The sequence below is a fragment of the Doryrhamphus excisus genome, linkage group LG3 (genome assembly GCF_037039965.1).
Source record: "Doryrhamphus excisus strain RoL-2023G ecotype Guam linkage group LG3, RoL_Dexc_Guam_v1.1, whole genome shotgun sequence".
NCBI classification, from domain to species: Eukaryota; Metazoa; Chordata; class Actinopteri; order Syngnathiformes; family Syngnathidae; genus Doryrhamphus; species Doryrhamphus excisus.
In genome coordinates, this window is record NC_136359.1 from 4,413,259 (window position 1) to 4,485,347 (window position 72,089).

At 37.9% G+C, this 72,089-nt stretch overlaps 3 protein-coding genes across 7 annotated transcripts; 2 read left to right on the forward strand and 1 right to left on the reverse strand.

Annotated features, from left to right (window-relative positions):
• Positions 1-8,151: 8,151 nt before the first annotated feature.
• On the reverse strand, positions 8,152-12,495 carry LOC131128520 (glial cell line-derived neurotrophic factor). The gene is made up of 2 exons (XM_058071436.2): positions 12,070-12,495; positions 8,152-9,137 (listed from the first exon to the last, which is right to left on the reverse strand). The coding sequence occupies exons 1-2, from the start codon at positions 12,287-12,289 to the stop codon at positions 8,578-8,580; spliced, it is 780 nt and encodes a 259-aa protein (XP_057927419.2). The 5' UTR covers positions 12,290-12,495; the 3' UTR covers positions 8,152-8,577.
• Positions 12,496-18,039: 5,544 nt separating this feature from the next.
• Positions 18,040-56,373, forward strand: egflam (EGF-like, fibronectin type III and laminin G domains). 5 transcript variants are annotated; one of them, XM_058071427.2, is made up of 25 exons: positions 18,040-18,560; positions 27,173-27,282; positions 31,738-31,824; positions 32,066-32,092; positions 35,029-35,146; positions 35,228-35,363; positions 37,544-37,710; positions 41,036-41,142; positions 41,211-41,425; positions 46,522-46,709; positions 46,787-46,887; positions 46,949-47,049; positions 48,441-48,585; positions 48,657-48,846; positions 49,011-49,136; positions 50,409-50,652; positions 50,722-50,833; positions 50,960-51,076; positions 52,561-52,741; positions 52,921-52,944; positions 53,084-53,159; positions 53,243-53,386; positions 53,451-53,534; positions 55,302-55,405; positions 55,500-56,373. In XM_058071427.2, exons 1-25 carry the CDS (start codon positions 18,467-18,469, stop codon positions 55,649-55,651), a joined length of 3,150 nt encoding a protein of 1,049 aa, XP_057927410.2. In that variant the 5' UTR covers positions 18,040-18,466; the 3' UTR covers positions 55,652-56,373. The 5 variants fall into 5 exon arrangements, with proteins under 5 accessions (XP_057927410.2, XP_078645619.1, XP_057927412.2 ...); XM_078789493.1 differs by having other exon boundaries at positions 18,041-18,560; positions 53,081-53,159; XM_058071429.2 differs by lacking the exon at positions 31,738-31,824 and having other exon boundaries at positions 18,041-18,560; positions 53,081-53,159.
• Positions 56,374-64,709: 8,336 nt separating this feature from the next.
• On the forward strand, positions 64,710-69,682 carry LOC131127788 (putative defense protein 3). The gene is made up of 5 exons (XM_058070027.2): positions 64,710-64,911; positions 67,317-67,429; positions 67,491-67,600; positions 67,675-67,745; positions 69,389-69,682. The coding sequence occupies exons 1-5, from the start codon at positions 64,710-64,712 to the stop codon at positions 69,493-69,495; spliced, it is 603 nt and encodes a 200-aa protein (XP_057926010.2). The 3' UTR covers positions 69,496-69,682.
• Positions 69,683-72,089: the final 2,407 nt, after the last annotated feature.

Below are 72,089 nucleotides of genomic sequence, written 5' to 3' on the forward strand. Positions count from 1 at the left end.
ACAGTGGAATGTTTTATCAGAGCTTTTCTTGTAGAAAATCGGAACAAAAGCAAAGTTTATTCATTTTTCTGTTTTTAATAAATGCGTTTTTTGTTGTTTTTTTTTGAAAACCTGATGCGGCCCAGCCTCGCCCAGACCCTAGCTCCATTGGGCCCCCAAGTAAATTGAGTTTGAGACCCCTGCTTTAGACAATAAACCGGTTGAGCCTGACTCAACAGCGCCACTCCTGGTGGCATCCAAGCAGTACACATCAATTGTGTCAGTTGAGCCTGACTCAACAGCGCCACTCCTGGTGGCAGCCAAGCAGTACACATCAATTGTGCCAAGACGCCATTAATCAACAGTCCATGATGTTTCATTCTACTCGGCTGATTTATCCATGACTTTGCCCGCCATTAGATATTGTAGTACAAAATAATATTTATAAAGGTTCTGGCTTCCATGGCATTGAAGGTCACTTCCTTTTCTAATCCTTGTGAGAAAGTGTCCACTTTCCGCCATATGGCATCACTTATTGTGAATACAAACATGTCTGCTTTTGTTGAATCACACTGCAAAGTAGCCATTTGCCTTAAAAAACACTTTAGTCTCTTCAGTGTTATTATTATGATTATGATTATGATTTGATGGTGTGTTTTTGGGCAGCTTTCAGCCAAACGTCAAGTTTAACTCTCACTCGGGGTTCGGGCTTGGGGGGTCATTGAGCCCTGTGAGGGGTCACCAGAAGGTTGTTGTAGACCTGGAAAGGTCGATGCAGGGTTGTGAGTGTGTGAGGTTTGAACGATTCCCTCCCCGTGAGTCATTTTGTGTCTTAATAGGATCCATTTCAGGGTTCATTCACCCCATCCAGGAGGAGAACCAGATGTCTGTTGGTAGCTCGTAAAACCTGTGGAGGTATTTTGGGATGGTACACCGTTTTCCGTTAATTTGATTGAGAATTGCTGCAATTAATTGGGCTTTTTTTTAATGGATGGATGGTGTCACAGGGGGCAACAACTGTAACAAAAAGTCTGATTTTTCACAGGTTATTATTATTACGTTTAATTTTAAGATTATATCTTATTTTTATTTTATATTATTTTCTGTATTACAGTTTTAGTAATGATATATGTTAACATATTTGTAAATATACATGTATATATTTATGTATATTATGTGTAGGCAAAAGCAGATATGAGTAGTTACTGAGGACCTAAGCCACATGCATTTAGAGTAGTTGCTGAAGAAAATTAACTTATGAGTAGAGTAGTTACTGAGGACCTAAGGCACATGCATTTAGAGTTGTTACTGAAAATATAAAGAACTAATTAAGCATAGTTACTGAGGACCCAAGGCACATACATTTAGAGTAGTTACTGAGGACCAAAGGCACATACATTTTTAGAACAGTTACTGATGATCATGTATTTTGAGTCTATGTACATTTAGAGTAGTTACTGATGAACTAAGGCACATACATTTGTAGTAGTTACTGATGAACATACATTTTGAGTCTATACATTTAGAGTGGTTACTGAGGACCTAAGGTATATATATATATATTTAGAGTAGTTACTGATGAACATACATTTTGAGTCTATACATTTAGAGTGGTTACTGAGGACCTAAGGTATATATATTTAGAGTAGTTACTGATGAACATACATTTTGAGTCTATACATTTAGAGTGGTTACTGAGGACCTAAGGTATATACATTTAGAGTAGTTACTGATGAACCTACATTTTGAGTCTATACATTTAGAGTTGTTACTGAGGACCTAAGACACATGCATTTAGAGTAGTTACTGATGAACATACATTTTGAGTCTATACATTTAGAGTTGTTACTGAGGACCTAAGACACATGCATTTAGAGTAGTTACTGATGAACATACACTTTGAGTCTATACATTCAGAGTGGTTACTAAGAACCTAAGGTAAATGCATTTAGAGTAGTTACCGATGAACATACATTTTGAGTCTATACATTCAGAGTGGTTACTGAGGACCTAAGGTATATGCATTTAGAGTAGTTACCAATGAACATACATTTTGAGTCTATACATTTAGAGTGGTTACTGAGGACCTAAGGTATATGCATTTAGAGTAGTTACCAATGAACATACATTTTGAGTCTATACATTTAGAGTGGTTACTGAGGACCTAAGGTATATACATTTAGAGTAGTTACCGATGAACATACATTTTGAGTCTATACATTTAGAGTGGTTACTGAGAGCCTAAGGTATATACATTTAGAGTAGTTACCGATGAACATACATTTTGAGTCTATACATTTAGAGTGGTTACTGAGGACCCAAAGTATATACATTTAGAGTAGTTATTGATGAACATACATTTTGAGTCTATACATTTAGAGTAGTTACTGAGGGCCAAATGTATATACATTAGAGTAGTTACTGATGAACATACATTTTGAGTCTATACATTTAGAGTAGTTACTGAGGGCCAAATGTATATACATTAGAGTAGTTACTGATGAACATACATTTTGAGTCTATACATATAGAGTAGTTACTGAGGACCAAAGGCACATACATTTTTAGAACAGTTATGTTCATGTATTTTGGGTCTATGCACATTTAGAGTAGTGACTGATAAACTAAGGCACATGCATTTTGTAGTCGTTACTGATGAGCTAAGGTATATACATTTAGAGTAGTTACTGATGAACATACATTTTGAGTCTATACATTTAGAATAGTCACAGAGGAACTAAGGCACACACATTTAGAGTAGTCACTGAGACTCTAAGGCACATACATTTGGAGTAGTTACTGCAAATCTAATGAGTCGCTAATGAGTAGAGTAGTTACTCTTGCTTTTTGGACTTTATTCCATGCTAAATTCTGAATTGTTGGATGAAATGTAACTTTATTATTCAACAATTGAGATCCTAAATGTGTGAATATGTTCAAGAGCTTTAAAAAACAACCACACCGTACAAAGGCAGCATATTTGATACTAAAGCCTTTTTATAATTCCACGCTGCATTTCCCGCAGACCCAAAAATGAGAATGCGTTTGTGCAACTGCAACACATGAGCAGATTTATGAACACATGCTTCAGTGGTATGTGCACTCTTGGCATGTTGCACTACTCCTACTGCCTTTTGGCTGAAGCAGCAGCATCAGTGTACTTTACATTGCATGATGGACTCAAACGTATATTTGGATGTTGCCATACAGACAGACGCTGTACCTGAAACTGAAACTAACCAATTTTCACTGATCTTTTTTTTTTGAGGTGAGGTACTGAAGAAGGACCTGCAACATTTTGGCGAGGATCCGGGTAAAGGTAAAGGGTAGGCACCATGTGGTTCAGTGACCCACCGGATGCGACTCCAACCTCCTCCAAATTGAAGGTAAGTGTCCCGAGCCCATTGGAGGGATGATCCTGAGAAAGGTCTAGAAGGGGGGGGGGGGGGGGCTGCTGTTTCCTCTTCTAAGTGGGGGTCGAATGTTGAGTTGAAGGTCTGGTTTGCCTCTTGGGGTCTTAGACACACACTCGCATACCTATACGTGCACCAGCGTGGTGTTTACAGAGGAGAGTAGAGCAGTTCCACGCCGTACCTCAGCTCCCGGGCCACATGTGGAAACCATGACAGGAATGTACGGTGATGCACCGACCGCTGCTGCTGTTGCCGCCATGTACGTTCTGCAACATTTCTAACCTTTATCACCCCCCCCCCTCCCGAGGGGGACGCGCTCTTCCCAGTCCCAGCTCATGTTTTTCCACAGGATGACATGAACATGAAGAGCAGCTCCAGCCGCGCTGAGACATCATACAACATTTTGCTTATCTTGTAACACAAGGATGCAGCACATGTGGGAATCGGACACTTCCTAATGTTTCGACCTAAATATTTAATATTGCGGGGTCACTGGTGATACGGTTACGTTTGCGACCGGCACGATGACTCACGACACCCGTGAAGGCTGCATATGATACAGGAAGCCACTGACCACCGAACTAGATTAATCCTGTCTTTAATCCTGGGTAATAAAAATAAAAATAAAAATAAAAATAAAAATAAAAATAAAAATAAAAATAAAAATAAAAATAAAAATAATTACGAAAAATAATTACGAAAAATAATTACGAAAAATAATTACGAAAAATAATTACGAAAAATAATTACGAAAAATAAAAATAATTACGAAAAATAAAAATAATTACGAAAAATAAAAATAAAATACGAAAAATACTAAAAATAAAATACGAAAAATACTAAAAATAAAACTAAAATACTAAAAATAAAATACTAAAAATACAAATAAATTACTAAAAATAAAATACTAAAAATACAAATAAATTACTAAAAATACAAATAAAAATAAATTACTAAAAATAAAATACTAAAAATACAAATAAATTACGAAAAATAAAAATAAATTACTAAAAATACAAATAAAAATACAAATAAAAATACAAATAAAAATACCAATAAAAATACAAATAAATTAAAAAGTAAAAATGAATAAATAAATAAAAACAGACTGTTTTTCGCAGGGAGCACAAAATCGAAAGACATACAGCGGAATAGGTGGTTATTAGGCTATAGGTTATAGGCTGGTTATTGTGTGGAGCTGCTCTATAGGAGTACAAAACTCAATACAAAGGGCCGAAATTTAATGTTTTAAATCTAGGCTACTAAAATGATTATTCTCATAAAAAAAATTTTTCCCTCTTAATATTTGGACTTTATTGTAAAATTACAGCTCTTTTTTGTTTACATTGTCCTCTCCAAATTAATTGACTTTTTTCCCATAACTTTTTCATTTGGTTCTTTTAACATTATAACTTTTTCCGCAACCTAATTTTCCAAAAATCACAGTTTTATTCATTGTTTTTTTTTTAAATTTAATATTTCAATGCTATGCTACCAAAGTGTTGTCCCCCCCCCATATCATAATATTGATTGACTGCATCTCGTTATGAATGTTATTATTGAATAAATAAAGGTGCTTTCAAGGTGCTTCAACTTCACCTTATCCTTTTATATTTAAAAAATTCCAAAGGAAGGAACTTCACCAACCAGTATTCCGTGAGGAATGTACACTTTGAGCCAACATTTAACACCTGTCGGCCACACCATCCCGCTAACCGCTAACGCTAGTGTTACAGACACGGCATCCTTCATTACAAGCTCATCTGACGCTGCGGACAAAAGAGCGACAGACTCATCGCGCTAATGAGCGTGTCTTCTCTCGCTCGCTCTTCCTCTAATTGCCTCCTCTTTTTACCGGAATTAAACATTTATGGCGCCGTAGCAGAAGTTCTGTGGATAGCATCTCTGTTGTTGTTGCCATAGTGACCTCTGATCAGCGCTCATCCTTGTCTTAGCTTCAGCATAAGTGCCTTTTTAAATTGATTTTTTTATTTTCATTTGGGCAAATATATGAAACATTACAGTGCATTTCTTGTATCAATCAAAATATAATTTTCCATTATTTACATTTGTGTTCAACTATCTGATCACAAGCCTACCACTTTTTGCAAGATATAATCATGTTCATGCTACAGTCTTGTTTTCCCCTGTTATTATTATAATTGTATTAGTATTATTATTATCATTATTGTTATAATCTTTATCATTTTTACCATTATTATAATCATCATTAATATTACCATTTTCATTATTATAGTTGTAACAATTTCATGATTCTTAAAAAAAAAAAACAGAAAAATCACAATTTTACAAGAATTATATTGTAATATTATCATGAAAAATGTACTTTTAGTAGCATACATTTGAAATATTCAAATCAAAGACATTTGAAAATAATATATTATAATCAGAAACAAGCAATTTGAATAAAGTTGGAATTTTGGGGAAATTAGGTTGTGGAAAATGTCATTTTAGTAGTATAGAGTTTAAGTATTAAAGGATAAAAATAAAAATAAAAATAAAAATAAAAATAAAAATAAAAATAAAAATAAAAATAAAAATAAAGTCAAAATATTAAGAGAGAACAAGTCGTATTCAGATGATATTTTCTGGACGTGGTAAAACTGTTCCTTTGTGATGTCAGAGGGACGGACTTCCTTTTTATGGATCATAGCAAAATAAAAATAAAAATAAAAATAAAAATAAAAATAAAAATAAAAATAAAAATAAAAATAAAAATAAAAATAAAAATAAAAATAAAAATTTTTAATAATATGAGAAAAAAACAAACAAAATTTGTCATTTTTTGGAAAATTAGCTTTATATTTTGGGAATAAAGTCAAAATATTAAGAGAGAAAAAGTCGTATTCAGATGATATTTTCTGGACGTGGTAAAACTGTTCCTTTGTGATGTCAGAGGGACGGACTTCCTCTTTATGGATCATAGTTAGGAAGCACTTATGGCACGTAAATTAAAACGGACTGTTTTGGCAGGAAACGCAAATCAAGGAAGTAGCTGGAATAGGTGCAGATTCTGGAAGATCTAAAAAGTGCGAGTTATTGTGTGTAGCTGCTCTATAGGAGTCCACAACTCAATAAAAAAGGGTCAAAAATGCCCTGCTCCAAACTGATCCACCAATGTTTACTTGAGGGACAGGATGACTGGTTTTTATTGACGCGTTGTCGCGTTCCTTGTTAGCGGAACCGCACATGCTTCTGCTGCCACTTCGAGCGAAACTGCAACTGTGAAACTATTTGTGGCGCTGCAAGCCAGATAGATCTGATTGTGAAACCCTCTGGTCTGTGGTCTTCACGTCTTAGCAGAGCGTGGCTAAAGCTAAGTTGTTCATGGAATGTGTGCTTGCATTTAATGAGCGCTAATACAAGCCAGTTCTTGCTAGCTCAGTTCTGCATCTATCTAGCTTTATTAATTTGCATGGGGGGTGGGGGGTGTATGACACAAAAAAGATAACATGTTTTCTTTTGATAAAATCAATTTATAAAATAAATACGAATAAATTAATGCATCCAACATTACATAAATACATGTCGTTGTTGCTGTCCAATAAAAGTATGCATTTCTGAATTTCAACCCAAAAAACCCCCCACAAAATTTTTGATTTTTCATGGAAAAAAAAATTAAAGCTGTTTGGAGACATCATTTCAATTAGCATTTTTTTTTTCATTTTTCCAGAGGAGTGGAAGGGGGGGAGGTGGCTTTGTCATAAGGTTTATTAGATTATTTTCATTTTTTTTATTTTAACAATTTATTTTTGTTTTGTTTTTTTGGATGAAGGAAAAAAAATTGGAAATTTTCAACAACCAAACAAATAAACAAAAAAAAATAATAATATTCTTAGGCTCAACCCAAAAATACATTAAACATTTTTTATGAATTAAAAAAAATTCTAAATTTGGAGATACAGTCGACAATGCATGTCGTTGTTGCTGTCCAATAAAAGTATGCATTTCTGAATTTCAACCAAAAAAAACCCCCACAAAATTTGTGATTTTTCATGGGAAAAAAATGGGAAAAAATTAAAGCTGTTTGGAGACATAATTTCAATGAGCAATTTTTTTTGCATTTTTCCAGAGGAGGCGAGAGGGAGGGGCTTTGCTATAAGGTTTATTAGATAAATTTAAAAATTTTTTAGTTTAACAATTTTTTTTTTGTTTTTTGGATGAAGGAATTTTTTTTTTGAAATTTTTAACAACCAAACAAATAAAATTTTTTCTATTCTTAGGCTCAACCCAAAAATACATTCAAAATTTTTTCTGAATAAAAAAAAAAATCTAAATTTGTAGATACAGTCGACAATACATGTCGTTGTTGCTGTCCAATAAAAGTATGCATTTCTGAAAATCAACCAAAAAAACCCCACAAAATTTGTGATTTTTGATTTTTCATTGAAAAAAAATGAAAGCTGTTTGGAGACATAATTTCAATGAGCAATTTTTTTTTGCATTTTTCCAGAGGAGGGGAGAGGGAGGGGCTTTGTCATAAGGTTTATTAGATAATTTTCAATTTTTTTTAGTTAAAAAATTTTTTTTTTTTGGATGAAGGAATTTTTTTTTTAATTTTCAACAAATAAACAAAAAAAAAATATTCTTAGGCTCAACCCAAAAATACATTCAAATTTTTTTCTGAATAAAAAAAAAAATCTCAATTTGGAGATACAGTCGTCCCTCGTTGGTTCCTTACTCAATTGCGTTTTTTTAAGCTTATTAATTACTAAATGATTGCTGTTTCATGGTTGACGAGGCCCTATTATTAGTCCAAAAATATTGAAAGATAAGTTATATGTTGCATAAGAATGTAAAAAAGCTCTCCTCTCAGTCCATGTGGAAGTGGTATGATTTTATATCCTTACTTTGTCTCCCAAATCAATTAAAGGCTAACTCGTTTGCTAGCTTTTATATCCCTGCGGTGATCCAGTAGCCTGCACCTTTAGTGTTGTAAACAACGACTAATAGGGGTGTTATGTCGTTTCTGCGGGGCTCTAATAATGTTCAAAACTGTACTTAGAAAGGCAAACGTTTTGTGTGTGCAATGAAAATATTGCGTTTATTAATAATGAATCCTACTTTGCTAAAATTCACTTATCGCAGTCGGATTTGGAAGCGATTAAGTGCAATAAATGAGGGATTTTTTTTTAAAGGGACAGTAACGTTTAAAAGTGTCCTTTTATACACAAGCACACTTCCTGGCAGAGTGCTTCCTCACGGTGTGGTACACAAGGTTATCGTCTAGAAATGAGAGGTCGTCGTCGAACGCTATTGGTCGACAGCAAGCCTGTGGGGGCGTGTCCTTAGCGGGGAACCTCCTGCGCTGGGCCAGGTTGTACAGGATCTTGTCGTAGTTGGTCTCTGATTTCCTGCAGGGCCCCGCGCAGTACCTGAATATCATCTCCTCATCGGAGCGGTACCCCAAACCTAAGTCTGTCACGTTGAGTTGGATCTGTTTCAGCGTGCAGCCCTGACCCCGCCCACTTCCTGACTTTTTTTTCCCTCTAGCCCCGCCCTTTGTTCTTGTATTTTTCAGTCGGCTTGAGCCGTTCTTCCTCTTGCGTCTGACGTGTCGAGCTTTGGGACTTAGGGTCCGATTTGATTTGGAGATCCTCGGAGACCGGGTCGCCTGAGTGGACTCTGGGGGGGCGGAGGGGGAGCGGCGTATTCTGCTGATGGTCACTTTGATTAAATCCGCCACCTCCTCAAACTCGGCCGAGAGAGGCTCGTTCATGGTATCTAAAGAAAAACATAAGGATGCATCATTATGCTTTGCTTCCCAGTTCAATTCCCAGGCAATTGCTTTAATAGTCCGTGTTTGTACCTTTTGTGCCGGCCATTTTGATGATTTTGACTGATTTTTCTAGGCACACAGAATTTTCTGTCCATGGTCTATATAGACATGCCGGTACATGCCCAAAGAAGGATTCGACTCATCTTTCATCGACCTTTTTCCGGACTGTAATAGACAGCAGTCTTAATATTTTGACTTTATTCCCAAAATATAAAGCTAATTTTCCAACAAATTACAACTTTTGTTTGGTTTGTTTCTCATATTATTACAAGTTTAGTTTAATTTACTTTAATTTAGTTTAGTTTAGTTTAGTTTAATTTTGTTTAATTTGATTTAATTTTGTTTCATTTTTGTTTAATTTAATTTTGTTTTATTTTGTTTTATTTTGTTTTATTTTGTTTTATGTTTTACTATGATCCATAAAAAGGAAGTCCGTCCCTCTGACATCACAAAGGAACGGTTTTACCACGTCCAGAAAATATAATCTGAATACGACTTGTTCTCTCTTAATATTTTGACTTTATTCCCAAAATATAAAGCTAATTTTCCAAAAAATGACAACTTTTTATTTTTATTTTTATTTTTATTTTTATTTTTATTTTTATTTTTATTTTTATTTTTATTTTTATTTTTATTTTTATTTTTATTTTTATTTTTATTTTTATTTTTATTTTTATTTTTATTTTTATTCCACAACATAAACTCAAAAAAATGTTCATTCATTCATTTTCTACCTCTTATCCTCACGAGGGTCGCAGGTGGGCGGGCGGGCGTGCTGGAGCCTATCCCAGCTGTCTTATTAGTCAAAAAGTCTAAGTACTAAGCACATTGTACGTAATCGTACGTAAAAAAACAATTAAATTCAAGAAATACACTTGCTAGCGTCCGCCACGGTTAGCGTGTCAAAAATCGACGCCACAATTAACTTACATTATGCGTGTGTCATGTTAATAGACGACCTTCTTTGTTAGCATCCCATTAGCTCGCTAATCAAAATAGCAAGCGGAAGTTATGTCTGACATCACAATTGTGAATGCCTATTAACGATAAAAGAAATGAATAAATGAATATTTACCTTCAAGAAAGATGGTACTGTTCCCAAAGACACATGGTGGCGAGATCAACCACCCGTCAAGAATCATGTCTTCACTGAAGGTAAAAGTCCCTTTTCATTCATCATTTATATCAGGGGTCTCAAACTCATGGCCCGCAGGCCAAATGTGGCCCGCGGGACGCTAGTTTGAGGCCCCCGCCTTGATATGAAAGTTTAATTTAATTTCTTTAATTTGTTTTTTGATTTGCTTATTTATTTTTCCATCTTATTTTGTGTCAAAAAATAAAAATTAACATGAAACGTTTATTTAATAATTTAATAATAAATAAAAATTAATTTGTTTCATTTGTTTTTTGATTTGCTTATTTATTTTTCCATCTTATTTTGTGTCGAAAAATAAAAATTAACATTGAACATTTATTTAATAATAAATAAAAATGTATTTGTTTCATTTGTTTTTTGATTTGCTTATTTATTTTTCCATCTTATTTTGTGTCGAAAAATAAAAATGAACATTAAACATTTATTTAATAATTTCATAATAAATAAAAATTAATTAATTTGTTTCATTTGTTTTTTGATTTGCTTATTTATTTTTCCATCTTATTTTTTGTCGAAAAATAAAAATGAACATTAAACATTTATCTAATAATTTAATAATAAATAAAAATTAATTTTGTTAATTTGTTTCATTTGTTTTTTGATTTGCTTATTTATTTTTCTATCTTATTTTGTGTCAAAAAATAAAAAAATAACATGAAACATTTATTTAATAATAAATCAAAAATAATTTAATTTGTTTCATTTGTTTTTTGATTTGCTTGTTTATTTTTCCATCTTATTTTGTGTCGAAAAATAAAAATTAATATTAAACATTTATTTAATAATAAAAAATAATTGAATTTGCTTCATTTGTTTTTTGATTTGCTTATTTATTTTTCCATCTTATTTTGTGTCGAAAAATAAAAATTAACATGAAACGTTTATTTAATAATTTCATAATAAATACAAAATAATTTATAATAATTTATGATAATGTATAATAATTTAAAATAATTAATTATAACTTTATGTTTTATCGGAGCTTTTCCAAAGAACCAAAGCACTGAAAAAGTGGAGGGTATAGCAGAAGCATGGAAGACTATTATATTAAATAAATATTTATTAATATTTAATATAATTAATATTTATTAATATTTTTATTATATATATATTTCTGTTATATATATATATATTTTTTTTTATTTTTATTTTTTGGAAAACCTGATGCGGCCCCCAGCCTCAGCTCCAGACCCTAGCTCCAGTGCCCCCCCAGGTAAATTGACTTTGAGACCCCTGATTTCTATCCATACTGATGATGTGTTGTTGTTGCAATCGCCCGCTGGAACTCATGGCAAAACAGGAGGGTGTGGTCCGTGTGGCGTCTCGCTGCCACATGGAGTCTTTGGCAACAAGTCGCATCAAGTAACCTTAAATGTTCATTCATAAGTGTTTTGTTTACATTTTGGGCTTTTGACTGAATGGGAAACATTCAGTTAGCATCTGTTTTAGTTCGAGTCCGACATTTTTATTAAAGACTTAGTATTAATATTTCATTTTTAGCTCTTTAGATTCTTTACTTACATGATTTTATGCTCGATTTTACGCATTTTTGCACTCTCCTGATGTCCAAATTGCGCACTGTTCTATTGCACATGCGCATTATACCCGCAGGCTGACTTTTCGGAGTGGTACACATCAGTATCGTGGACGGTTGGTCGTGACAGGACTCTTTTTATCTGCAGGTGTACCTAATATTGTGGCCAACGGAAAGCGGTTCTTACATTGGTCTCCCCGGTCGTCCGCGTCCGCGTCCTGCTGGCTGCGGCTGACGGACAGGCTGATACGGAGCGGTGGACTCGCCAGGGGTCTCTCCTTCTCGGGCGAATCTCCCCCCGCGGAAGACAACCGCTGTCGGCTCCGGGTTCGGACCAGGGGCGCTTGGCCGGGGTGCGCGGCTCCCAGCAGAATCAAACAAGTGGTCAGGCTATGCCATAACTTCATGGTCCACCCGGGACATGGCGCTGCTCGGAACCAAACGGCCTCATGCGCTCATCGTGGATACGGAAGTGGGACTTTTTTTCCAGTTTCGGAAGGTTAAAGATCCTGCGTGGACCGCTGGTGACCCCACTGGCAGGATTGCGCAAACTCCGCTAAATGATAGAAATCCAAATTTGGAGACGTTCCTCTGACGACCATCCGCACCCAGAACTGGTCCACACTGACTACAAGGATGGGGGGTGTTGCTGGTGACGTGTGTGAGGGTCCGTCCTCTTTGGGTGGAGATAAGACAGAGCCGACACAGGTCAGTGTGTGTGTGTGTGTGTGTGTGTGTGTGTGTGTTGGGTGTAAAAATGTGTTTCCAATCAGTGTGAGATATGTTGCTACTTCACGCTGCTTTTTGTCCTCCATAAACACGATTGGATATCAATTCCAGCTCTACATAAATACTACATGAATACTACATAAATACTACATTGGCTTATAGAAAATATTGAAAGTGTATAATGTGAACTTGACAAATATGACAAGCAAAGCATATTAGAGAAGCCCGTTTCCCCCCACTGAAAAAAAAATATCCCAATGGTAAGTGGAAATAATGACATGGAAAGTGGAAATTACCACATGGAAAGTGGAAATTACCAGATGGAAAGTCGAAATAACAAGATAAGAAAGTGGAAATTACAAGATGGAAAATTGGAAATTACGAGATTAGAAAAGTGGAAATTATGGGATTATTAAAGTGGAAATAACTGGATAGGAAAGTGGAAATTACGAGATTAGGAAAGTGGAAATTGCGGGATAAGAAAGTGGAAATTGCGGGATAGGAAAGTGGAAATTGCGGGATGGGAAAGTGGAAATTACGAGATTAGGAAAGTGGAAATTGCGGGATAGGAAAGTGGAAATTGCGGGATAGGAAAGTGGAAATTGCGGGATGGGAAAGTGGAAATTGCGGGATGGGAAAAGTGGAAATTGCGGGATGGGAAAGTGGAAATTGCGGGATGGGAAAGTGGAAATTGCGGGATGGGAAAGTGGAAATTACGGGATGGGAAAGTGGAAATTACGAGATTAGGAAAGTGGAAATTGCGGGATAGGAAAGTGGAAATTGCGGGATAGGAAAGTGGAAATTTCGGGATGGGAAAGTGGAAATTGCGGGATGGGAAAAGTGGAAATTGCGGGATGGGAAAGTGGAAATTGCGGGATGGGAAAGTGGAAATTGCGGGATGGGAAAGTGGAAATTGCGGGATGGGAAAGTGGAAATTGCGGGATGGGAAAAGTGGAAATTGCGGGATGGGAAAAGTGGAAATTGCGGGATGGGAAAGTGGAAATTGCGGGATGGGAAAAGTGGAAATTGCGGGATGGGAAAGTGGAAATTGCGGGATGGGAAAGTGGAAATTGCGGGATGGGAAAGTGGAAATTGCGGGATGGGAAAGTGGAAATTGCGGGATGGGAAAGTGGAAATTGCGGGATGGGAAAGTGGAAATTGCGGGATGGGAAAGTGGAAATTGCGGGATGGGAAAGTGGAAATTGCGGGATGGGAAAGTGGAAATTACGGGATGGGAAAGTGGAAATTACCGGATAAGGAAAGTGGAAATTACGAGATTAGGAAAGTTGAAATTACGGGATTAGGAAAGTTGAAATTACGGGATTAGGAAAGTTGAAATTACAGGATAAGGAAAGTGGAAATTACAGGATAAGGAAAGTGGAAATTACGAGATTAGGAAAGTGGAAATTACGGGATTAGGAAAGTTGAAATTACGATATTAGGAAAGTTGAAATTACGGGATAAGGAAAGTGGAAATTACGGGATAAGGAAAGTGGAAATTACGGGATAAGGAAAGTGGAAATTACGAGATTAGGAAAGTGGAAATTACCGGCTAGGAAAGTGGAAATTACGAGATTAGGAAAGTGGAAATTACTGGATAGGAAAGTGGAAATTACAAGATTAGGAAAGTGGAAATTACTGGATAGGAAAGTTGAAATTACGGGATAACGAAAGTGGAAATTACCGGATAGGAAAGTGGAAATTACGGGATAAGGAAAGTGGAAATTACCGGATAGGAAAGTGGAAATTACGGGATAAGGAAAGTGGAAATTACGAGATTAGGAAAGTGGAAATTACCGGATAGGAAAGTGGAAATTACCGGATAGGAAAGTGGAAATTACCGGATAAGGAAAGTGGAAATAGCGGGATGGGAAAGTGGAAATTACGGGATGGGAAAGTGGAAATTACGGGATGGGAAAGTGGAAATTACGGGATGGGAAAGTGGAAATTACCGGATAGGAAAGTGGAAATTACCGGATAGGAAAGTGGAAATTACCGGATAAGGAAAGTGGAAATTACGAGATTAGGAAAGTGGAAATTACGGGATAGGAAAGTGGAAATTACAAGATTAGGAAAGTGGAAATTACGGGATAGGAAAGTGGAAATTACGAGATTAGGAAAGTGGAAATTACCGGATAAGGAAAGTGGAAATTACGGGATAGGAAAGTGGAAATTACCGGATAGGAAAGTGGAAATTACCGGATAAGGAAAGTGGAAATTACAAGATTAGGAAAGTGGAAATTACGAGATTAGGAAAGTGGAAATTACGAGATTAGGAAAGTGGAAATTACGAGATTAGGAAAGTGGAAATTACGGGATAGGAAAGTGGAAATTACGAGATTAGGAAAGTGGAAATTACGGGATAGGAAAGTGGAAATTACGAGATTAGGAAAGTGGAAATTACGGGATAGGAAAGTGGAAATTACGAGATTAGGAAAGTGGAAATTACGGGATAGGAAAGTGGAAATTACGAGATTAGGAAAGTGGAAATTACGGGATAGGAAAGTGGAAATTACGAGATTAGGAAAGTGGAAATTACGAGATAGCTTTGTAGAAGAGTCACAGCAGCACCTCTTCTCTCCTGTTCACACATGGATTGTGAGTACATTGCGGAGTACTTCAAGTGTGGCTTTACAAGTGATGAAATATTTCATTTACTTCACTGCTGCCTTTTTTTCTCCTGGCGCCGTTCCGCTTGTACTGTAGCGTTTTTGTATCCTTGTTAAAACATATTCTCGCAGTCCTCCTCAAACCTCAAAGATTCATTAACTGTAGTCTGTAACGGCGTCTGACAGCTGGGTATCTTCGACTTGTGCGATGGTTAGCATCCTTCCTGCGTTAAAGGGAAATTTGAATACTAATACTGAACCGTGCTAGGGAACCGAGCGAGGGAACAGAGTTCCTTTCCTCCAGCCCTGATTAAAAGTTGTTTATTCAGCTTAAATCAAGTCCACAGACTAAGTGCATGCAGATGTTCCTTTCTTTGTCCTGAGCTACAGAAGCATATAGAAGTGACGTATCGAGGCTGCAATGTTTCTCGTTTACCCCCCCCCCCAATCAAGATAATTCAGAGAAGGAGACTTTTTTTTTTGCATAAGATCTGATGTGAATGGAGCACGTCGTGATGAATCGTCTCTGCGAGGTCTCACTTGACAGAAAGGTGAAGATCTATTCCCCCCCCCCCGGAGCCAAAACCTGTCCAATTGTCCTCCTTATGTAATCGTCACACGGGTCGTTGGCAGCCAATAGGACATCACATCCTCACAATGACTTCATTTCATATCACGAGAGACGAGCTGGAGTGATGGATGAAAACAAATTGACCACATGACGTTGCGTTCAAATACACCAGAGTGGTATTAGGACGCTAACTTGCAGCTCAACTTATAACAGATGCATTATAGAGGAATATAGAAAGTATTTCATACACATACGGTTTCAATTTGTAGTAGAATTATTTAACAATACAATGGAGAATAAGGATTTCATTTATTGCAGGAATAAATGTTGCCACCAGTGGTCGCTGTTTATAGGTTTAGGAAATTATGCTCATCTGTACTGAATACCATTTTATTTTTCTTTCTTTAAAAAAAACATCAATAAAATCACACAATATGAGAAAATAACCATTAGAAATATTCTAAAACATATTTCCCTTAGTGCTGTGTTAATAATAAAGAGAAAAGAATTGGAAAAATCTGCAGTAATTTAAAAAGCATAAAGGAAAAAGTCAATTTGATCAGAATAACATTGTAATATTGTGAGGGAAAAAATGTAATTTTAGTAGTGTAAAGTTATAATATTTTGGAATAATATAATAAATATAATAATATAATAAAGCATCAAGTTGTAATTTTGGGTTGTGAAAAACATTCTAATGTTACGAGAAGCCCAAATATTATAACTGCCAGAAGAAAATTTACGAAAATATTTAAGAAAATATTTTTAAAAATATATTTAAAATATTTACATATATATTAAATATTTTTATTTAATAATTAATTTTAATTAATTAAATATAATTAATATTTAAGAAAATATTGTATTCTCACTCGAAAAAAAATCAATTTTGTGAGAATCAACTTGTAATATATTGAAAAATTTATATTAATTTAGTTAAAATATTTAGTTGAAATATTAAAGAAATCACGAAAAACATAAAAAACAAGTTGTAATTTTTTCTTAAAATTCGATTGGGGGAAGTAATATTATGGTGATAAAGCAAAATTATTTTAAAATATTTGTAATGAATTTTTATCAATTAAAAATCATTTAAAAAATATTATTTAATATAAATATTTAAGAAAATATTTTAACAAAATATTTAAAATATTTACATATATATTGAAAATATTTAATAATTAGTATTAATTAATTAAATATAATTAATATTTAAGAAAATATTGTATCCTCACTCGAAATTAAATTTTGTGTGAATCTACTTGTAAAATATGGAAAAATTAATATCAATTTAGTTAAAAATATTAGTTGAAATATTAAAGAAATCACGAAAAAAGGAGTAATTTTCTTAAAATTAGATGGGGGGAGTAATATTATGGTGATAAAGCAAAATTATTTTAAAATATTTTTAGTGAATTTTTATCAATTAAAAAAATTATTTAATAAATATTATTTAATATAAATAATACAAATATTTAGAAATATCTGGACCATTAAAGAGCAAAGTTCATATCAATAATAGTCTTTTTTTCACTTATATATATAATGCAAAACAACTTTGTAGCATATCTACATGTGTAGCTCAGTGTAGGTGTACCTAATGTAACGGCCTGTCCCGGCATCATTTTCCTCTGTGGCCAGTAGGTGGAAGCAGTGAGCTCTGCACGTGCCAGCAGCGTGCCCACCACAGTGTTGTGTATACTGCTAGTACTGCTATATTGCATATATTACTACATTCGCCAAGGGAAATTGAATATTATTTATTGAAATTATTTTCAAAATGATTTATTCCATTGAATTTGTAGTCTTTTTTTTTAATACGTAATGTAATTTTTAGAAAGTCACATCCGCTGGAAGGGCTACTGTAAAGGTGTGTATTTAATGAATGAATTGCTAGTTGTGTTGAGAAAATATTTTACTTTATACAAAATATTTTCAAGCCTTTTTTAGATTTGTTTCGATTAATTTTGTAATATTTTTCCTTATTGTGGAATTTAAAATATTAATTTAATTAATAATAATACATACAGAATGATAACACGAGTGGCAGTTAAACGGAGCGATGTTAGCTTTGCAGCGAACACGCGTGTGTAGTTTGGATGTTTTTTATTTTTCGGTAAAAGCGGGTGTAGTAACGTGTAAATGTGCATCAAGACGTGGCCTCCATCTGTGAGTGCGGTGCGCAGATTAGACGCTTATTATCCTCTTAAAGCCCTTAAATGGCTCCACGTTCCAGTACTTGGCTGTTCGTGTCATCTGCTCGCTTATAAGACGTCCACAGTCGTCACACGAAAGGGAGCCTCTTGCATAAAAAAAAAAAAAAAAAAACAGAAACCAGCATGCCCACTACTTTTGCGTCGGCACTCGTTTGCGCACAAGGTGTCCCCTGGGTCCTTGTGCGCGCTCCCGTGCTTGGGTACACGCTCGTGTCTTGTGTCCGTGCGTGGAGTGACGTGCCCAACCCACTGATCTTTTGGACCCTAATCCCATCAGTGTCACCCAGGAGCCGGACACTGCTCTCTGCATGCGGCATCTTTTGGAGATAAACACCTCCAATAACTTGGTTATTAATATTCCTATGAACATTTGACTTGGTCACTACCTCGACTTTTGGAGAAAATGAGCATTTGAGTTTTTTTTTTATTTTTTTAAAAATTTTTTTTAAAGGCAAAGACATGGAGACGAGGACTTTGGTGCACTTTGTTGTCTTTGCAATGTGCATGGTGGCTGTCTGTTGTGCTGCAAGGAGGTCCAACGTCAGGAGGTCTGGTGAGTTCAAACTCTACTTCAGATTTGACCTACATAACAATATTTATCTCGTTATTGTCTCATTCCATCTTGCCTGAACCCTTTTTTTTGTCTTCTGACCATTATTGATTTACAATATTCAATATCAAGACTCTACAGTACTGGGAAGAGACCACCATGATAGCACTTCCGTGTTGTTCCATGTAATAATAATAATAATATTATTGCAATATTAAAGTTCCTCAAATGTTTCCTCAAAAATATGACTATAGTCTCGTAAGACACTGACTTTTTTCAAACAAAAAAAATGAAAAAAACATTTTTTTTCATCATTAAAATTAAAAAAAATTTAATAACACTTTTTTATAATCTTATACAAAAATTATACATTTTATTCTCACAAGATTTGACTAAAATAAAAACAAAATACACAAAATTCATACTCAATTAGGTTTTAATGTTTCCTCAAAAATATGACTATAGTCTGGTAAGACACTGACTTTAAAAAAAATGATTTTTTTTCACCATTACACACAACAACCCTATAAAAAAGAATCTTATCAGAATTAATATGTAACATATTTCTGCAAATATAAGACTTTTTTCCTTTTAAGAAAAAAATAAAAATAAAACATATTTTATTAGATTTTTAATATTTTATTCTCTCAAGATTTGACTAAAATAAAAACAAAATACACAAAATTCATACTCAATTAGGTTTTAATGTTTCCTCAAAAATATGACTATAGTCTCGTAAGACACTGACTTTTTTCAAACAAAAAAATGAAAAAAACATTTTTCACCATTAAAATTATAATTTTTTAATAACACTTTTTTTAAATAATCTTATCAGAATTAACATGTAACCTATTTCTGCAAATATAAGACCTTTTTCTTTTTAAGAAAACAAAATAAAAAAATACAAAAAATATACATTTTACTCTCACAAGATTTGACTAAAATAAAAACAAAATACACAAAATTCATACTCAATTAGGTTTTAATGTTTCCTCAAAAATATGACTATAGTCTCGTAAGACACTGACTTTTTTCAAACAAAAAAATGAAAAAAACTTTTTTCACCATTAAAATTATAATCTTTTTAATAAGACTTTTAAAAATAATTTTATCAGAATTAATATGTAACATATTTCTGCAAATATAAGACTTTTTCCTTTTAAGAAAACAAAATAAAAAAATACAAAAATTATAAATTTTATTCTCACAAGATTTTTATTAAAATAAAAACAAAATACACAAAATTCATACTCAATTAGGTTTTAATGTTTCCTCAAAAATATGACTATAGTCTCGTAAGACACTGACTTTTTTCAAACAAAAATTTTTTTTTCACCATTAAAATTATAATTTTTTTAATAACACTTAAAAAAATAATCTTATCAGAATTAATATGTAACAGATTTCTGCAAATATAAGACTTTTTTCCTTTTAAGAAAACAAAATAAAAAACAAGAATTATACATTTTATTCTCACAAGATTTGACTAAAATAAAAACAAAATACACAAAATTCATACTCAATTAGGTTTTTAATGTTTCCTCAAAAATAAGACTGACTTTTTTCAAACAAAAAAATGAAAAAAACATTTTTTTTTCAGATTAAAATGTTTTTTAATAACAACTTTATTCTCATAGTATGACAATATTTTTGACAAATTGCACCCTTTTTCCTGTAAATAATACAATTTATCTTATTAAAAAAAGTAATATTTTTTCCTGTACTATCTCTAGATCAACTGCTAAAAAAACATAAATCAAACATCAGTGACTTGTAAGTGTATTTCCCCCCCTCTGACCACTTGTTGCTAGGCAGAATTACAGAGTCTATAATATTGTGTCTTTGGCTGACAGAGACAGTTGTCAGAAGCACGAGACGTATATCTAACATTCTCCGTCTGCGCTGTTTGTAATATTTTCTACATCCTATTTTCTACACCTTCTCCCACCACGGTGTACCTAGAGCAGGGGTCTCAAACTCAATTTACTTGGGGGGCCACTGGAGCTAGGGTCTGGGTGAGACTGGGCCGCAGACTATAGTCACATTTATACTCTTTTTATTTATACAACATATTGCGCAACTGCAGGGTCTTGAGACACATGCTAACTCGCAAACTAGAGAGCTAGCGACCTAAACGGTAGCCTTCCAGTTATTTCCTTTCAACTTAAATAGCCAAAAACTTACCACTTCCACACGGATAGGGAGGATAACTATTAACAGTTATTTAACCTTTAACATGAACATGAATCAAACGTAATAATTTTTTCTGGGTACATGATACCATACAGCATCCATATCAAACTTACGCGGGGCCGCGCTAACATTAAACTTTCATATCAAAGGCGGGGGCCTCAAACTAGTGTCCTGCGGGCCACATTTGGCCCGCGGGCCGCGTGTTTGAGACCCCTGCACTAGAGTATTTATATGCGCTGTGAGTGTATAATGAATGAGTAAATCCTAGCAGTAGATACAGAAAGAATGAAATAAAGAAGGCCCCCGCACATCAACAACAATGGTATGTCCCCCTTGAGGCAAACACTGGCTGGATGTTAGCTTTCTTTGTTATCTTGTCACCCTGACGTCTTCCTCCGTCCTACAAGTCCCGCCCATTTCCTTTTTCCTCCATCTCTTTGCATCACGTCTTGGCGGTTGGATCCCTCAGGCTGATTGGGGGGCCACACACACACACACACACACACACACACATGGTACACACAGTCCAGGCTGTCTTCTGCCACTTGCTGACATTTCTACTTGTGTCGTGGTAAAGGCGGAATGGAAAGGGGTGGTGTGTGTGTGTGTGTGGGGGGGGGGTGTCCACATGAATCACATCAGCCCACCCTCCCCGGTGATAGAAGTGTTAACGGCATCTCTCTCGCTCAAGGTGGTTGTACTTTTTCCTGCACCTGACAGCTTTAATCTCGCTTAAAGTAAGACGCTGAATAATTTATGGGGCGTCATTTAGTGGCGCGTAGGCCACACACACTCTCTAATACGCCCTACACTTGGATTAAAAACAACCCAGAATGTGTGAAAATAATATTCTGATTTAGGAGTTCATGCATGTGATTAGAAATAGTCTGTTACAGGGTTAAACCGTGGCTATCATTCACGTTTTATTAACTCTACAGGCAATATTTTAACTGTTTTAACTTAAGTGTGTTGAGACGTTCTATGGTTATCATTACTGTTGTGTCACTGGTACTGTCGTACTGTAGTTTTTGTTGTGGTAAAAAAAAAAGACAAAGAAAAAGCAAAAACAATTGTCAAAACTGGACAGTATGTTCGACTTTATGCTTTTCAGAAGACCGACCTTGTGTGTGTGTGTTTGAACAGGAAATGGGCGGAATATACAGTTTTGGGGGTTTAGCGCCCCCCCCTGTAAATAGACTGCATAAGCAGGGGAAACAATGGCGTGTGTGTCGCCATTTTGTGCCACAAAGACGATGGAAAGAAGTCATGCAAGTGAATGTGAGTCGTGGTTACTTTATGCAAATGAGGTGATGAGTGGGTAGCACGTAGACCTCACAGCTAGGAGACCAGGGTTCAATCCCACCCTCGGCCATCTCTGTGTGGAGTTAGCATGTTCTCCCCGTGCATGCGTGGGTTTTCTCCGGGTACTCCGGTTTCCTCCCACATTCCAAAAACATGCTAGGTTAATTAGCGACTCCAAATTGTCCATAGGTATGAATGTGAGTGTGAATGGTTGTTTGTCTATATGTGCCCTGTGATTGGAGGAAATGGGCGGAATATACCGTTTTGGGGGTTTAGCGCCCCCCTGCAAATAGACTGGATAAGCAAGGGAAACAATGGCATGTGTGTCACCATTTTGTGCCACAAAACGGCGGTCGAGTGGTTAGCGCGTAGACCTCACAGCTAGGAGACCAGGGTTCAATTCCACCCTCGGCCATCTTTGTGTGGAGTTAGCATGTTTTCTCCGGGTATTCCGGTTTCCTCCCACATTCCAAAAACATGCTAGGTTAATTAGCGACTCCAAATTGTCCATAGGTATGAATGTGAGTGTGAATGGTTGTTTGTCTATATGTGCCCTGTGATTGGAGGAAATGGGCGGAATATACCGTTTTGGGGGTTTAGCGCCCCCTTGCAAATAGACTGCATAAGCAAGGGAAACAATGGCATGTGTGTCACCATTTTGTGCCACAAAACGGCGGTCGAGTGGTTAGCACGTAGACCTCACAGCTAGGAGACCAGGGTTCAATTCCACCCTCGGCCATCTTTGTGTGGAGTTAGCATGTTTTCTCCGGGTATTCCGGTTTCCTCCCACATTCCAAAAACATGCTAGGTTAATTAGCGACTCCAAATTGTCCATAGGTATGAATGTGAGTGTGAATGGTTGTTTGTCTATATGTGCCCTGTGATTGGAGGAAATGGGCGGAATATACCGTTTTGGGGGTTTAGCGCCCCCTTGCAAATAGACTGCATAAGCAAGGGAAACAATGGCATGTGTGTCACCATTTTGTGCCACAAAACGGCGGTCGAGTGGTTAGCACGTAGACCTCACAGCTAGGAGACCAGGGTTCAATTCCACCCTCGGCCATCTTTGTGTGGAGTTAGCATGTTTTCTCCGGGTATTCCGGTTTCCTCCCACATTCCAAAAACATGCTAGGTTAATTAGCGACTCCAAATTGTCCATAGGTATGAATGTGAGTGTGAATGGTTGTTTGTCTATATCTGCCCTGTGATTGGAGGAAATGGGCGGAATATACCGTTTTGGGGGTTTAGCGCCCCCTTGCAAATAGACTGCATAAGCAAGGGAAACAATGGCATGTGTGTCACCATTTTGTGCCACAAAACGGCGGTCGAGTGGTTAGCGTGTAGACCTCACAGCTAGGAGACCAGGTTTCAATCCCACCCTCGGCCATCTCTGTGTGGAGTTAGCATGTTAATATACAGTTTTGGGGGTTTAGCGCCCCCCCCTTAAAGACACTAAAAACAAGCAAAAGAAGAAGAATGCTAACTGTAAAAACAAATTGCAGACCTCTGAAGTCTTTGTCCTTCAATAAGTTCCTGCGCTGACATTTACCTTTTCTAGATATCAAGGCTGCTCCAGCACACTCTACTCTCATTAAAATGGCATCCTGTTGCTTTTAAGGCCCCACCAGCCCACCATTGATCTCCTGAGTAACATCAGGCTGCACATGAGTCACTGGCTGCTACCTGCACACACACACACACACACACACACACACACACACTTACCTCCATCCCTGGATGGAGGTAGGCAAGTTGTGTGCAATTAAAAAGGTCTCATGGTGATCACCTGTTCACAATGAAACGTTACTTTGTTGTTTATAGTGTTTTGGTGAGAGACGCAGGGTAGATTGCGCTCCTGTAAACGATTTTAGAATGACAAAAAAATGCTACGCTAAAGTGCGCTCTCACGCTAGGCGAGAGTGTGCTTTAGTCGCCCGGCGTGTGGTCTTTTCGATTTTAATTCGAAAAAAATGTATTTGTCCTCAAGGGTGCGATTTAAAGCACAACACTACAAAAGCAAATAACCATCGAGGTATCTAATTAGCACCAGCTAAAAAAAAAAAAGGCATGAACAATTCTGATGCGGTTTTCCCCATTTCCAAAAAAAAAAACAGCAGTAGATGCATTTGAAGTATCAGGAATGGTCCGAATCCAGCAGTTATCTACCCCTGGGTGCGCTTGTGCAACTTAGCTATTGGTGTGAAAGTCATGGTTGTTACATTAGCTGTACTGTTGTTTCGAATGAAGTCGTCAGTGCTATAAAAACTGTAATATACTTCTTTATAAATGACCACATGGTCGATGAGAGCTATGGTTCTTTTTCCACTTTCTCATGCCTTCTAAATTATTATTATAGTAAGCTTAACCCTTAGATGTATAAGTGGGTCATTTTAGGGGAGTTCAGGCCCCCCGAAAAATTAATTTGATATTTTTTATAGATTTTTTATTTATTGATTTTTTTTTTTTTTACAAAAAAATATCTGACAAATTTTACTTTATTAATACTAGCCTACTACTAATAATAATTTATTATTACTAATAATAAATAACTTTATTATTACTACTAATAATAATTTATTTGATTATTACTACTAGTAATAATCAGAAGAATAATAATGATGATAGTAATAATAATAGGCTAATTAAAAATATAGTAATATTATTATATTTTAGGGGGGGCTTCAGTCCCCCTAAAATGTTCTTAAGCCCCCCTAAATAATTTGACATTTTTTATAGATTTTTTATTTATTGTTTTTTTTTTTTTACAAAAAATTATCTGACAAATTTTATATAATAGGGCAAAAGCAGGCTAATAAGCAAGCCAATAAGCAGGCTAATACTAGCCTACTACTACTACTACTACCAGTAGTAGAAATAATCAGAACAATAATTATGATAGTAATAGTAGTAGGCTAATTACAATTATAATAATGATTATTATATTTTAGGGGGGGCTTCAGTCCCCCTAAAATGTTCTTAAGCCCCCCTAAATAATTTGATATTTTTTATAGATTTATTTATTTATTTATTTATTTTTTATAAAAAATATCTGACAAATTTTATATAATAGGGCAAAAGCAGGCTTATAAGCAAGCCAATAAGCAGGCTAATACTAGCCTACTATTACTACTACTACTAGTACTAGTAATAATCAGAAGAAGAATTATGATAGTCATAATAATAATAGGCTAATTGATAATATAATAATGATTATTATATTTTTATTAGTTAAAGAGTCGTCTACCACTAAATGGTGCCTTATAATTCCTTCATCACACACCTTGTCGGTCTCTCACTTCATTTAGTTGTGAAGCAAATTAGCCCTTTATTTAGAATTTTCCTATTCATCATGCAGCAATGTAACCTCTTGAAACCTGTTGGTGGTCGTTCCTTCGTCACACACCTTGTCGGTCGCTCACTTTATTTTGTTGTGAAGCAAATTAGCCCTTTATTTTGAAATTTCCTCTTCATCATGGAGCAATCCAACCTCTTGAAACCTGTTGGTGGTCGTTCCTTCATCACACACCTTGTCGGTCGCTCACTTCATTTTGTTGTGAAGCAAATTAGCCCTTTGTTTTGAATTTTCCTCTTCATCATGCAGCAATCCAACCTCTTGAAACCTGTTGGTGGTCGTTCCTTCGTCACACACCTTGTCGGTCGCTCACTTTATTTCGTTGTGAAGCAAATTAGCCCTTTATTTTGAATTTTCCTCTTCATCATGCAGCAATCTAACCTCTGGAAACCTGTTGGTGGTCGTTCCTTCGTCACACACCTTGTCGGTCGCTCACTTTATTTCGTTGTGAAGCAAATTAGTTCTTTTTTTTAAATTTTCCTCTTCATCATGCAGCAATCCAACCCCTTGAAACCTGTTGGTGGTCGTTCCTTTGTCACACACCTTGTCGGTCTCTCACTTTATTTTGTTGTGAAGCAAATTAGCCCTTTGTTTTGAATTTTCCTCTTCATCATGCAGCAATCCAACCTCTTGAAACTTGTTGGTGGTCGTTCCTTCGTCACACACCTTGTCGGTCGCTCACTTTATTTCGTTGTGTAGCAAATTAGCCCTTTATTTGGAAATTTCCTCTTCATCATGCAGCAATCCAACCTCTTGAAACCTGTTGGTGGTCGTTCCTTCGTCACACACCTTGTCGGTCTCTCACTTTATTTCGTTGTGAAGCAAATTAGCCCTTTATCTGGAAATTTCCTCTTCATCATACAGCAATCCAACCTCTTGAAAGCTGTTGGTGGTCGTTCCTTCGTCACACACCTTGTCGGTCGCTCACTTTATTTCGTTGTGAAGCAAATTAGCCCTTTATTTGGAAATTTCCTCTTCATCATGCAGCAATCTAACCTCTTGAAACCTGTTGGTGGTCGTTCCTTCGTCACACACCTTGTCGGTCGCTCACTTTATTTCGTTGTGAAGCAAATTAGCCCTTTATTTTGAAATTTCCTCTTCATCATGCAGCAATCTAACCTCTTGAAACCTGTTGGTGGTCGTTCCTTCGTCACACACCTTGTCGGTCTCTCACTTTATTTCGTTGTGAAGCAAATTAGCCTTTTTTATTTTCCTCTTCATCATGCAGCAATCTAACCTCTTGAAACCTGATGGTGGTCGTGTAACATCCCGGTGACGGTTGGCGGTCTGTAGTAGTTTAACGCTTGTCATATTTTGTATTGGGCCTGCTGCTTTCCGGGTCTACAGCTAGATGTCTACAGCTCATCGGGGGGGGGGGGGGGGGGGTGGAGAAGAGATGAGGAGTGTTGATCTGCTGTTTAGCATTTTAATCAACACTTCAACTTGATTGTGGCCGTCTTCTGTACTTCTAAGTGTGTGTCAATGAGCTTATGAGGATCCTTGTGAGAGTTTATATGTCCTTGTTAGAGTCAGTCGGCCATCACGGACGCTGATGATCATCAGCCTACATTCTCCTCATCTGTCTTTTGTGTGTGGACTACTCTATAAGTAGATGTTGATTTTCCATAGCCTAACTAAGATCTTACATTTGCACAAACTGATGCAGCGACGTTGAATATGATTTTATGAAGCAATTGTATTTGATTTAATTCCACTGTTCATTGTGTGTTCATTGTGTTGTGTTCAATGTCTACTCGTGCAAAACCAGATCGCCTGAGCCCTCCGTTGGACATCCAGCTGGAAACGGTCAACTGCACCGCCTTCAGTGTGCGATGGAAGATGCCCCGACGACACGTCAGCACCATCACCGGATACAAGGTTGGCGCACGTTCTCTATATTTTCTCACGTTTCCAAACAGGCTTGGAGGTGAAAGGCTGAGGACTTCCGAATTTCATCCTCAGCTCTGGACTTTCTTAGCTTAATCTGACATAATCATAATAATTAAAAAAAATAAAATAATAATAAAACAGACAGACCCTTTTCATGTAACGGCGATTAACCAATTTATCCACACTTTCCTCCGCATCTTTGTCCCCACTGCGAGCCACTCATAAGGGTGGCTTTTAATGCAGCACGACAGCCTTGAGCCCTGCATTGACATTTTGGAAATACATTTGATGGAACCCTTCAGCAGCAGTGAAAATAGCCCTCTGATGGCTGATGCCTTTAAGCACTAAAGTAGGACATTAATGGACGTATGGCTCAGGTGGTAGCAGGGATTTCTTTTTACTTCCTGTCATGCTTCTACAAACTTTTATTGAGCCAAGACGCATCATTCATAATAATTCATAACCGGATAACCGCAAAACCCCCTACAAAAAAAATAAATAAAAAGCATTAAAATGCCTATTTTACATACTCTAAACCAGGGTTAAATGACCAGAAGACAAGAAGTGGCAGTCAAACAGGCCAGAAATGCTACTAACTCAATGATAAAGTGTAAAAGGAAGTCTTGAGCCGGGACTTGAACATTTCTACTGAGCTCTAATATTAGCAGGGAGTGTATTCCACAGTGTTGGAGCCCCAATAGAAAAGGCTCTATAGCAGGGGCCTCAAACTAGTGTCCTGCGGGCCACATTTGGCCCGCGGACCGCCTTGATATGAAAGTTTAATGTTAGTGCGGCCCGCGCAAGTTTGATATGGATGCTGTATGGTATCATGTACCCAGAAAAAATTATTACGTTTGATTAACGTTCATGTTAAAGGTTAAATAACTATTAATAGTTATCCTCCCTATTCGTGTGGAAGTGGTAAGTTTTTGGCTATTTAAGTTTAAAGGAAATAACTTGAAGACTACCGTTTAGGTTACCGTTTAGTCGTCTTCCTACTTCTTTTGGACATGTGGAACTGTGAACTGATTATGTGATGCATTCAATTGTAATCTGATGCATGTTCAAATGAAATGAAACCATTACTATTTTTTCTATAGGTTTTATAGTTGGACTTGTAACATGCATGCTGAAAACGTACATTGCGTTTAGGGAATCAGAGCTTTAGCCCTCCCAAAAATGGATTCAAAACACGAGTGCCACTTTAAACTGGTCTCTGGGTGTTCCATGTGACGAGGCTGAGTCCATTCTTCAGTGGATGGTACTCTAAAGGAGACATTTTCAACATAGCCAGAGTAAAAACAAATAACCGCAAATCAAATTTACACACCTTTTTTTTTTTTCCCCCTGCCTGGATGTCCATTTTTCCTGCACAGACCATTAAAGTGGGCGGCTCTTCAGCTTTTAAAGCGCCTGTCACGCCGTCGAAGATGGTGGCCTTGAGAGAGGCTGATGTTTTAGATGGAGGTTCTTCATTTGTTCAGTTTAGAGACAGGCAACGACATCAATCTTTATTTAGCACTTTGTCAATACAGTATATTCTTTTTTGTCTCTGCCACATGTGCTTTGACGCCGAAGTGGGACGTGGGATATTTTCTTTTATATAACGTACATCCACAAATACTTGCATCAAAGTGGGAATTAGTACAAAATGTGGGTAACATTGGTTTTCGGCATTAATCGGTTCCAAAAGGCCTGGAACCTATGAAAAACGAATCAATTGTTCCCGCATATGATCATTAAATCCATTTAATGTGTTCCAGTCTCCCAAAAATATTAACACAAAAGTCATTTAATGGAGAATAATTACAGTTACAGTTAAACCAAGCAAAGTACTTCAGTTAAGGATAATAAATTCCAACTCATTAGGGCTCTAAAAAAAATGTTAAAATCTATGTTTTCTATGCTCCAACTACAAAAATATTACATTTATTAATATTGACGTAATTGTAGTTTGCATGAATTTACTTATGACAGTCGGGTCTGCAACCAATGAACCACACAATAATAAAACAAGGCCTATTATAATTATTTTTCCCTTTTTTTGCTGTTTATTTTTTTTTCTAAATATATAGTAAATTTTCTTCATAAATATCTTTGAATTTTTTTGCGCGTGACTTTATTTTATTATGTTTATTTTTATTATTTTTTTATTATTTTTTAAATATATTTTTATATATTATTATATATTATTGTACATTATTATATATTATTATATATACTATTGTATTAAGTATTATATTAATTATTATATTTATATTATTATATTTTATATTATTATTTATTATTATTATTTTTAACTTTTTTCTCCACACAAATTTCCTATAATTACAACTTTATTTTGTTTTGTTAGTTTCCCATTAGCACTAGTGAGGATAAGCGGCATAGAAAATGGATGGATGGATGTTTCTCATAACATTACCACTAGAGACGTCCGATAATTATAGGTAGCGATAATTATCGATATCAGTCTAAAAATGTGATATCGCTCAACATCGGTATCGGATCATTTTCTGATCATGAAAACGGATATTTAAAAAAATACTGTAAACAACGCATATGTTTTAGGAGATCAGTATCAGCTGATATCGATATCAGAAATTGAAAGTTGGACAATATGGGCATATCGGTTTTTACCAAAAAAGCCAATATCGGACATCCCTAATTATTTTTTGTATTAATAATGAATTTTGTACACATAAATGTCTTTTAAATACCACTTTTTTCTCTTGATATTCCCATAATATTTTGACTTTATTCTTACATTCTTACACAACCTTTTTCAAAGTAGTTTTTTTTAATATTTCAACTTTGTGCTACTAAAATTACATTTTTCCACATAATATAACATCATCACCACATTATTGTTTTTTTTTTTCAATTTTTGCTTTTTTTTTTTTTTGCTTTCTTGTTAAATTATATTTTCCGAATTTGGGTCACACAGGTCACACTTTGACCACCCCTGTCTTAACCGATGTCACCTTGTTGTTCTTTAGAACAAAAACGAGTTAAGACCGAACCAAGTGGCGTCTCAGTTGCTTCCAGACAGCATTATTTATCAATATTTCCTTCACTATTTATTAAAATGTAAGTGTACACGAATGCAGAGTACCTTGGTGACCTTCCTTCCTTCCTTCCTTCCTTCCTAATTTGAGTGTTCCATTAACAAAGTGTGACTACTGTGTGTGTGCTTGGACCATATGTCTGCACTAAGAGGATTAGTCAGCGAGCTGCAGTTAGCTTACAAACAACTTGCAGATAAGCGTGTGTGTGTGTGTGTGTGTGTGTTGTCTTCATTAGGCCAATCACTGGGTAGAGTAACCTCTGCCAAGGAGGTTCACTGTTCATTGTTGTGTGCGACTTCTGCTTTTTCATATAGTCTCAAACACGCGGGCCAAAAGTGGCCCGCAGGACACTAGTTTGAGGCCCCCGCCTTTGATATGAAAGTTTAATGTCAGTGCGGCCCTCGCAAGTTTGATATGGATGCCGTATGGTATCATGTACCCAGAAAAAATTATTACGTTTGATTAATGTTCATGTTAAAGGTTAAATAACTGTTAATAGTTATCCTCCCTATCCGTGTGGAAGTGGTAAGTTTTTGGCTATTTAAATTGAAAGGAAATAACTTGAAGGCTACCATTTAGGTCGCTAGCTCTCGAGTTTGCGAGTTAGCATGTGTCTCAAGACCCTGCAGTTGCGCAATATGTTGTAAATAAAAAGAGTATAAATGTGACTATAGTCGTGTTTTGTCATGTCTACAGGGCTCTAATAATGCTTTGTTCATTTTAATCTGAAAAAAATAATTTGTCTACCCACCAACTATATGTGGTTTCTTAAGTTTTTATTATTATTTATTTTTCATCTTATTTTGTGTAGAAAAATAAAAAGTAAGATATTTGAGAACAGTGGAATGTTTTATCAGAGCTTTTATTGTAGAAAATTGGAACCAAAGTGAATTTTTTTTAATTTTTTTTGTTTTTAATAAACAACCATTCACACTCACATTCATACTTATGGACAATTTGGAGTCGCTAATTAACCTAGCATGTTTTTAGAATGTGGGAGGAAACCGGAGTACCCGGAGAAAACCCACGCATGCACAGGGAGAACATGCAAACTCCACACAGAGATAGCCGAAGGTGGAATTGAACCCTGGTCTCCTAGCTGTGAGGTCTGCGTGCTAACCACTCGACCACGGTGCCGCTCCTACTGTATATATAAACATAGTAAATGAAGTATCTAATTATGACACTAACCGTTATTGCTTCACTGCTTAGTCACACACTAGTGATGGTAAGGTACATCTGTAGACACATCTCTGAGGTGTCTTGCATAGGAACACGACGACAGTGTTTGGGTGGATGGACCTCCTGAGCTTCTGTCACTATCTTGGTGGATGACCGTGCTCTCATATATATATATATATGTGTGTGTGTGTTCTAGGTGTTTTACACAGAGATAAAAAATGGCCGTCCGCTGGGCACGGCGTCTGTGCAGGAAGTGCCTCTCAGTTTGGACATGCTGACAACTGTAAGTTCTTGTTTTTTTCTCCAATGACCTTTTACTGTAAGCTAACGTAAGGATGCGCTACCACCATGCATTTCTCCTTTTTGTGTTGTTGGGACCTGAAATTGAATAGCGTCTCATCCACAAAGGAGCGTACTTCCGAGGAAATGTTAGATGATCCTTTTAGTGATGAATGTGTTATTAGAAATGTCTGCACTCCGCCGCATTCAAACACTCATCGGTCTATGCTGTCATTTTCTCAAAGGGCCAATTTGATGGGCAGGCAAGCTTTGTAAGTACATTTTCGTGTTTTATAGCAAATGTGTGTGTGTGTGTAAGTAGAGTTATTAGGATGTCGATCTTTCTGTCCCATTACATTCATTCATTTTCTATCTATATTGCCTTCTAATGTATTTTTTTTCCCAATGTGAATATTTTTCCTCAGTGTTCTGCTTTTTTTTTTTGGCACTATGCAGTACAGCTCACAGCACACAATAAAGTTTTTTTTGTACATGGATAAATATGCAAAAAAAAAAGTGCACACAGAGGCAGCTTTGAAAAAGAAATGTTTTCCAGGGATTAACTGCATTATGAGAAAATGATATAATAGTATTTTTTATTTAAAAAAAATAATTATTAATTATAATTAATTAATTTTAAAAATCATACTTGTCTTGTATATTTCTTAGCTAACTTTTGTTAAGTCGCTGTGTGATGATTTTAGCAGAATTTTGTACAATGACACAATGAGTCAGATTGTTACATTGAGTAATGTTTTTCTGCGTCGTCAGTTAATTTAGAGCTTGTGATTAGCGCCTGTCAAAAAAAAGAGCTACCATTTCCACAGGATTCAATTTTTAAAAAAAAAAAAAGTAGCGGCTCATACACTGGAAATTACAGTACTTTTTGCTGTATCTTTTGTCTTTTGTCCCTTTTTAGCTATTGTAGCCATTTTTTGTTCTATTACATTCATTCATTTTCTATCTATATTGCTTTCTAATGTATTTTTTTTCCCAATGTGAATATTTTTCCTCAGTGTTCTGCTTTTTTTTTTTGGCACTATGCAGTACAGCTCGGCATGTACCGGGATTTCACGTGTACGAGCCGCACACAATAAAGTTTTTTTTGTACATGGATAAATATGCAAAAAAAAAGTGCACACAGAGGCAGCTTTGAAAAAGAAATGTTTTTCAGGGATTAACTGCATTATGAGAAGATGATAAAATAGTATTTTTTATTAAAAAAATAATTATTAATTATAATTAATTAATTTTAAAAATCATACTTGTCTTGTATATTTCTTAGCTAACTTTTGTTAAGTCGCTGTGTGATGATTTTAGCATGATTTTGTACAATGACACAATGAGTCAGATTGTTACATTGAGTAATGTTTTTCTGCATCGTCAGTTAATTTAGAGCTTGTGCTTCTGCTTTTTTTTTGGCACTATGCAGTACAGCTCGGCATGTACCGGGATTTCACGTACACAATAAAGTTGGAGAGGAAAAAACAGATTTGTACATGGATAAATATGCAAAAAAAAAAAAAAGCACACAGAGGCAGCTTTGAAAAAGAAATGATTTCCAGGGATTAACTGCATTATGAGAAGATGATAAAATAGTTTTTTTAATGGAAAAAATAATAATTAATTAATTAAAAAAATCATACTTGTCTTGTATACTTCTTAGCTAACTTTTGTTAAGTCGCTGTGTGATGATTTTAGCATAATTTTGTACAATGACACCACAAGTCAGATTGTTATGTTGAGTAATGTTCTCCTTCATCGTCAGTTCATTAATCAGAATCAGAATCAGAAAAGGTTTATTGCCATGTATGATCAAACACATACTAGGAATTTGTTTTGGTATAGTAGGTGCAGACACATCTATTAAAAAGAATGAAAAATACAAAATACAAAATATACAGAATAAGAGCTTGTGATTGGCGCCTGTCAAAAAAAGAGCTACCATTTCCACAGGGTTCAAATTAAAAAAAAAAAAAAAGTGCACACAGAGGCAGCTTTGAAAAAGAAATGTTTTCCAGGGATGAACTGCATTATGAGAATATGATAAAATAGTTTTTTAATTTTTTTTTAATTAATTATTAATTATAATTAATTTAAAAATTCATACTTGTCTTGTATATTTCTTAGCTAACTTTTGTTAAGTCGCTGTGTGATGATTTTTTGGAATGTGGGAGGAAACTGGAGTCGCGGGGGGTGCTGGAGCCTATCCCAGCTGTCTTTGAGCGAGAGGCGGGGTACACCCTGGACTGGTGGCCAGCCAATCACAGGGCACATATAGACAAACAACCATTCACACTCACATTCATACCTATGGACAATTTGGAGTCGCCAATTAACCTAGCATGTTTTTGGAATGTGGGAGGAGACCGGAGTACCCGGAGAAAACCCACGCATGCACGGGGGAGAACATGCAAACTCCACACAGAGATGGCCGAGGGTGGAATTGAACCCTGGTCTCCTAGCTGTGAGGTCTGCGCACTAACCACTAGACCGCCGTGCCGCCCCTAATTATCAATTATGATTAATTAATTTAAAAAATTATACTTGTCTTGTCTATTTTTTAGCTAACATTTGTTAAGTCGCTGTGTGATGATTTTAACATAATTTTGTACAATGACACAAATTTCCACACGGTTCAAATTTTTTTTTTTAAAAAGTAGCAGCTCATACCCTGGAAATTACGGTACTTTTTGCTGTATCTTTTGTTCAAATTTTTTTAAAGGTACCAAAATGTCTGATCCATACCTTTTGGTACCCAGCTTTTGGGGTTCAAACCACAGTCACGGGGATGAAGACATAGGCCAGGATTGTACTGATAATCACATGACCCAGACTTTTCTCTTATTGTTTGCATCTAAATCAATTCACATTTGCAAGAAATAACACCATTAAGAGCTGACTTGTATTTGTACTTGTATATTTCTTATCTACATTTTTTGGGTGTTAAGTTGCTGTGTGATGATTTTAGCACAAAAAGTCATCATGCACAATTTTAACTTTATTTCTGTGCTGACCTGACTTTTATTTCAATATTTTGAATCCAAATCAAGTCAGATTTGCCTGAAATAACCCCATCATGAGCAGAACCAGACCCCTACGCATCTTTTTCAATGGTGTTGATATGCTACGGTACACATAAACAGAATGTAGCGTGCCAAACTGTACTGCTTCATGGAAATGCTTACTTCCTTTATGTACCTTCTAGGATGTGGATGTTGCAAATTTAAAGGTTAACACTAAGTACCGAGTGAGTGTCGGCGCCTACGGTTGGGCCGGGGAGGGTCGACCCAGCATGCCCCGAGACGTCGGTACCGGCTCACATGGTGAGTGGAAAAAAAAACATGCCTGTTCATGTTCAGTGATTATAACGCTTACTATATCTTTTGTTCTCACTCCGCGTGTAGAAATGTGCATGCCACCGTCACCCCCGACTCAGCCTGTCGTCATGGCGATATCTGACACGGAGCTGGCGCTGTCATGGCAGCAGGGGGAGAGCGAAGGAAGTGCACCTGTGCTCCACTTCCTGGTTGCTTATATCAGGTGGGCCGTGATGAACGAGGATTTATTACTATGTTGTTGATACCCTCCGTTTATAGAATAATATTAGTGACCTAAAAATTCACTACTTTTGTTCCAGAAGGGTCTTATATGCAGCGTCTTTGGGTGAGAGGCGGGGTATACCCTGGACTGGTGGCCAGCCAATCACAGGGCACATATAGACAAACAACCATTCACACTCACATTCATACCTATGGACAATTTGGAGTCGCTAATTAACCTAGCATGTTTTTGGAATGTGGGAGGAAACCGGAGTACACGGAGAAAACCCACGTATGCACAGGGAGAATATACAATAATAATAATAATAATAATGCTCTTTAATACAGTTGAAAAGCCAACATTTAAAAAAATGCTGCAAAGGTTTGACAGACAGTACAAATTCATTAATTCATTAATTTTCTACCGCTTATCCTCACGAGGGTCGCCGGGGTGCTGGAGCCTATCCCAGCTGTTTTGGGGCAAGAGGCGAGGAACACCCTGGACTGGTGGCCAGCCAATCACAGGGCACATATAGACAAACAACCATTCACACTCACATTCATACCTATGGACAATTTGGAGTCGCTAATTAACCTAGCATGTTTTTGGAATGTGGGAGGAAACCGGAGTACACGGAGAAAACCCACGTATGCACAGGGAGAATATACAATAATAATAATAATAATAATGCTCTTTAATACAGTTGAAAAGCCAACATTTAAAAAAATGCTGCAAAGGTTTGACAGACAGTACAAATTCATTAATTCATTAATTTTCTACCGCTTATCCTCACGAGGGTCGCCGGGGTGCTGGAGCCTATCCCAGCTGTTTTGGGGCAAGAGGCGAGGAACACCCTGGACTGGTGGCCAGCCAATCACAGGGCACATATAGGCAAACAACCATTCACACTCACATTCATACCTATGGACAATTTGGAGTCGCCAATTAACCTAGCATGTTTGTGTTAATTTGTAGGGCTCTTAGTTGACTTTGGATAAAATCTAACCAATCAGGTTTGACTCTGCAAATCCTTAGTCGAAAAGACAGCCCTGCTTTTCATGCATGTTGTGGATCACAATGTGACCAAGATGATTCACTGTGTGAACACAGTCCTCCTTCAATACAACAAAGAGGCCATATTGGTTTGTGCATCGTACAGAACAAAGCATCTTCTCATGTCGTCAGTCTACACATTGAAGCCAGATAGTGTCAGATATCATTTTCTCGAAGTGTTGCAAAAAACACAGCAAGGCGACTTGTTTTTTGAACGACACCTCCACCAACCCCAGTGTGACACATTCGGTAGAAATCCTTTGTTGGATATAAAAAGCATCAAATATATAAAAAAGCAAAAAAAAAAGCGGCTGTTGTGAACAAAGAAAGGCGGATTTTTAACGGAATCTGACCCCTGGGGTCGTCAACATCAACATGTGACCCCATGTTAGCTTCACACAGTGGCGTTTGTCAACACATTTCATGTGACGCTGATAATAAACATTGGTAAATTAAATACCTCCTCTCCGTGAATCACCGCCTTATCGTGGTGGAGGGGTTTGAGTGCCCGAGTGATCCGAGGAGCTATGTTGTCTGGGGTTATGTGCCCCCTGGTAGGGTCTCCCAAGGCAAACAGGTCCGAGGTGACATATGAAGACCCATATGAACAAGAGGAGAAAACGTACCTCGCCTGGATGTGGGATACCGGGGCCTCACCCCGGAGCCAGGCCCGCATTGGGAAGGGCTCGCAGGCGAGCGCCTGGTGGTCGGGCCTTCACCCGTGGAGCCCGAAGAAGCCACACGAGATCTCCCCCTCGTAGACCCACCACCTACGGGGGCAAGCATAAGGGTCCGGTGCAATGTGTGTTGGGTGCGTAGGCGACCTGGTCTTCGGCGGCCAAATCTGGTTCTCAGAGGCCCGGACGCCTCCCTGGTGAGGGAAAAGCAGACCTAGGGGGGGCAGACCTAGGACACGCTGGAGGGACTATGTCTCACAGCTGGCCTGGGAACGCCTTGGTGTCCTCCCGGTGGAGCTGGAGGAGGTGGCCGGGGACCGGGAAGTCTGGGCTTCCCTACTAAGACTGCTGCCCCCGCGACCCGGACCCGGATAAGCGGAGGAAAATGGATGGATGGAAATTAAATACCTCTCCCACTGACTTTTTTTTTTTAAACCTTGTCATCCACAGGCCGGAAATGGACACGGAGTGGACGTACATCCGAGAGGCCATTGGGACCAACTCCATGGTGCTGAAGGGCCTGATACCAGAAACGGAGTACCAGTTTGTCATCAGAGCCGTCAACTTGTACGGAGCCAGCCCGCCGAGCCACGTCAATAACCCGGTGCGCACTCTGGGTAAGGTTGTTTTTTTTTTGTTTATCACTGCTTGCTACTTTCTCTTCACACTATTGCTAGCGTCAGTGGGTCAGTGGGTCAGTGGGTTACCCACCACAGCCTCTGGACACAAGTCATTTACTTTACGTGTTTTGATGCTGCCATGTATGAGGGTTATGACGGACTGATTGATTTTACTGATTGAAAAAAAGATGAGTACCTGCAGCAGCTTAATGTAATGTCTTTACATGGATGTTGAGTCCGCGCATCTGTGTTTGTACAGAAAGGGTTTGATGCCTAGCAACAAGCAACCAAGCAAACATGTGAGCAACAAGCACATTTGACAGGATGGATGCATATATGGATCGATAATTACCCTTAATCCCCGTCCGTTAAGGCCGCACGTAACTGTAAACCGTAGGTGTCCATGTGGTAACATGGGATATTTACATAGAAAGACACATTATAAACCTTGCAATCCTATCAACACTCTGTTCCCAGTGTCTCAGAAGCTGGAGTAATTCCACACTTGATTAAACGTACCTAAGATTTGTCAGATCACAGTATAATTGCTGCATAAGACTTTTCCAATATTTGGATTTTTTTTACATGAAGTTGTATGACACCCCCATAAGTATAAACCTTGCAATCCTACCAACACTCTGTTCCCAGTGTCTCAGAAGCTGTAGTAATTCCACACTTGATGTTCTCCTCGTGCATGCGTGGGTTTTCTCCGGGTACTCCGGTTTCCTCCCACATTCCAAAAAAACATGCTAGGTTAATTAGCGACTCCAAATTGTCCATAGGTATGAATGTGAGTGTGAATGGTTGTTTGTCTATATGTGCCCTGTGATTGGCTGGCGACCAGTCCAGGGTGTACCCCACCTCTCGCCTGAAGACAGCTGGCATAGGCTCCGGCACCCCCGTGACCCTCGTGAGGAAAAGCGGTAGAAAATGAATGAATGATTTCGACTCGGTTGCACGGTGGTCGAGTGGTTAGCGCGTCTCCAGCTAGGAGACTCGAGTTCAATCCCACTCTCGGCCATTTCTGTGCGGAGTTTGCATGTTCTCCCCGTGCATGCGTGGGTTTTCTCCGGGTACTCCGGTTTCCTCCCACATTCCAAAAAAACATGCTAGGTTAATTAGCGACTCCAAGTTGTCCATAGGTATGAATGTGAGTGTGAATGGTTGTTTGTCTATATGTGCCCTGCGATTGGCTGGCCACCAGTCCAGGGTGTACCCCGCCTCTCGCCTGAAGACAGCTGGGATAGGCTCCAGCACCCTCATGAGGAAAAACGGTAGAAAATGAATGAATGAATAATAATAAATAACAAAGGGTCTCCATTGTAGAGGACGATTGGTTGCCTTGGTTACATGGTTTCTGTTTGTCCGTGCCCTGATACATCTCTATTGCCTCCCTTAAATGCATGAAAATGTTTATATTCCTTTTATAATATTGTTGATACAGAAATTCACTTTTCGCAGTCTGGTCTGGGACCAAATAGCAGCGATAAATGAGGGACTACCATACTTTGGAAACAGTTCCCTGATGGTTACTATTTTACTAGATATGAGAAATAAGCCGTAACCATGAAATTTGCCCCTTTCCAAAAAAAAAAAAAAACAAAACAAAACATGCCAGTTAGGGCAGAGACGTTGAGACAGACAGACGGACAGAAGCGGCGGGATGGACGAGCGTGGGTTTCTCAGCGGGGGATGAAAGCGGGTTACGTTCAAGTCTCATCAGACGGGATTAAGCACGGGATGCCAGACCCCCTTCTCTGCCCGTCCTTCTACCCCCTGACACACACACACACACACACACACACACACACAATCACAATGCAGTGCTTCTTGAATGGGCAACAGGGGTGGGCCTGACGCACTGACATACTTTTCTTGCCACCCCCCCACTGACAGCCCCCACAGCGTGTGTGTATGAGTGTTTGTGTTGATACTGGCTTGAAAGCGGCTGCTGTGGTTTGCGGGGGGGGCGGGGGGGGGATTGTTACACAACAGTAGATTAGTTTGCCGGGTGCCCCCCCCCCCCCTATATGTGCCGGATTTAATGTTACTAGGCTGGCTTAATTAGCATTTTAAAACTTGCCATCATTCGGCTTTCATTAAAAAAGAGACATTGAAAGTACATTTAATGTAATTAAGTCTGTTTATGTTTCCCTCCTATAATAATAATACAACTCATCTTGTGCATTAGAAGCAGTGCATATGAATTTAAGTATTTGTTTTTTATTAAAGAATGCATGGAACAAAGACAATTAAGTGGGGGCAAGGGGGTATTGTTCTTATGTAAGATAAGATTAGGCTTTCCCAGCCTTAATACTCCATGTATGTTTTCGTGCTTACAACTGGACACATTTTCTTTTCAGGAAATGTGAAACTTTCAACATCACGAACAGAACTGTATCTTCTAGTGATGTGCGATACCACCCATTTTGTTCCCATGTGATACTTAATTTACCTTAAATAGATAGTAATAATAATAAATAGTTATTATAAATTTATAAATAAATCATATTTTATGATTCTATCCTCCTACATTCCAAAAACATGTTTTGGGGGTTTAGCGCCCCCCCCCCCTGCAAATAGACTACACAAGCAGTGGAAACGATGGCGTGTGTGTCGCCATTTTGTGCCACAAAGACGATGGCTCTTTATGCAAATGAGAAAATATGTAATATAAATAATGCAAATATTTACGTGGTATTTGTCAGTTTTTTCGACAAAATTCAGACAAATGAAATTGACACTGGGCTGCACGGCGGTCGAGTGGTTAGCGCGTAGACCTCACAGCTAGGAGACCAGGGTTCAATCCCACCCTCGGCCATCTCTGTGTGGAGTTAGCATGTTCTCCCCGTGCATGCGTGGGTTTTCTCCGGGTACTCCGGTTTCCTCCCACATTCCAAAAACATGCTAGGTTAATTAGCGACTCCAAATTGTCCATAGGTATGAATGTGAGTGTGAATGGTTGTTTGTCTATATGTGCCCTGTGATTGGCTGGCGACCAGTCCAGGGTGTACCCCGCCTCTCGCCCGAAGACAGCTGGGATAGGCTCCAGCACCCCCCGCGACCCTCGTGAGGAAAAAGCGGTAGAAAATGAATGAATAAATTAAATTAAATTAAATTAAATTAAATTAAATTAAATTAAATTAAATTAAATTAAATTAAATTAAATTAAATTAAATTAAATTAAATTAAATTAAATTAAATTAAATTAAATTAAATTAAAACGGGATCTTGAACACCATGACTCTAGAGTATACCCCAGTTTATTTTACTGGTGGGAAAGAAGATAGTATAATAAAATAGCTTGCTGGAATCCCAACAGGCGCATCAGACGTGGGCAGTGGCGACTACGGGCGTTACCTCACAGATGCCCAGATCAAAGACGACGAAGGTTTTGACGACTCGGACTATGACATCTTTATTGAGAAGGTAAGTGTTTAACGATTTAACGATGATCCCATCACATGCATGAATTTTCTCTTTGGTATTATTCCCAGATGAACGAGTTTCCTGACATCAGTCAAGACAGCGGAAAGTCGCAGCTTCGCTCTCGCTCCGGTCCGTCGGGTCAGAACATCGTTTACCGCATGAACACCATGGCTCCGCCCGACAACACTTCGCTTCCTTTGGACTCCTCCGCAACCTTGTCGAACTTATTCCCCACCAGCTCAGAACGGGACATCAGCACCGTGACCATCACTACCACCACCAGGTCAGCACTGGGAACATCATGGCAGCTTATGATGATGATGACGGTCTAGTCTTGATTCTTATTTTTTTAGAAGAATAATAAGAATTAGTATCATAGAAAAAAAAAAATAATAACTAGAAAATTACCGCGGAAATTTTGATGGGCTTGCCACCTGTGCTGTGAACCTCGGCTACCGTGCTAGCACCTAGCAAGACAGCCTCAAGTACCGAAAAGGTTGATAAAGTCCCATAGTGTCCCCACATCATGCCATGTGTCTATTTGCCTTTAGACATGAGTAAATTAGCTAAAATGCTAGCATACTGACAGTCATCATGCTAGCACCTAGCAAGACAGCCTCAAGTCCCAAAAGTGTCCAGGGAGTCCGATAGTGTCCCCACATCATACCATGTGTATATTTGCCTTTAGACATGAGTAAATTATTTAAAATGCTAAAACGCTAACAGTCATCATGCTAGCACCTGGCAAGAGAGCCTCAAATTTAGAAAGTGCCAAGGTTGTCCTATAACCTCCCTGCATCATGCCATGTGTGTATTTGCCTTTAGACATGAGTAAATTAGCTTAAATGCTAACATGCTAACGGCTACCATGCTAGCACCTAGCAAGAGGCCCTCAAGTTTAGGAACTACCAAGGTTGTCCTTTAACCTCCCTGCATCATACCATGTGTGTATTTGCCTTTAGACAGGAGTAAATTAGCTTAAATACTATCATGCTAGCACCTAGCAAGAGAGCCTCAAGTTTAGAAAGTGCCAAGGTCGTCCTATAACCTCCCTGCATCATGCCATGTGTGTATTTGCCTTTAGACATGAGTAAATTAGCTTAAAAGCTAACATGCTAACGGCTATGAAGCTAGCACCTAGCAAGAGAGCCTCAAGTTTAGAAAGTGCCATGGTTGTCCTATAACCTCCCTGCATCATACCATGTGTGTATTTGCCTTTAGACATGAGTAAATTAGCTTAAATGCTAACATGCTAACGGCTATCATGCTAGCACCTAGCAAGAGAGCCTCAAATTTAGAAAGTGCCATGGTTGTCCTTTAACCTCCCTGCATCATGCCATGCGTGTATTTGCCTTTAGACATGAGTAAATTAGCTTAAATGCTAACATGCTAACAGTCATCATGCTAGCACCTAGCAAGAGAGCCTCAAGTTTAGAAACTGCCAAGGTTGTCCTTTAACCTCCCTGCATCATACCATGTGTGTATTTGCCTTTAGACATGAGTAAATTAGCTTAAATGCTAACATGCTAACGGCTATCATGCTAGCACCTAGCAAGAGAGCCTCAAATTTAGAAAGTGCCATGGTTGTCCTATAACCTCCCTGCATCATGCCATGCGTGTATTTGCCTTTGGACATGAGTAAATTAGCTTAAATGCTAACATGCTAACAGTCATCATGCTGGCACCTAGCAAGAGAGCCTCAAGTTTAGAAACTGCCAAGGTTGTCCTTTAACCTCCCTGCATCATACCATGTGTGTATTTGCCTTTAAACATGAGTCAATTAGCTCAATGCTAACGGCTACCATGCTAGCACCTAGCAAGAGGCCCTCAAGTTTAGGAACTGCCAAGTTTGTCCTTTAACCTCCCTGCATCATACCATGTGTGTATTTGCCTTTAGACATGAGTAAATTAGCTTAAATGCTAACATGCTAACGGCTATCATGCTAGCACCTAGCAAGAGGCCCTCAAATTTAGAAAGTGCCATGGTTGTCCTATAACCTCCCTGCATCATGCCATGTGTGTATTTGCCTTTAGACATGAGTAAATTAGCTTAAATGCTAACATGCTAACAGTCATCATGCTAGCACCTAGCAAGAGAGCCTCAAGTTTAGAAACTGCCAAGGTTGTCCTTTAACCTCCCTGCATCATACCATGTGTGTATTTGCCTTTAGACATGAGTCAATTAGCTAAAGGCTAACGGCTACCATGCTAGCGCCTAGCAAGAGGCCCTCAAGTTTAGGAACTGCCAAGTTTGTCCTATAACCTCCCTGCATCAAACCATGTGTGTATTTGCCTTTAGACATGAGTAAATTAGCTTAAATGCTAACATGCTAACGGCTATCATGCTAACACCTAGCAAGAGAACCTCAAATTTAGAAAGTGCCATGGTTGTCCTATAACCTCCCTGCATCATGCCATGTGTGTATTTGCCTTTAGACATGAGTAAATTAGCTTAAATGCTAACATGCTAACGGCTATCATGCTAGCACCTAGCAAGAGAGCCTCAAATTTAGAAAGTGCCATGGTTGTCCTATAACCTTCTTGCATCATGCCATGCGTGTATTTGCCTTTAGACATGAGTAAATTAGCTTAAATACTAACATGCTAACAGTCATCATGCTAGCACCTAGGAAGAGAGCCTCAAGTTTAGAAACTGCCAAGGTTGTCCTTTAACCTCCTTGCATCATACCATGTGTGTATTTGCCTTTAGACATGAGTCAATTAGCTAAATGCTAACATGCTAACAGCTACCATGCTAGCACCTAGCAAGAGGCCCTCAAGTTTAGGAACTGCCAAGTTTGTCCTTTAACCTCCCTGCATCATACCATGTGTGTATTTGCCTTTAGACATGAGTAAATTAGCTTAAATGCTAACATGCTAACAGTCATCATGCTAGCACCTAGCAAGAGAGCCTCAAGTTTAGAAAGTGCCATGGTTGTCCTATAACCTCCCTGCATCATACCATGTGTGTATTTGCCTTTAGACATGAGTAAATTAGCTTAAATGCTAACATGCTAACGGCTATCATGCTAGCACCTAGCAAGAGAGCCTCAAATTTAGAAAGTGCCATGGTTGTCCTTTAACCTCCCTGCATCATGCCATGCGTGTATTTGCCTTTAGACATGAGTAAATTAGCTTAAATGCTAACATGCTAACAGTCATCATGCTAGCACCTAGCAAGAGAGCCTCAAGTTTAGAAACTGCCAAGGTTGTCCTTTAACCTCCCTGCATCATACCATGTGTGTATTTGCCTTTAGACATGAGTAAATTAGCTTAAATGCTAACATGCTAACGGCTATCATGCTAGCACCTAGCAAGAGAGCCTCAAATTTAGAAAGTGCCATGGTTGTCCTATAACCTCCCTGCATCATGCCATGCGTGTATTTGCCTTTGGACATGAGTAAATTAGCTTAAATGCTAACATGCTAACAGTCATCATGCTGGCACCTAGCAAGAGAGCCTCAAGTTTAGAAACTGCCAAGGTTGTCCTTTAACCTCCCTGCATCATACCATGTGTGTATTTGCCTTTAAACATGAGTCAATTAGCTCAATGCTAACGGCTACCATGCTAGCACCTAGCAAGAGGCCCTCAAGTTTAGGAACTGCCAAGTTTGTCCTTTAACCTCCCTGCATCATACCATGTGTGTATTTGCCTTTAGACATGAGTAAATTAGCTTAAATGCTAACATGCTAACGGCTATCATGCTAGCACCTAGCAAGAGGCCCTCAAATTTAGAAAGTGCCATGGTTGTCCTATAACCTCCCTGCATCATGCCATGTGTGTATTTGCCTTTAGACATGAGTAAATTAGCTTAAATGCTAACATGCTAACAGTCATCATGCTAGCACCTAGCAAGAGAGCCTCAAGTTTAGAAACTGCCAAGGTTGTCCTTTAACCTCCCTGCATCATACCATGTGTGTATTTGCCTTTAGACATGAGTCAATTAGCTAAATGCTAACGGCTACCATGCTAGCGCCTAGCAAGAGGCCCTCAAGTTTAGGAACTGCCAAGTTTGTCCTATAACCTCCCTGCATCAAACCATGTGTGTATTTGCCTTTAGACATGAGTAAATTAGCTTAAATGCTAACATGCTAACGGCTATCATGCTAACACCTAGCAAGAGAACCTCAAATTTAGAAAGTGCCATGGTTGTCCTATAACCTCCCTGCATCATGCCATGTGTGTATTTGCCTTTAGACATGAGTAAATTAGCTTAAATGCTAACATGCTAACGGCTATCATGCTAGCACCTAGCAAGAGAGCCTCAAATTTAGAAAGTGCCATGGTTGTCCTATAACCTCCCTGCATCATGCCATGCGTGTATTTGCCTTTAGACATGAGTAAATTAGCTTAAATGCTAACATGCTAACAGTCATCATGCTAGCACCTAGCAAGAGAGCCTCAAGTTTAGAAACTGCCAAGGTTGTCCTTTAACCTCCCTGCATCATGCCATGTGTGTATTTGCCTTTAGACATGAGTAAATTAGCTTAAATACTAACATACTAATGGCTACCATGCTAGCACCTAGCAAGAGAGCCTCAAGTTTAGAAAGTGCCAAGGTTGTCCTTTAACCTCCCTGCATCATGCCATATGTGTATTTGCCTTTAGACATGAGTAAATTAGCTTAAATACTAACATGCTAACGGCTATCATGCTAGCACCTAGCAAGAGAGCCTCAAGTTTAGAAACTGCCAAGGTTGTCCTTTAACCTCCCTGCATCATACCATGTGTGTATTTGCCTTTAGACATGAGTAAATTAGCTTAAATGCTAACATGCTAACGGCTATCATGCTAGCACCTAGCAAGAGGCCCTCAAGTTTAGGAACTGCCAAGTTTGTCCTTTAACCTCCCTGCATCATACCATGTGTGTATTTGCCTTTAGACATGAGTAAATTAGCTTAAATGCTAACATGCTAACAGTCATCATGCTAGCACCTAGCAAGAGAGCCTCAAGGTAAGAAAGTGCCAAGGTTGTCCTATAACCTCCCTAAACCATACCATGTGTGTATTGTCCTTTAGACATGAGTAAATTAGCTTAAATGCTAACATGCTAACGGCTACCATGCTAGGACCTAGCAAGAGAGCCTCAAGTTTAGAAACTGCCTTGGTTGTCCTTTAATCTCCCTGCATCATACCATGTGTGTATTTCCCTTTAGACATGAGTCAATTAGCTAAAATGCTAACATGCTAACATGCTATCAATTAGCATTTAGCATTTAGAAAAGTCTGTAAATTCTCGTTTTCCCTGGAATGGGGAAAATGTAATGCAAGCCCCATAGACTGCTACTTTGTAGCTGTCTATGGGGCTTGCATTACTGAGCAAGCCCATAATAAAAAAAATATATATTTTTTGGGGATTTTTTTTTATCTTCCTTTAGCACCACTTTGCCCGCATCCACCGCCACGCCCACCATGTCCCAGTGGAACGGCGATGTTCCACGCGTCTACCAACTGACCTGTGACGACACCGTGTGCCCCCCCGACAGCTTCTGCCTCAGCGACTTTGATAGCGGCGGATCACGCTGCCACTGCAACCTTGGACGTGCGGGGAACACTTGCTCTGAAGGTCAGAATGGCGTTGCTGTACTTAAACCACATAATGAAGCAACATTGCGTAATATCTGCATTCTGTTTCTTCTTCAGTGGTGTCTGTCAAGTTCCCCAGGTTCTACGGCTACTCCCACATGACCTTTGAACCTTTGAAGAACTCATATCAGTCTTTTCAGATCACAGTGGAGTTCAAGGTGAATGTATTGCTTATTCTGATCTGTTATCGAAAACAAAACATGGTCTCCGTGCTTTAAGGCGGACGCTGAGGATGGACTCCTGCTCTACTGCGGCGAGAACGAACACGGGCGTGGAGACTTCACCTCATTGGCTCTGGTGCGAGGCAAGCTGCATTACAGGTGAGGCGAGGGCACGCCGATATACTTGGGAATAAATGACCATGTGATCAATAGCCATGTTTACATGAGGAGTTTTTCTCTTTCCGAATGACTTTTCCGAAAACAATGGTATACATGGAAAGGAATATTCCAATCGCGTGTCTACATGCGACCTATAATCAACCAGAATAGTCAATGGGGCATTCACAGTAAAACGTAAACATCAACATCACGTGATACCGACTTCCTTGAGTTTTTCTTTCACTTGTTGGAATAACTCCGTATTCCCAGTTTTTCCTTCGTCCAGTCTTGAAATTTAGTTTGAATCAAAAACAAATTTTCCACAGCAGTCCAGTGCCGATTGCTCGCCTCCATTTTTTTAAATCGAAGAAATTAAATTAAATTAAATTAAATTAAATTAAATTAAATTAAATTAAATTAAATTAAATTAAATTAAATTAAATTAAATTAAATTAAATTAAATTAAATTAAATTCCGTTGCGAGTGGTTAGCACGCAGGCCTCACAGCTTGAGGACCCTAGTTCAATTCCACTCTCGGCCATCTCTGTGGAGTTTGCATGTTCTCCCCGTGCATGCGTAGGTTTTCTCCGGGTACTCCGGTTTCCTCCCACATTCCAAAAAAAACATGCTCGGTTAATTGGCAACTCCAAATTGTCCATAGGTATGAATGTGAGTGTGAATGGTTGTTTGTCTATATGTGCCCTGTGATTGGCTGGCCACCAGTCCAGGGTGTACCCTGCCTCTCGCCTAAAAACAGCTGGGATAGGCTCCATCACCCCGGTGACCCTCGTGAGGATAAGCGGTAGAAAATGAATGAATTTGTACTGTCTGTCAAACCTTTGCAGCATTTTTTTAAATGTTGGCTTTTCAACTGTATTAAAGAGCATTGTTAAATTAAATTAAATTAAATTAAATTAAATTAAATTAAATTAAATTAAATTAAATTAAATTAAATTAAATTAAATTAAATTAAATTAAATTAAATTAAATTAAATGAAATGAAATGAAATGAAATGAAATGAAATGAAATGAAATGAAATGAAATGAAATTAAATTAAATTAAATTAAATTAAATTAAATTAAATTAAATTAAATTAAATTAAATTAAATTAAATTAAATTAAATTAAATTAAATTAAATGAATGAAAGATACCTCAATCGGATTGGGGAAAGGAATATTCCACCCTTGGGAATCCCATTATATATTCATTCGGATTGGCACTTTTCTTTGGGAATGAGGTGTACACAAAGGTTAGATTCTTTCCGTATGAGCAAATAAACAGAATGCAACTGGAATATTTGGGTCCATGTATACGTGACTAATGAGATCATTATCGACATTATCAGGATGAATATTTCAGGATGAATATTTCTGCTTCTCCGTGGTCCAGGTTTAACTGTGGGACGGGGACGGCTCAGATCATCAGCGAGAGTCGCGTCGTCGTCGGCCAGTGGCACACTGCGACCGTCTTCCGAGACGGCATGAGCGGCTGGCTGCGACTGGACAACGACACGCCCATATCCGGTCGATCTCCGGTAAGGATATCACGTTTAAATGTTGCAGTTGTGATTCCGAACGCGGGTGCCGTGTGCTGTTCCCGCTTCAGGGTCAGTACACCAAGATCACGTTCCGCTCGCCGCTGTACGTGGGCGGAGCTCCGAGTGCTTATCATTTGGGGAGGACGACGGGGACCGGTAGAGGCTTCGTTGGATGCTTGCAAAGTCTAACCGTTAACAACATGGCCGTCGACATCAGGCCGTGGCCGCTGGGACGAGCGTTGAGCGGCGCTGACGTAGGTGGGCATTTTATTTATTGATTGATTTACCTGCAAAACCATCACGATGAGATGCGTCCAATCGGTATCAACGCTATGCTGCGTACAACCACTAGGGGGCATCGATTCACTCAGGGATTTTTTTTTTTTAATGAAAAGCTGACTTAAGCGTTTTGTGGTGCGCAGGCGAGTGCAGCGACAGCGTGTGTGACGTGGTGGGCTGCGTCAACGGCGGCGTGTGCTACGCAAACCGCGCCGATGGCTTCATCTGCCTTTGCCCGCTCGGCTTCAGGGGAGCGCTTTGTGAAGAGAGTGAGGCAAAAAAACACACACACAGTAGAAAAATAGTAGCCACTTAGCGACTGTAGTAGATTAATTTGAATAAAACAGGCTGCACGGTGGAATAGTGGTTAGCGTGTAGACCTCACAGCTAGGACACCAGGGTTCAATTCCACCCTCGGCCATCTCTGTGTCTAGTTTGCATGTTCTCCCCGTGCATGCGTGGGTTTTCTCCGGGTACTCCGGTTTCCTCCCACATTCCAAAAACATGCTAGGTTAATTAGCGACTCCAAATTGTCCATAGGTATGAATGTGAGTGTGAATGGTTGTTTGTCTATATGTGCCCTGTGATTGGCTGGCCACCAGTCCAGGGTGTACCCCGCCTCTCGCCCGAAGACAGCTGGGATAGGCTCCAGCACGATAGAAAATGAATGAATTAATACACACATACCTTTTCAGTGGGTATCTTTCCTGGGAATTGAACTGACGGCCACCAGTCCAGGGTGTACCCTGGCTCTCGCCCAAAGACAGCTGGGATAGGCTCCAGCACCCCGGCGACCCTCGTGAGGATAAGCGGTAGAAAATGAATGAATTAATTAATTTGTACTGTCTGTCAAACCTTTGCAGCATTTTTTAATGTTGGCTTTTCAATTGTAAGAGCAAAATTAAATTAAATTAAATTAAATTAAATTAAATTAAGTTAAGTTAAGTTAAGTTAAGTTAAGTTAAGTTGAATTTACTTAAATTGAATTTACTTGAATTTACTTGAATTTACTTGAATTAAATTAAATTAAATTAAATTAAATTAAATTAAATTAAATTAAATTAAATTAAATTAAATTAAATTAAATTAAATTAAATTAAATTAAATTAAATTAAATTAAATTAAATTAAATTAAATTAAATTAAATTAAATTACCCTAGTTCAATTCCACTCTCGGCCATCTCTGTGTGGAGTTTGCATGTTCTCCCCGTGCATTGCATGGTTTTCTCCCACATTCCAAAAACATGCTAGGTTAATTGGCAACTCCAAATTGTCCATAGGTATGAATGTGAGTGTGAATGGTTGTTTGACTATATGTACCCTGTGATTGGCTGGCCACCAGTCCAGGGTGTACCCCGCCTTTTGCCCGAAGACAGCTGGGATAGGCTCCAGCACCCCCGCGACCCTCGTGAGGAAAATGAATGAATGAATGAATTTATTTAAAACTGCACCAAACGTAGACTCATCTATTGTGGGGTTGCATCATCACCCTGTCGTGTACAGACGTATAAACACAAAATCCCGCCTCCTTCCCCAATCAGGCTTCTCTCTGTCGTCTCCTCTCTTCAACGAGACTCTCCTGTCGTACGCCGTGGTGCCGTGGCCTCAGCCCACTCAGAGCTACCTGTCCTTCATGGAGATCGAGCTCACCTTTCGACCTTCTGCGCCCGACGGAACGCTGCTGTATAGCGACGACGGCGGCAGCGCCGACTTCCTGGCCATCAACCTGGTAGAGCGATACGTGGAGTTCCGATTCGACTGCGGTTCTGGAGGCGCCGTTTTAAGGTTATATGTCCTGTCCTTTTGGCTTTCTGACGCATTTTGATGATGATGATGGTGATGATGATGCTTCAGGAGCGAGGAGCAGGTCAGCCTGGACGCTTGGCATGAACTGAGGGTGTCCCGCACCGCAAAGAGCGGCATCCTGCAAGTGGACAGCCAGAGGCCCGTGGAAGGATTTGCTGAGGTAATCATCCATTCTGTACTTTACCTTTGGTCGCCACAAGGGGGCAGCCAAGCTCTGTCATTGTTACCATACATGTCATTCATAAAGCTTGCAAATATGAACTATGATTATGGATTATGTGTGCAGGGGGCTTTCACACAGATAAACTGCAGCTCCCCTCTCTACATTGGAGGCGTGCCCGAGTATGAGAGAACCAAGAGAACCGCCGCCGTCACGAAGCCCTTCAGCGGCGCTATTCAAAGGGTAGCTTTATTTGTACTTCTTATTTTTTAGTCAAGTAAGGTCACTTTAACACGGTCTTAAAAGTGTAAAAATAAGTCATTTGGACATACACACGAGTGTGTAACAAAAGGTAACCTGTCATTCAAGTGTATAAATAAATAAACCACTATAACCTTTAGCTTCAGTGTGGCACATATCACAGAATCATCCAAAATGGCCGATTGCCCCAACAAACACAAAGTATGTTGAATTTATTCCAAAGATGTTTGGTCGACAAAGTCAATACAAACAGACCGGCACAAAAGAAGAAGAAATGCTGCTCTTTAAAAGCCAGCATTTCAGGAAATGCTGCAAAAGTTTGACAGACTGTGAGGAAAATACAGATTCCACAAATTTACAGAGTGAAAGGTGACCTGTTCATGGATATTATTACTTATTTTTATATATTATCATAATATTAGGGCTGCACAGCGGTCGAGTTGTTAGCGCATAGACCTCACAGCTAGGAGACCCGAGTTCAATTCCACTCTCGGGCATCTCTGTGTGGAGTTTGCATGTTCTCCCCGTGGATGCGTGGGTTTTCTCCGGGTACTCCGGTTTCCTCCCACATTCCAAAAACATGCTAGGTTAATTAGCGACTCCAAATTGTCCATCGGTATGAATGTGAGTGTGAATGGTTGTTTGTCTATATGTGCCCTGTGATTGGCTGGCGACCAGTCCAGGGTGTACCCCGCCTCTCATCCGAAGACAGCTGGGATAGGCTCCAGCACCCTGGCGACCCTCTTGAGGAAAAGCGTTAGAAAATGAATGAATGAATGAATTTGTACTGTCTGTCAAACCTTTGCAGCATTTTTTTAAATGTTGGCTTTTCAACTGTATTAAAAAAAATTATTATTATGATGATTGTTATTATTATTAATATTATTAATATTATATATTTTCCCAGTGCATGCGTGGGTTTTCTCCGGGTACTCCGGTTTTTCCTCCCACATTCCAAAAACATGCTAGGTTAATTAGCGACTCCAAATTGTCCATCGGTATGAATGTGAGTGTGAATGGTTGTTTGTCTATATGTGCCCTGTGATTGGCTGGCCACCAGTCCAGGGTGTACCCCGCCTCTCGCCCCAAGACAGCTGGGATAGGCTCCAGCACCCCAGCGACCCTCGTGAGGATAAGCGGTAGAAAATTAATGAATGAATTTGTACTGTCTGTCAAACCTTTGCAGCATTTTTTTTTAATGTTGGCTTTTCAACTGTATTAAAGAGCATTATTATTATTATTATTATTATTATTATTATTATTATTATTATTATTATTATTATTATTATTATTATTATTATTATTATTGTTGTCGTTGTTATTATTATTATTATTATAAACAAACAAAAATGTTTTTTTTTTTTTTTTTTAAATTAAGGCCGAAATTCGAGATATTGACTTTTTTTTTTGACCCAAAAAATGACCCAATGATGCTTCATCTTTGCTGATTTACCCCCCCTCCCTAGTTTATACTCAACGACCGCACCATCTCCATAACAAACGGCTCAGCCGGCGGCGTCAACTTGGCCAATTCCGCTCACCCCTGCGTCCAAGGTCCGTGCGCCAACGGGGGCACCTGCAGACCCAAGTGGGACGGCTACGAGTGTGACTGCCCCCTCGGGTACGACGGCCGGCACTGCCAGAAAGGTCGGTTTGATCCCCATGTGAAACCTTAGAGATTACAAAGATGCCACTGATATGTAACACAGTCATCTCCATGTGACACCAGGGATTAAATATATATCTTCTTTATGTAGCGGACATGTTTAATCCTTTAAACCTGTCTATGCCTTCTCTGTTTTTTTTTTTTAATGCCTCGCCTGCAGAGTGCGGAAATTACTGCTTGAACAGTAAGTCAGTACTCCAGTGTAGCTTCCATTCTATTTCAATAGAAAACACAGTAGCTGTAGCATCAGTGCTAAATAATGTTAATACTACCACCGTGTGGTGATAAGATGCAACTGCATGTATGCTTTTTTTCTACAGCAGTGACCGAAGCCATCGAGATCCCGCAGTTCACCGGTCGCAGCTACCTGACATATGACAACAGAGACATATTAAAAAGGTGGCGACACGACACGGGGTATCCCACAGGGTATGACCCCCCCCCTGCTTGTTTCTGATGCAGCATACGATGTCGCTTCGCAGGGTGTCCGGTTCCAGGAACAACCTCTTTATGCGATTCAAGAGCACAGCCAAGGACGGTCTCTTGCTGTGGCGAGGGGACACGCCCATGAGAGCAAACAGTGACTTCCTGTCCATGGGACTGCAGGATGGGGCGCTCATCTTCAGGTGTGTATGTGGATTTCCTGTTTTGGCTGTGTGTACGCTTACGTGTTCTTGTTGTCTGTTGTAGTTACAATCTAGGCAGCGGGCCGACAAACGTTGTCGTCAATGGAACCTTCAGTGATGGGAAGTGGCACAGAGTCAAAGCTGTCAGGTATGATATCATATCACCAAAGATATGATTCAGAATTTTATTATTTTACTTTTACGTAAAATATATCACTCATCGTCAGGGGCGTCACTAGGTTCTGAGGACAGGGGGAGGGGGGCTTAGACCCCTTGGGGTGCACAGGATGCCATTAAATGTACACAAGTACACACAATCTACACTGCAAAACCAGTGGACAGTGATCAATTATATAGTAATCATTATTATATTATTATTTGCCTATTATTATTACTATCATCATTATTATTCTTCTGATTATTACTATTACCTGCTTATTGGCTTGCTTCTTAGCCTGCTTTTGCCGTATTATATAAAATTTTTCAGAGATTTTTTTTGTAAAAAAAAAATAAAATAAAATAAATAAATAAAATAAATACAAAAAATCAATAAAAATATCAAAATATGTATTTATTATTTTTTAAATTTATTATTATAATAGGCCTAATGACGCAACTGCTTATTGCATCTTCATCTCTTTTTTTTGTAAAAAAAAAAACCAAAATTAATTTTTTTTGAATGAATAAAAAATATCAAATTATTTAGAGGGGGGCTTAAGAACATTTTAGAATAAAAAAATATTAATAATAATAATACTAAATAATACTCGTAGGAGTAAGCTAGTATTAGCCTGCTTATTGGCTTGCTTATTAGCCTGCTTTTGCCCCATTATATAAAATTTGTCAGATTTTTTTTGTTGTTGTAAAAAATATATATATATATTTTTTTGAATGAATAAAAAATATCAAATTATTTAGGGGGACTTAAGAACATTTTAGAATAAAAAAAATACTACTACTAATAATAATACTACTACTACTAGTAGTAGTAGGCTAGTATTAGCCTGCGTATTGCTTGCTGATGAGTCTGCTTTTGCCCTATTATATAAAATTTGTCGGATTTTTTTTTGTTAAAAAATCAAAAATTTTTTTGAAAAAATCAATAAAAAATATCAAATTATTTATGGGGGCTTAAGAACATTTTAGAATTAAAAATAATCAAATAAAATAGGCCTAATGACGCCACTGCTTATTGTAGTATTATGTCTGGTGCATTTTCATTCCAATGATTCATTCTGACATGAAGAATGTCTCCCCATGATTGCCGTAATTGTAATACACTATTCCACTTCCACTATTCCACAAATATGATAATTTTTTAAATTGAATTTAATTTCACCACTCTCCTAAAATGATCACCTTTTTAGTTGGAATATTATGACTTTATTCAGATTTTTAATAAATATTTTTATTTTTTATTATTTTGCTATAAAATGACACTTGAAAAAATATATCACATTAAATAATAATTATATAAAATATGTCAGAGATTTTTTTGTAAAAATATAATAAAAAATATTTTAAAAAATCAATAAAAATATCAACATATTTATTTATTATTATTTTTATTTATTATTATAATAAGCCTAATGACGCCACTGCTTATTGCATCTTCATTCCAATGATTCATTCTGACATGAAGAATGTCTCCCCATGATTGCAACGTAATTATAATACACTATTCCACAAATATGATTTTTAAATTTTTTTTATTTCACCACTCTCAAAAAATCATTTCATTTTTTTAGTTGGAATATTATGATTTTATTCAGATTTTTAACAAGTATTTTAATTTTTTATTATTTTGCTGTAAAATTACACTTATAAAAAAATATATCACATTAATAAATCACTTTTAGTGTAAAAATCCTCATAATTTTGTGAGTGTATATTAATAAAGTGTTTCCATGTGTAGGGACGGTCAGTCGGGGAAGCTGACGGTGGACGACTACGGGGTCAAAACGGGTCGCTCACCCGGCAAGATGCGGCAACTGAACATCAACGGGCCGCTATATGTCGGTAGGAAGCCCCTCCGCTTCCATTAAGAAGTCATTGATTGAGCCCCCTGTTGTCATGGCGATGTGTGTGTGTGTGTGTGTGTGTGTGTGTGCAGGCGGCATGAAGGAGATCGCCCTCCACACCAACAGGCAGTACGTCGGCGGGCTCCTGGGCTGCGTGTCGCACTTCACGCTCTCCACCGACTACCACGTGGCGCTGGTGGAGGACGCCGCCGACGGCAAGAACATCAACACGTGCTCCAAGTAGAGCCTCACTTCCTGTTTTTGAAGAAGCGTGCCATCTTGGAGAACTGGAGAACTGACACGATGATATGTTCTCGTGTTGGCCACAGGGGGCGACAAAGCGCTCTTGCAGGCCAAAACTTTAGAAGGACATTTTTGATGGGAATATTCTTTTTTTTTTTTTTAACTGCAAATCCTCCTTTGATTGAAAAGTAATCCTGAGGATGAAGTATTACGACGGAGGGGTCCGACCTAGAGCGGCTAGCACACATCCAACTTCTCTGTAGAGGATTTTACTTCGGCTATAGCGACTTTTATCTTTAATTTCTTGTTGGTTGTGTAGTGGTTGTGTGGCTCTGTAGACAAGATGTGTGTTTTTTGTTTTTTTAACAAAGTATTTTAAACAATACTTGCTGAAGGTGAAGCTTTAGCTTTTAACTTCATTGTAGGAAACACAATCATGTTTTTATATGGAAAAAAAATTTGCAAAAGCTGGGATTTTTTTTTTTTTCATCCCAAGAAATCTTTGCTGACTCATATCCAAACGGAATAAAATGTTTACTAACTCACAGACACAGCACCGTGTGTCTCACTTGTTGCTAGGCGGAATCTATAGGGCTGAATCACAACCGCCAATGGAGTCACCACTTTGTTCAGGTGACATTTTTTGCGTATTTCTTGTAGTAAAATTACAAATGTATACTTTTATTCATTCATTCATTTTCTACCGCTTATCCTCACGAGGGTCGCAGGGGGGAGGGGGGTGCTGGAGCCTATCCCAGCTGTCTTAGGGCGAGAGGCGGGGTACACCCTGGACTGGTGGCCAGCCAATCACAGGGCACATATAGACAAACAACCATTCACACTCACATTCATACCTATGGACAATTTGGAGAATTAGCTTAGATTTTATTACCTATATAACTCAGCATGAAGTCAGCCACGACATGTTCGATGTGATTGCGTGAAAAAAGGTTTTCCACCCATCCCATGTGGAAGTGGTACATTTTTGACTTGTTAGTTAATTGGTTAGCTCGCGAGCAAGCAGTCCCTGCAACATAAGAGTTACAATTTGATGTAAACAATAAATAATAGGAGTGTAAATGTGACTGTAGGGGTGCTATTTCATGTCTGCAGAGTTCTAATAATGTTAAAAGCATATTTAGAAAAACAGTAAAATATGGTGGAGGTAGTGTGATGGTCTGGGGCTGTTTTGCTGCTTCAGAACCTGGAAGACTTGCTGTGATAAACAAAAGCTGAACTTTTTGAATATTCTGGCGTAAAAGTAAAGCCATTTTTCAGGAAAAAAGCCATCCCAACAGTAAAATATGGTGGAGGTAGTGTGATGGTCTGGGGCTGTTTTGCTGCTTCAGAACCTGTAAGTGTTGCTGTGATAAACAAAAGCTGAACTTTTTGGATAATCTGGCATAAAAGTGAAGCAATTTTCAGGAAAAAGCCATCTCAACAGTAAAATATGGTGGAGGTAGTGTGATGGTCTTGGGATGTTTTGCTGCTTCACAACCTGAAGTCTTGCTGTTATTAAGAAAAGCTGAACTTTTTGTATAATCTGGCGTAAAAGTAAAGCCATTTTTCAGGAAAAAAGCCATCCCAACAGTAAAATATGGTGGAGGTAGTGTGATGGTCTGGGGCTGTTTTGCTGCTTCAGAACCTGGAAGACTTGCTGTGATAAACAAAAGCTGAACTTTTTGAATATTCTGGCATAAAAGTAAAGCCATTTTTCAGGAAAAAAACCATCCCAACAGTAAAATATGGTGGAGGTAGTGTGATGGTCTGGGGCTGTTTTGCTGCTTCAGAACCTGTAAGTGTTGCTGTGATAAACAAAAGCTGAACTTTTTGGATAATCTGGCATAAAAGTGAAGCAATTTTCAGGAAAAAGCCATCTCAACAGTAAAATATGGTGGAGGTAGTGTGATGGTCTGGGGCTGTTTTGCTGCTTCACAACCTGAAGTCTTGCTGTTATTAAGAAAAGCTGAACTTTTTGTATAATCTGGCGTAAAAGTAAAGCCATTTTTCAGGAAAAAAAGCCATCCCAACAGTAAAATATGGTGGAGGTAGTGTGATGGTCTGGGGCTGTTTTGCTGCTTCAGAACCTGGAAATCTTGCTGTGATAAACAAAAGCTGAACTTTTTGGATATTGGATAATCTGGCGTAAAAGTAAAGCCATTTTTCAGGAAAAAAAGCCATCCCAACAGTAAAATATGGTGGAGGTAGTGTGATGGTCTGGGGCTGTTTTGCTGCTTCAGGACCTGGAAATCTTGCTGTGATAAACAAAAGCTGAACTTTTTGAATAATCTGGCGTAAAGGTAAAGCCATAGAGTATTCTATCTGCTGTACAGCGGAGGGACTGCTTGGTCCACACGAGGTAAAGCTTGACAAATGGAGTCATGGGACGTCGTAGAATGCCATGCAGGTCGAATTACTTTGAAAGAAGAAAAACACCACAAAAAGTCAGCAAAGACCTCTGGCATTAAAAAAAGCATAATAAATAAGGCATCATGTGACTGATCAGCTGCTCTCTGACTGTGTAGTACCACAGATCACCATTATTTGTATCATCAGCAAAATTCTCACTGTTGTTCTTTCTCCTGGATCTTTTCAAGGAAAACCGGGCCTACAGGTTCCTACGGGTTCCTACAGGATCCTACAGGTTCCTACAGGGTTCTTCAGGTTCCTACAGGGTCCTACAGGGTCCTACAGGGGGTCCTACAGGTTCCTACAGGGTCCTACAGGGTGTCGTACAGGGGGTCGTACAGAGTCCTACAGGGCATCCTACAGGGTCCTACAGGTTCCTACATGGGGTCGTACAGGGGGTCGTACAGGGTCCTACAGGTTCCTACAGGTTCCTACAGGGGTTCCTACAGGGGGTCGTACAAGTTCCTACAGTGTGCTACATGGTCCTACAGGTTCCTACAGGGTCCTACGGGTTCCTACAGGGTCGTACAGGGGGTCGTACAGGGGGTCGTACAGGGTCCTACAGGTTCCTACAGGGTGTCCTACAGGGGGTCGTACAGGTTCCTACAGGGTGCTACATGGTCCTGCGGGTTCCTACGGGGTCCTACAGGTTCCTACGGGGTCCTACAGGTTCCTACGGGGTCCTACAGGTTCCTACGGGGTCCTACAGCTTCCTACGGGTTGCTACAGGGTCCTACGGGTTCCTACAGGGTCCTACAGGGTCCTACAGGTTCCTTGGGTGTGGCGGAAAAGTTTTCATTGTCAAAAAAGGGTAAGTTTTTCTGTTGAAATGGTGAAAGTTTATATAAACATAAACATAAGTTTATCTTCCTATGTTGTTAAGTCAGTTGATCTGTTCCAGGGTCAAACTGTCACCATCATAAAACCTTTATTAAGTCTACAAGCTGCGTTTGAAGTCTTCACTTTTGTCTGATTTTTCAACGGCCACAGAATATTGTGTGCAATGGTTATATAATGGTTATTTCCCTTCTGTGTGTGTGTTAAAAAAAATATATAATAAAATAAAATATAAAAAAAATAATAATTTTAAAAATCTATAAAAAATATCAAATTATTTAGGGGGGTTTAAGAACATTTTAGCCCCCCCAAATAATTTGATATTTTTTTATAATTTTTTAAATAGATTTTTTAATAGATTTTTTTAATAGATTTTTTTATTTTATTTTTTTTACATTTTTTACATTTTTTTATGTAATAGGACAAAAGCAGGCTAATAAGCAAGCCAATAAGTAGGCTAATAAGAGCCTACTACTACTACTAGTAGTATATATAGTATAATAATCAGAAGAAGAAGAATGATGATATTAATAATAATATGCCAATTAATAATATAATAATGATTATTATATAATTGATCACTGTTCCACTGTTCGTTATTTGTTTTTTGGATTTTTGTTTTATTTTTTTGAATGTCTACTATATTCATTCATGTCCTGTGCATCTCCAGGGGGCTCCCGCCCTCAGAACCTAGTGACGCCCCTGCACGACACATACTGTACGTACTTTGTCGGTTAGCATCAAGCTTTCAGTATCGGCATCACTTCGCACCTCATTTGAGATCACATGATTGCAATTTCATCTGTGACTCAATGGAATATTCAATTGACTTATGTTCGATATGTTCGGGGGGGGGGTAATCTACAACCTCTCGCACACTAGACTGAAGTCATGCCATGCACACTCACTGGACGCAATATTAGGTACACCTACACCATTCAAATGAAAACCAAAAATCTTTATTCAGGTTTATTGTATATTATATTTCCATAACAGGTTCACTTTCTAACCTCAAAGTGCTTCTTGCATTTAATCTTTTGGGATTTTTCTCAAATAAGAGATTATGTTGTTTTTAGGACACTGAATAAAAAAAAATACAAAATACAGTAGTCAGATTTACAATGGTGACGCTAATCCTTTCCACACAAAGATTAGAACCCATGGCCCTAAACTTCCAAGAAAACATTCCTCATGGACATAAGAGATTAGACACACAGGAATTATTGTTTTTTTTTTGGAACATGCTGTCACGCAGAATGCTATGTTATGTAGCATATCAGAACAGCCACCACTCTTTAGATTAGTTTACATTTCTCCTTAGACATGGTGTGTTAAGTGTTTAAATACAAAACAATCTGTATAAAACAATAGAAATGTATGATTATAATTATTATAATATTAATAATAATTAACATAATTATATAATATATGTTTTGCCGCTTCAGGACCTGGAACTCTTTCTGTGATAAACAAAAGCTGAACTTTTTGGATAATCTGGTGTAAAAGTAAAGCCATTTTTCAAGAAAAAAAACATCCAACAGTAAAATATGGTGGAGATAGTGTGATGGTCTGGGGCTGTTTTGCTGCCACAGGACCTGGAAGTCTTGCTGTGATAAACAAAAGCTGAACTTTTTGGATATTGGATAATCTGGCGTAAAAGTAAAGCCATTTTTCAGGAAAATAAGCCATCCCAACAGTAAAATATGGTGGAGGTAGTGTGATGGTCTGGGGCTGTTTTGCTGCCTCAGGACCTGGAAATCTTGCTGTGATAAACAAAAGCTGAACATTTTGGATAATCTGGCGTAAAAGTAAAGCCATTTTTCAAGAAAAAAAGCCATCCCAACAGTAAAATATGGTGGAGGTAGTGTGATGGTCTGGGGCTGTTTTGCCGCTTCAGGACCTGGAACTTTTGCTGTGATAAACAAAAGCTGAACTTTTTGGATAATCTGGCATAAAGTAAAGCCACTTTTCAGGAAAAAATCCATCCCAACAGTAAAATATGGTGGAGGTAATGTGATGGTTTGGGGCTGTTTTGCTGCTTCAGAACCTGGAAGTCTTGTTGTGATTAAAAAAAGATGAGATTTTTTGATAATCTGGTGTCAAAGTAAATCCACTTTTCAGGAAAAAAAGCCATCTCAACAGTAAAATATGGTGAAGGTAGTGTGATGGTCTGGGGCTGTTTTGCTGCCTCAGGACCTGGAAATTTTGTGGTGATAAACAAAGTCTGAACTTTTTGGATAATCTGGCATAAAAGTAAAGCCACTTTTCAGGAAAAAAGCCATCCAACAGTAAAATATGGTGAAGGTAGTGTGAAGGTCTGGGGCTGTTTTGCCGCTTCAGGACCTGGAACTTTTGCTGTGATAAACAAAAGCTGAACTTTTTGGATAATCTGGCATAAAGTAAAGCCACTTTTCAGGAAAAAATCCATCCCAACAGTAAAATATGGTGGAGGTAGTGTGATGGTCTGGGGATGTTTTGCTGCTTCAGAACCTGGAAGTCTTGTTGTGATTAAAAAAAGCTGAGATTTTTTGATAATCTGGTGTCAAAGTAAAGCCACTTTTCAGGAAAAAAGCCATCTCAACAGTAAAATATGGTGAAGGTAGTGTGATGGTCTGGGGCTGTTTTGCTGCCTCAGGACCTGGAAATTTTGTGGTGATAAACGAAGTCTGAACTTTTTGGATAATCTGGCATAAAAGTAAAGCCACTTTTCAGGAAAAAAGCCATCCAACAGTAAAATATGGTGGAGGTAGTGTGAAGGTCTGGGGCTGTTTTCCTGCCTCAGAACCTGGAAGACTTGCTGTGATAAACAAAAACTGAACTTTTTGGATAATCTGGCATAAAAGTAAAGCCATTTTTCAGGAAAAAAGCCATCCAACAGTAAAATATGGTGGAGGTAGTGTGATGGTCTGGGGCTGTTTTGCTGTTTCAGTACCTGGAAGTCTTGTTGTGATAAACAAAAGCTGAACTTTTTGGATAATCTGGCGTAAAAGTAAATCACTTTTCAGGAAAAAAATCCATCCCAAAAGTAAAATATGGTGGAGGTAGAGTGATGGTCTGGGGCTGTTTTGCTGCTTCAGAACCCGGAAGACTTGCCGTGATAAATGGAACCATGAATTCTGCTGAAGTAGAACATCCAGCCATGCTTTGGTGACCTCAAACTGAAACCAACTTTGGTTCTGCAGCAGGACAATGATCCAAAACACACCAGCAAGCCCACCTCTGATTGGCTGAAGAAAAAACAAATGAAAAAAACTGGTCAAAGTCCTGACCTGAATCCTATTGAAAGCCTCCAATATGGATGAGTAACAAGAATTTGCTAAATAAAATACAAAATATTACCCCAAAAATGAATTAGATATATTTGAAATACATAATAATGATGTGATTTTCCGGGAATAGGATGTGAAATTTGATATTCCAAAGCACGGAATGTGTTAAGAAACCACATATCTTAACTAGAAAATTCCCGCGGAAATTTTGATGGACTGGCCACCTGTGCTGTGAACCTCGGGCCCGGTGTGCCAACGGCTACCGTGGTAGCACCTAGCAAGAAAGCCTCAAGTACGGAAAAGGTTGATGCAGTCCCATAGTGTCACCGCATCATGCCAAGTTTGTATTTGTCTTTAAACTTAAGTAAATTAGGTAAAATGCTAACATGCTAACGGGTACCATGCTAGCACCTAGCAAGAGAGCGTCAACTTTAGAAAGTGCCAAGGTTGTCCTATAACCTCCCTGCATCATGCCATGTTTGTATTTGCCTTTAGACATGAGTAAATTAGCTTAAATGCTAACATGCTAACGGCTAGCACCTAGCAAGAGAGCCTCAAGTTTGGAAAGTGCCAAGGATGTCCTATAACCTCCCTACATCATGCCATGTGTGTATTTGCCTTTAGACATGAGTAAATTAGCTTAAATGCTAACATGCTAACGGCTACCATGCTAGCACCTAGCAAGAGGGCCTCAAGTTTAGAAAGTGCCAAGGATGTCCTATAACCTCCCTACATCATGCCATGTGTGTATTTGCCTTGAAATCTGAGTAAATTAGCTTAAATGCTAACATGCTAACAGTCGTCATGCTAGCACCTAGCAAGAGAGCCTCAAGTTTAGAAAGTGCCAAGGTTGTCCTATAACCTCCCTACATCATGCCATGTGTGTATTTGCCTTTAGACATGAGTAAATTAGCTTAAATGCTAACATGCTAACGGCTACCATGCTAGCACCTAGCAAGAGGGCCGAGCAACATAGCATCAAGTCTTGAAAGTTGCCAGGCACTGCTGTGGTGTCTGTACATGTCATGTGATGTTTTCCAATTGAAAGCAGCACTTGCATTGCCATGGAGGACTAAAGAGCAGAGAGTGCCTGACATGCGGGTCGATACTGAACTATCGATTCCTGACATGATGATAACACAGCTCATTGCTGTATCATGGATTCTATAAAAATGTTGATATTTTGATACTTTGGTCTTTGAGGTGCCTGGAGTCACTGTGCTTAATTAGAAAAATCTAACTTTTAAAATCTACATAATAAATGAGCTGTATGGTATCAGCTGGGAAGGGAATCATTGTAATCCACATGTCAAGAGAAGGGGGTTTTTGAAGGGAGGGGCTGTGAGGAGGAGGAGGAGGTGGTGGCCATGGCAGTGAATGAGCACAGAGGGCTGAATCGCTCATGTCGAACAGAAGCTTCTTACGGCCAAACGATTCGAGATATGGACACCACGAGACGACCGTGAGCGGCCCGAGGGTCGGGGCTTTGCATAGATCTGCTCGTTTTGCATATCGGTTGAGAAATGACCGCAGGATGACGAGTTGAAAACACAGAAAATTAAAGATTTGGAGAAAGAAAAGACGGCGTCTTTAACATGGGAGTGAATGGGAGACATGCCGGCGCTCTTCTCGCTTCTGAGGGCCCAGAAGGCAATCCGTACATCTCTCAGACATAAGAGTGACATTTTTGGAAAGGGGACAAGATTTCCTACGTTTTCACCAAATTAAATCGAGCTGGCTAAAACGGTGTGGCCAGGAAGAGGAGTTGTTTGCAAAGCCAAAAAGTTTTCTTTTCGTCTCCCCTGCCACAGTGGAGTCAGAGTGGGAGACGCTGGCGAAGCGCACACCTCCTTCTGACGAAGATAGAGCGAAAACTAAACATCCTACGATAAAACTAATTAGCCACAGAGAGAGTAGAGAAGTTTATCTCAAAAATGAGCCGTTAATCACGTTTCTACGTGGCCGTATGGCTGAGCTACAAGGCTGTGAAAAATGTGTAGATTCTCGTTTTTTTCTCTGCCTTGTGCTGTTCTAAAAATAGAAAGGGTATACCTAATCTAGTGGCCCATTTTTTAACGTTTCGGTTAATAGCGTCGCCATGGTTACACAAAATGTTCCAAAAACTAAATACCGCTGTAGTCCCGAGCGCCACGATTCCGGCGGTGTAACATGTGTGGGGGTCCTTCTTGCGGTTTTGGCCGCATTACGCGCGCAAAAAAGGGAAGATTAAGATATACGGAATAATAATAACTAAACAGCAATAACAATATGGGCTGGCTCAGTAGCCAGCCCATAGACTGCTACTGCAAGTAGCAGTCTATGGGCTGGCTACTGGGCCAGTCCATAATTAGCTGGGGGCAAATTAATAGACGTGTATAATGTCTTTAAGAAAAGTATGAAGATGACTTTTTAAGGCGGAACAAATGCAAATGCTCCGCTTGTGTGACTCAGCTGTGCCTTTCGAAATAAAGCCGCTTCCCCGTCACACTTTTTGAGTTATTTCATCCTTTCCTTTTCTCCTGTTCTTCTTCTTCTCTGCTCTAAATGGAGGCGTTCTTGTCTGCATCCCTTCTGTTGCTGATGCTGCTGCAGGGGCTGAGCAATGTCGGGGCCTATCCTAACGGGGCACCCACGGGCGCCTGCGAGGACATGACCCCTCGACACGGGGTGCCGGCACAACCGTCGCCATCGCCTTACAAGCTGGTCACCAACAGCCGCGTCTTTCAGCCCGGTAAAGCCATCACAGGTAAGACCAGTGGATCACATCCTACTCACAATTACCAAACAAGGAAAGGCTGTATATTTATATTATTATTATTATTATTATTATTATTATTATTATTATTATTATTATTATTATTATTATTATTATTATTATTATTATTATTATTATTATTATTATCGCATAATGTTTTTATTTTAGTTTTTGTCTGGGTGTCTCAAATCTGACCTACCAGTCCCAGTTTGGTATTGTTAAATATATTAAATCTAGTTTAATTCTTACTTTTTAATATATTTTTTAATATATTTTTTAATATATTTTTTAATATATTAATAAAATAATATAATAATATAATAATATATTTCTCAATAAATACATTTTAAATTCACTTTTACCCATGCAGACATTTTACTTGTCAAAGCATCTTCCTGCTGGAAAATGTTTTTGGAATTTTTTTTTAATATTACGAGGAAAAATAACATAATTTTAGTTGCATGGAGTTGATATATTAAAATATTAAACAAAACAAAATACAGATCTTTTTGGAAATTAAGTTGGTGAAAAAGTTTTAATATTATGGGAATAAAGTCATAATAACAACAAAGGGGGGGGGGGCAGCAAAAATTGCGTCCTTTCCTTTTTCATGATGCGCTCCTTGCTGGAAAAACTTTGGGCCCCCCCGGGTATTAATAAAATACAATATGGCAAAAATCATAAATGTAATATAAAGCCCTGAAATTGCCTGTTTCCCACCATATTAAATGCCTTGTTCTTAATAAATACATGTTAAATTCACTTTTACCCATGCAGACATTTTACTTGTCAAAGCATCTTCCTGCTGGAAAATGTTTTTTTTTTAATATTACGAGGAAAAATAACATAATTTTAGTTGCATGGAGTTGATATATTAAAATATTAAACAAAACAAAATACAGATCTTTTTGGAAATTAAGTTGGTGAAAAAGTTGTAATATTATGGGAATAAAGTCATAATAACAACAAAGGGGGGGGGGGGGGGGGCGACATGATGCGCTCCTTGCTGGAAAAACTTTGGGCCCCCCCGAGTATTAATAAAATACAATATGGCAAAAATCATAAATGTAATATAAAGCCCTGAAATTGCCTGTTTCCCACCATATTAAATGCCTCGTTCTTAATAAATACATGTTAAATTCACTTTTACCCATGCAGACATTTTACTTGTCAAAGCATCTTCCTGCTGGAAAATGTTGAGTAAATTGACTGGATTCATAGCGGTCGTGTAATGTTCCCACTTTGTCGTCAAAACAAAATTTTATTAATATTAAAATTTTATTCATTTTTTCTGGAACATTACACTTTTTTTTCCTCATAATGTTTTGACTTTTTCTTGGTTAAATTGGTTAATTTTTATGACTTTTTAAAAATTTGTTTTTTCAAAAACTTGTAATATTACAGCATTATTCTCGTAACATTACAACATTTGTGGAACCTCGTTTATTGTGGTTAATCGGTTCCAGATACGACCATAAGTGAATTTCCGTCAAGTAGGATTCAGTATTAATAAATAGAAAATATGTTTATGAACTTGAAAATATGTTTTTTTTAACTTTATTAGAGCCCTTTGGACATGAAATAACAACCCTATAGTCACCTTTACATTTGTATTACCCAATATAGGAGGTATAATCAGACAAAATAATACACAATAACACAGTGGCTATTGTGTCATCAATATATAGACATACAAGTAAATTAAGGCGATAATGTGGAGGACAGGAAGTGACGCCGGAGGTTGCGTTTTAGGTAGTGGTGGTGGTAGCTTGTTATTATTCCATGACGTTATTATTATGCCTGTTGTTGTGCAATAAATGCCTGTTGTGACCATCATGTTTAGTGTTAGTCTCCCCCGGAACAATTACTGACATCTAGTGGCTGATGTAGAATACTACATTCACAATTACAATGCTTTTTCTGCCTTGTATTTGTATTTTAGTCCATTTAGTTACTTCATTAGCTATTTCTATGCTTGGAAATACTTCTTTTAGGGCAAGAGTAAGTACAATTAGCTTAATTAAATACGCATTTTGTTTAAAAACTAATCATTCATTTTCTACTGCTTTTCCCCACGAGGGTCGCGGGGATGCTGGAGCCTATCCCAGCTGTTTTTGGGCGAGAGGCGGGGTACACCCTGGGCTGGTGGCCAGCCAATCACAGGGCACATATAGACAAACAACCATTCACACTCCCATTCATACCGATGGACAATTTGGAGTCGTCAATTAACCTAGCATGTTTTTTGGAATGTGGGAAGAACCATGCAATGCACGGGGAGAACATGCAAACTCCACACAGAGATGGCCGAGAGTGGAATTGAACTAGGGTCCCCAAGCTGTGAGGCCTGCGTGCTAACCACCACATCATTATTTCTTACTTTTCAACACATCCAGTGACAATCAGTGGACCAGAGTACAGAGGCGTTTTGCTGGAGGCTCGCTCAGGAAACAGTTTCTTTGCTTTGGGAACCTGGAAGAATCCGCCTCCTGATACAAAGTTCCTGCAGGTAAGTTTGTGACAGGAAGTTGTAACCCGACCCGCCGTGTCATCACGCTGTGTCTCTGCAGTGCACGGATAATCCATACGGCGCCATCACGCACGCCAACACCAACGTCAAAGGCAACACGACAGTCTACAGCTGGACGCCCCCCGACATCACGACCCCCGTCTACTTTGTGTAATATCATCTACATTATCATTCATTGATGACGACTGATGCGTTAAAAAGCGGCCATTGCTGTGCTCTTCCAGGGCCACGGTTGCCCAGCAACGCACCGTCTTTTGGGTGAACGTGAGGTCCAACGTCATGACCAGATCTAAAGGTAAAAGCGCGTAAATATTTAAATTTAAAAAAATTTAAATAAATAAATAAATAAATAAATATATATAGTGGGGAAGAAGGACAAAATAAAAAGGTAAAAACTTACCACTTCCACAGGGAGTGGGAGGATCCTTTTTTTTTTGCACATTTTTATTTTACGTATTTACTTGTATTTATTTACAAATTAAATACAATATATATGCAAAATGTAAATTGATTTTTTATATTAATATATATATATTTATTTTTTTATATATCATTATATATTTATAGTAATATTTCATATTTATATTATATTATTATATATTATATTAATTTTTTTATACTTACTTTTTAAGTATTCATCCGGAAGGGCATCCGGAATATAGAGAATTTTTTTTGCATATTTTTATTTTACATATTTACTTGTATTTATTTACAAATTAAATACAATATATATGCAATATGTAAATGATTTTTTTATATTAATATATATATATGCAATATACAATATATATGCAATATGTAAATTGAATGTTATATATATATATATATATTAATATAAATTAATATATATATATATATATATATATATATATATATATATAAATTAATATAATATTAATATAATATATATTAATATAAAAAAATCCATTTACATATTGAATATATATTGTATTTAATTTGTAAATAAATACAAGTAAATACGTAAAATAAAAATGTGCAAAAAAATTCTCTATATTCCGGATGCCCTTCCTGACGAATACTTAAAAAGTAAATATAAAAAAATTAATATAATATATAATAATATAATATAAATATTAAATATTTCTATAAATATATAATGATATATAAATAAATAAATATATATATTAATATAAAAAAATCCATTTACATTTTGCATATATATTGTATTTAATTTGTAAATAAATACAAATAAATACGTAAAATAAAAATGTGCAAAAAAATTTTTTCCTCCCACTCCCTGTGGAAGTGGTACGTTTTTGCCTTTTTATTTTGTCCTTCTTCCCCACTTTGTTTCCTAACTTTCTTAAGATAAGATAAGATATGCTTTTATTCGTCCCTCAGTGGCAAAATTTGTGTACAAATACACATATTTGTGTATTTGAGTACAGAATCATTTAAGCAGTCCAAAATACACAATATAAAAAAATTAACAACCCAAGTATTAACAAATCAACAATTTTACCCAGAGTTATATACAAATACAGTATGCAGTATATAGTATACAGTAGTATAGTATTTGGTTTATTAAGTTTAGAATAACTACATTGGAACGGCTAGCTAGTTAGCTTGGTAGCTTGCTATGCTAGCAACGGCCGTCTCTTATGTCCTTTTACTATGCTTTAACTATGAAAATATTCTATTTATTAATATTGAATCCGGGCTACATGGCGGTCGAGTGGTTAGCGCGCAGACCTCACAGCTAGGAGACCAGGGTTCAATTCCACCCTCTGTGTGGAGTTTGCATGTTCTCCCCGTGCATGCGTGGGTTTTCTCCAGGTATTCCGGTTTCCTCCCACATTCCAAAAACATGCTAGGTTAATTAGCGACTCCAAATTGTCCATAGGTATGAATGTGAGTGTGAATGGTTGTTTGTCTATACTATGCTTTAACTATGAATATATTCTATTTCCCTCGCAGGGAAAGACGATATCAGCCTGGCGACGGACGCAAGCGTGGGCTCGGCTGACGGCAAACATATGTTCGGCCTCCTGACTTGTTTGCTTATTCTGCTTGTGTTGCATTGAACGCTAACACGCTCTGTGCAGCCTTGCTCATTGGCTGGCATGCAACCATTTGGGGAGGGGGGGGGGGTTCCTCAGCCTCTTCAGCCTCCTCTAACATTGACATGGGCAATTTTATCGATTTTCCACAGTGACATGTCAATATGGGGCTTCAACTTTATTATATAATACAAGGCAGGGGTGTATTTTTTTATTGGCTTGCAACGCATCCTAAAACACAATTTAACAATAAAACAGCAGCAAAAATGGGAAAATAATCAGTTGCTTTGCAAGAATAAACTTCATATATTAAGAGAAAATAAGTTATCCCGCAAAGAATATTGATTTATGAGGAAAAATATCATTTTAATATTTAGAAAATGAGGTTCCAGAAAAAGATGTGAGAATGAAGTCGAAATTGCAAGATGAAAATATACAATAAAAAAGCTGAAATAGTTGGGAAATAAAAAAAAAAGCTGTAATTTTATAAGAATAAAGTCAAAATATAAAGCAAAAAATCCAATTCTGACGAAGAAATTTTTTTTTTAATATTACGAGGAAAAATAACATCATTTTAGTTGAATGGAGTTGCTATATTAAAATACTAAACAAAACAAAATACAAATCTTTTTGGAAATTAAGATGGTGAAAAATTTGTAATATTATGGGGAAAAGTCATAATAACAACAAAGGGGGGAACAAAAACAGCAAAAATTGCGTCCTTTCCTTTTTCATGATGCACTCCTTGCTGGAAAAACTTTGGGCCCCCCCAGGTATTAATAAACTACAATATGGCAAAAATCATAGATGTAATATAAAGCCCTAAAAATGCCTGTTTCCCACCATATTAAATGCCTCGTTCTTAATAAATATATTTTAATTTCACTTTTACCCATGCAGACATTTTACTTGTCAAAGCATCTTCCTGCTGGAAATTTTTTTTTTTAATATTACGAGGAAAAATAACATAATTTTAGTTGCATGGAGTTTATATATTAAAATACTAAACAAAACAAAATATAAATCTTTTTGGAAATTAAGTTGGTGAAAAAGTTGTAATATTATGGGAATAAAGTCATAATAACAACAAAGGCGGAAAAACCCTCAGCAAAAATATTAGTGACCATTGCATTCTTTTCTTCCCCCCCCCCCCCCCCCCGGGTATTAATAATATATGGCAAAAACTATAAATGCCTACAAATGCCCTTTTCCCCACCATATTAAATGCCTTCCTCTTAATAAATACATTTTAAATTTACTTTTACCCATGCAGACATTTTACTTGTCAATGCATCTTCCTGCTGGAAAATGTTGAGTAAATTGACTGGAATCATAGCGGTCAAAATTCTAGTCCTTTTTACCATTTTCTCTTTTCCAAATGTATTGTTATAGCGTCACAACTTCATTCACTAAATGTTATGACTATTGTCAAACATTCCGATTTTATTCTTATCCGACTTTATTGTTGTAAAATGTAAAAAAAATTGACTTTTTTTCTTGGCAAAAATGCTGACTTGTAAGATGCTAAGTGTAAGATGACTACTTGACTGGCCTAGCCTTACAGCATTGCTTTATAATAATAATAATAATAATAATAATAATAATAATAATAATAATAATAATAATAATAATAATAATAATATAATAATACATTTTATTTGTATAGCGCTTTTCAAAATACTCAAAGACACTACTAGACACATTATTTGCGTAATGTTCCCACTGTCGTCAAAACACTTATTTTATTAATATTAAAATTGCATTAGTTTTCTTTACACTTTTTTTTCTCATAATGTTTTGACTTTTTTTTGGTTAAATTGGTTCATTTTTATGACTTTTTAAAAATTGTGTTTTTCAAAAATTTGTAACATTACAGCATTATTCTTGTAAGATTACATTTGTGGAACTTCGTTTATTGTGGTTAATCGGTTACAGATACGACCATAAGTGAATTTCCGTCAAGTAGGATTCAGTATTAATAAATTTAATGTTTTCATAGAAAATATGTTTATGAACTTGAAAATATGTTTTTTTTTTACATTATTAGAGCCCTCTGGACATGAAATAACAACCCTATAGTCACCTTTACATTTGTATTACCCAATATAGGAGGTATAATCAGACAAAATAATACACGATAACACAGTGGCTATTGTGTCATCAATATATAGACATAGATGTGGAGGATAGGTGTGGAGGACAGGAAGTGACGCCGTAGGTTGAGTTTTAGCTAGTGGTAGCTTTTATTATTCCATGACGTTATTATTATGCCTGTTGTTGTGCAATAAATGCCTGTTGTGACCATCATGTTTAGTGTTTGTCTCCCCCGGAACAATTACTGACATCTAGTGGCTGATGTAGAATACTACATTCACAATTTGAATGCTTTTTCTGCCTTTTGTTTGTATTTTAGTGCATTTAGTTACTTCATTAGCTATTTCTATGCTTGGAAATACTTCTTTTAGGGCAAGAGTAAGTACAATTAGCTTAATTAAATATGCATTTTGTTTAAAAACTATTCATTCATTTTCTACCGCTTATCCTCACGAGAGTCGCGGGGGTTGCTGGAGCCTATCCCAGCTGTCTTTGGGCGAGAGGCGGGGTACACCCTGGACTGG

What these genes read in the sequence shown, in the direction of transcription:
- LOC131127788 (XM_058070027.2), top strand. Translation starts at nt 64,710, where the DNA reads ATGGAGGCGTTCTTGTCTGCATCCCTTCTGTTGCTGATGCTGCTGCAG. An exon ending in ACGACCCCCGTCTACTTTGT is followed by an intron (nt 67,601 to 67,674) that starts GTAATATCATCT and finishes GTGCTCTTCCAG; the next exon opens with GGCCACGGTTGCCCAGCAAC. An exon ending in CGTCATGACCAGATCTAAAG is followed by an intron (nt 67,746 to 69,388) that starts GTAAAAGCGCGT and finishes TTTCCCTCGCAG; the next exon opens with GGAAAGACGATATCAGCCTG.
- LOC131128520 (XM_058071436.2), bottom strand. Translation starts at nt 12,289, where the DNA reads ATGAAGTTATGGCATAGCCTGACCACTTGTTTGATTCTGCTGGGAGCC. An exon ending in GGACGACCGGGGAGACCAAT is followed by an intron (nt 9,138 to 12,069) that starts GTAAGAACCGCT and finishes GTTTTTCTTTAG; the next exon opens with ATACCATGAACGAGCCTCTC.
- egflam (XM_078789493.1), top strand. Translation starts at nt 18,467, where the DNA reads ATGGAGACGAGGACTTTGGTGCACTTTGTTGTCTTTGCAATGTGCATG. An exon ending in TTGATGGGCAGGCAAGCTTT is followed by an intron (nt 32,093 to 35,028) that starts GTAAGTACATTT and finishes TGTACCTTCTAG; the next exon opens with GATGTGGATGTTGCAAATTT. An exon ending in CCGTGGAAGGATTTGCTGAG is followed by an intron (nt 50,834 to 50,959) that starts GTAATCATCCAT and finishes TTATGTGTGCAG; the next exon opens with GGGGCTTTCACACAGATAAA.